The 72,089-nt window shown below is 37.1% G+C and overlaps 5 protein-coding genes and 2 long non-coding RNA genes across 7 annotated transcripts in view; 6 read left to right on the top strand and 1 right to left on the bottom strand.

Annotated features, from left to right (window-relative positions):
* The window catches only part of LOC134802947 (uncharacterized), a 2,767-nt gene extending 1,544 nt beyond the window's left edge, over window positions 1-1,223 (bottom strand). Inside the window, exons 1-2 of the mRNA XM_063775677.1 lie at window positions 1,139-1,223; window positions 519-615 (exon numbers count right to left, since the gene is read on the bottom strand). Coding sequence (XP_063631747.1) covers window positions 519-615; window positions 1,139-1,186 — 145 coding nt within the window. The 5' untranslated portion in view covers window positions 1,187-1,223. The remainder of the gene's footprint in view (window positions 1-518; window positions 616-1,138) is intronic.
* A 6,372-nt stretch (window positions 1,224-7,595) lies between these two features.
* LOC134802606 (uncharacterized) lies at window positions 7,596-16,231 on the top strand. The gene is made up of 7 exons (XM_063775242.1): window positions 7,596-7,747; window positions 8,521-8,562; window positions 11,811-11,846; window positions 12,294-12,329; window positions 13,058-13,120; window positions 14,199-14,282; window positions 15,479-16,231. The coding sequence occupies exons 1-7, from the start codon at window positions 7,670-7,672 to the stop codon at window positions 16,229-16,231; spliced, it is 1,092 nt and encodes a 363-aa protein (XP_063631312.1). The 5' UTR covers window positions 7,596-7,669.
* A 16,057-nt stretch (window positions 16,232-32,288) lies between these two features.
* Window positions 32,289-33,427, top strand: LOC134802948 (uncharacterized). The gene is made up of 2 exons (XR_010145912.1): window positions 32,289-32,445; window positions 32,704-33,427. It is a non-coding gene; the product is annotated as an uncharacterized LOC134802948 (long non-coding RNA).
* Window positions 33,428-36,083: 2,656 nt separating this feature from the next.
* On the top strand, window positions 36,084-40,317 carry LOC134802682 (protein FAM136A). The gene is made up of 4 exons (XM_063775315.1): window positions 36,084-36,254; window positions 37,282-37,401; window positions 38,488-38,586; window positions 38,897-40,317. Exons 1-4 carry the CDS (start codon window positions 36,168-36,170, stop codon window positions 39,032-39,034), a joined length of 444 nt encoding a protein of 147 aa, XP_063631385.1. The 5' UTR covers window positions 36,084-36,167; the 3' UTR covers window positions 39,035-40,317.
* A 1,335-nt stretch (window positions 40,318-41,652) lies between these two features.
* Window positions 41,653-42,985, top strand: LOC134802918 (keratin-associated protein 5-2-like). The gene is made up of 2 exons (XM_063775636.1): window positions 41,653-41,709; window positions 42,069-42,985. The coding sequence occupies exons 1-2, from the start codon at window positions 41,665-41,667 to the stop codon at window positions 42,936-42,938; spliced, it is 915 nt and encodes a 304-aa protein (XP_063631706.1). The 5' UTR covers window positions 41,653-41,664; the 3' UTR covers window positions 42,939-42,985.
* A 13,544-nt stretch (window positions 42,986-56,529) lies between these two features.
* Window positions 56,530-57,916, top strand: LOC134802697 (uncharacterized). The gene is made up of 2 exons (XR_010145873.1): window positions 56,530-56,643; window positions 57,738-57,916. It is a non-coding gene; the product is annotated as an uncharacterized LOC134802697 (long non-coding RNA).
* Window positions 57,917-66,144: 8,228 nt separating this feature from the next.
* LOC134802607 (uncharacterized) overlaps window positions 66,145-72,089 on the top strand; it is a 10,570-nt gene continuing 4,625 nt past the window's right edge. Inside the window, exons 1-3 of the mRNA XM_063775244.1 lie at window positions 66,145-66,282; window positions 67,978-68,101; window positions 68,986-69,849. Coding sequence (XP_063631314.1) covers window positions 66,232-66,282; window positions 67,978-68,101; window positions 68,986-69,849 — 1,039 coding nt within the window. The 5' untranslated portion in view covers window positions 66,145-66,231. The remainder of the gene's footprint in view (window positions 66,283-67,977; window positions 68,102-68,985; window positions 69,850-72,089) is intronic.

The raw sequence follows: 72,089 nt of genomic DNA on the forward strand, positions 1-72,089 counted from the left end.
CAAAAACCTACTGCACGTTCAACAGTCGAGCAAGTAATGATACGTGTCTTTATTGTTCTGAAAAACTTTTATGTAAAAAAAAATATCCTCATGCCGTCTATGCTGTCATTCCCTTTGGACTTCTTATTTATAATTTCTCAATGTTTCTACATAGTTAGTTAATTTCAAGGTCCCACGACGATTCTGGCCTCGAATGGCTCGTATGTCCAATCTCTGTACGTTTGAGGAATTGGACATTTGAGGCACATGGGCATTCGAGGAATGGACATTCGGGACAAATAGACGTTAGAGGAATTGGACATTTGAGGAGCATGGACATTCAAGGAATTGGACATAATGTACGTTTGAGGAATTGGACATTCGAGGAATATGGACATTTTAGGAACTGCACATTCAAAGCCAGAACTCCCAATTTTTTTCAGAAGCACTATTATAAGATTTATAAGTCTTATTGAATGCAGATGTGGTCAATCACATTGGGTCTGAAAAGAAAGTTGAAAGTCAAGGGGTAATATTACCTGGCTGGTTCAGGAGGACCTGGTTTTGGATGACGTCCACGCCGCAGCCGCACCCGCACCCTGGGAGCAGGTTCTTTATGCACTGGGCTGTGCTAGCCTGAAACACATATTGAAATTCAAAAATCAATAAATTATTCTGCAAGTATGCCTCAAGGATGTCCGTCTAAAGTCTCTTTCGACTTTTTGACAGGCGTGGAGGCATTTCCACACTCTGTTACTGCAAATTCTGTGCAGAGTTAGCTTGATCCGACTCTAACTTTATTCACAAAAATAAAATAAAAAATTGTACTTGTCAAAAGGATTTTCGTTCTGTGAAAGCGAAGGGTGTGCACCGCGCCATTCACCGACTGCGGGGTAGCGCCGGGTAAGCTAGACTCCCTTACGAGTCCTCGAATGTCGTACCCACACTTATTATGATTCTTTGTATTTGTATCTACTACTGATGAGCCGATTAAAAGTATCAAAAATTGAGAAATTTCCGTATGGAAAAATTTGTCATACTTTTTTAAGGGTCACACAGTCAAAGTTTCATTAATTTCCTTTAAATTTCTGAAAACTTTACCATATTTTGTAAACTTTCTGCAACTTGCACTATCTATCTACTCGTATTTAATACTTACATCAAAAATGGCTAACGCAACACACGCAAAAATTACTTTGGAAACCATTTTGCTTTTTTTACTTCAAATAAGTTTCGGACTAAATAACTATGAATGGCATGAAAATTAAACAGTAGGCCATATATAGTAAAATATTGGGTAAAATATAGATTGTGATTTCCTAATGTTTCTGGAATTTTTGATAAGATATGTCACTAATTGTGAAATAGATCATTATCTATATGCCAAGGAAAGAAAATACTAACAAGTGCTTACAAAATTGAAAGTGGATTCTCATACAGGCCAATTCGAACGTATACTGACATCAGAATAATATCCAAATGATGTCATTTAGTTATCGTGCCTCTTTCGCGCCAATATGTATAAGATAAGTAAGCGGAATAGTGTTGGTAGGAACTCGAGTCCTTTGAGTCTGAATTTGAAGAACTCAGCTCGTTTTTACGAGACTCAGCACTAAAAAAACTTCTGAGTCGTTTAAGTCGCAAGTCGAGTCCTTTGACGAGTCTTTTTTAAGCGCAACTCAAAATGACTCGAGCCCCCGAATAAAGACTCCGTGAACAATTTTATAGGTGTTTCCTAAATAACAGTAAAACAATTAGGCGTTATTGTATGATTTGTGTAACTAATCCACAAATGCATTTCGAAATATTTTGTGAAAGAAAATCGAGAGTTCTCTAAAAAGGACTCAAGTCTCAACAAAAGACTCTGGTCTGTAACAAGTTGAAAAGAACTCGAGTTCAGACTTAATTTTAACAGTCTGAAAAACTGAGTCGAGTCTTGAAGCAGAGGACTCAAAGGACTCGAGTCCTAACCAACACAAGAGCGAAATGCACGATAACCGAATGAATCATCATCTATATGTCATTTTAATGTCAGTACTGTACCTTCGAATTGACTGATAGTTCAATTGCATAGAAAATATTGTGTAATTTGGTTCGCCTATTTGCTAAATATTTATGTCGATACCTACTTATGTATGTTATTTGTTAGTCACGTTATTTATTTTATTTCAACACAAAAACATGTCCATAGCATGCAAGAACATTATCAAAAAATCTGATAATTGCTGGAAACTTTTCATAAGAAAATTTTGCACAGATGCTCACTGCCTTCTTACAACATAAAGTAGTACGTTTTTAATAAAATCCTATGACAAATTTATACTCGTACCTCGTAAATTTCGAAAAAACTTGCATTGCAAAACAAATGCTAGTTTGTTTCATCATATTTTGCAAGCTAAGTAGAAACATTTTTTTAACGAGCCGATAAGGTGTCCCACTGCTGGGCAAAAGGCCTCCCCCCTAGACTTCCAATCCTCCCGATTAACTGCAGCATCCGTCCAGTTGCTAAGAAATGTGTCCAGGTCGTCCCGCCATCTCCTCTTTAGCGGCAGCCGTACGACCCCAATTTCATAGAAAAACCGTAAATCGATGTACAGGTTAGCCATTTGGCACACAAGACTAGAGGACAAAACAAAATTTTTGACCCGCAGTTCCTAAAAAAAAATCCCTTAGGAGGGAGTGCCGAGTCATTTTTTTTCGTATGAAAAAAAAAATCTTTTTTAGAAACCTATCGTGTGTGAGATTATATGAAAGTGCTTTTTAAGGTGATTCTAAAAATATACAACATCATTTCATTTCAGCCATTTTTTTTAATTAAAACAAAAATAATTTTCAAAACATACCTAGTTTGGGCTCCTCCAGATACGATATGGCTAATTTTTTTTTGTACAATATACCACAAATGATACGTGATATCCTCATATCACCATGAATTTTAACATTAATTCAAAATTAATCAAATGCTCAAAATGAGTTCCATTCTGTTGAATACAAAGTCGAACTCTTTTGATTATTTCGCTCCCTGTCGATTTTTTGATCATGTTGTGGTGGATATTTATGCCATTCATGGTCTTCCTTTTATTTCTGACACTATGTTATTTAGCAAAAACTAATCCTTATAATGAAGCCTTTCGATCGGTATGATAAAGCAAAAGGATATTTCATTTTCTCGTGTAGCGGGTTCGATTCCCGGTTTAACCATGTAATTATTTAAAAAAATATGAATGCAGTTTAAATTGTTTTTTACATTAAAATAATGTCTTCTTTCAGTAAAATGTTCCATCTACAATATTCAGGGTACTTTCCCTCCATGTGGCATAGCCGTGGGACGCCCTGCATAGTTGGTCAAACCAAATTTGTCAGAACAATAAATTATAAGTACTCACCCTTTTCTTTTGGGTGCTAGTACTAGTGTAAGACAAAGATAGTATGATTATCTCTGTCTATGTTTGAAATGAGACAGTCCTTTGACAAACTATAGTTATTAATTTGTTTTACAAGAGGGCGTTCTTGTTTATAGTGCGACATAAAATAGTAGAAATTAAATAAAATGGAACTGAAAATTTTCCATATTAAATTGTTGCCATGTTTAAGCATTTTACTTCAATAGTATGACAGTTACATAGGAAGTAGCGGTCTCTGTGATTTTCTACAATTTCTTGTCGGACTATAACCAGCCCGTCCCATTGCCCCTGCGAGCAGGGATTGGAAGGCAGGTCTGTGTTGGGGCAGGTTACAGACCAAGCATTCTTGGCCTCGCGTGCGGCCTCCATAGATCCAATGGAAGGATCTAATATTTTCCCTAAAAGGCTTTGAGCACCTTACACCGAGGACAAGAACGCAGGTAGAGCAACAAGAAATTTTGCGGATATCCAGGCCACCGAACCTAATGGGTAGGTAGTTTAGCCTGCACGCCTGGGTTAAAAGATTTATCATCAAAAGGAATATTGAAGATGGATGTGCGGGTTTCGATGATTAACCTTTTAACCGCCAGCAATTATTGATCGAGCGTGCTCGTGTCGCCACCGACAGTAATTGTACCACGCAGAGTAAGGTTGGCATAGTTACGGGAGTTATAAATGTGCTGTAAAAACCAAATCAGATCTTTGTCTTATTTATCAGACTGTGGCGAAATGAGCTGGATATGTAATGTCTTATATATCAGACTCTGGCGGTTAAAGGGTTAATGAATTCTGAGACCAAATCGGGGTATTTCCAAAGATGAGTTCAGCAAAGAATATATGTCAATTTTGGGACGAAAAGACAATGCTTAATGATCGAATAGGCTGAATGTTCAATTCTTAATATCTTAAACTTAAACTTAATATCGAATTGGCTTTATAGGCTGAATGTAGATTAAATTTGGCCAAACGGTGTGATGTTGCTTTGAAATTTTGAATTTTTGAGTCGACGATGTTTTTAAAGTATTGATCTAAGACGGGACAACCAAGGAGGTGAAGCAATTTTTTGTTTATAACTTTAATACCAGGGGGATTTGTCTAAAAAAGTCGATTACGTATTTACTTTGTCTGGACAAGAATCGGTAATAAAAAGTTCGCACTTGGAATTTTTTTGTGAAAGGCCTATTTTTTTTTTTTTTTTTTTTTCTTTTTCGTCCATCAGGACAGGCTAAAGCTCTAAGCCATACTGCCTAGTCATAAGTAGATTTTTTTTGTCTTTTCAGTAAGTTCAAACCGGTAAACGTCTTCAGTAAATACTATTCATATTAGGTTAATTCCGATAGTAATGTCTTCAGTAGTCTTCATTTTCAAAATACTTTAAGTAAAAGAGTCTCTTCCAGTTATTTGGTCATATCTATTCTCATTCTGTTTCATTAAAATCTTGTTCGATAATTGAATTTTAAGGATCTTGTAAGGCGATAGCTGGACGTTACAAGGGCCTGCGTGAGCTACCCAGCGTTGACGCCAGTACGGTTACCATCAGTTTGTCACTGACATAAACGCCGTCGAGAACGTAATTTACTTTCTATACATCCCATTTACACTAATATGCGAGTGCGAGCGAGATGTATAGAAAGTAAATTACGAAACGAAACAAACTGATGGTAACCGTACAGCAGAATGGTGGTTAAACGCGTTTCGTGATCAATTTTTCGTTATCTGCACACTTCCACATTAATTTACTGCATAATACGCTATCAATATTACACTTTAAACAACATTAATGAGCAAAAACAAAGAAATGAATCGCGAAGCGACACGACCAATTTGGCGGTCGATGAATAACTCCCCTATTTTTTTCATTAGGTACTGTGTTTTTTTTTAATCTTCGAGGACGGACATGGCTTCACCACCTAGGGTCCTGTCAACTAAATACCGTAAAATGTATACTTACTCGTATATTTACGTTTGTAGATTCGTTTGTTTCTGTTACAAATAAAACACCACAAGATTTCTTCAAAATAATTTACTAAGCATACAATAAATACAATAAACATAACTTAAAACATACTAAACAAATCCTTACTAGTATTATCATTCGCCATTATAGAATTATACGGAGATTGAAAATCAGCTTTCAAATTCTGAGGTCCGTATTGCGCGAAGACATCTTTCCCAGGAGGCCCTGAAGCTAGAACTTCATAAGGGGACATGAGGCTATGATGGTTTCTTGAACCAAGGGGCTTAGGGGCTCCCATTAAGGAGGGTAATGGAGGCTCAACAAATCCAGAAGAACCTAGGAACTTAGAATTTGGAGGAGAATAAGCTGGTTCTTGCGGTTCTGAGTAGTAGTTTTGAGGTGAGGTGTAAGGGCTTGGAGTTGCTTCTTGAGGATGTTGAGGATTTTGAGGGTATGAGGGAGTTTGAGGTTCTGTGGGATTTGTCTTTGAAGCATCTTGTTCTGGATGTAACAAATTGTTAAGTATTAACAAATGTAAAGCTATAGCTAGATTATTCATAACGGTTGGATCGATAAAACTGCTTGGAGATGAAGGTTTTGAATTTGAAGAGGGGAACGCGAGATTCATTGGGGGAGATAAAGGCATTGGGGGTACATTTGTAAATGGGAGGGGTAAATTCATTTGTGGTGAAGACATTGGCATGATAGGGGGAGGTGCGTTAGGCAGATTAAAGGGTAGGGGTAGGTTTGAGTAAGGTAGATTTGGTATGTAGTTGTTAAGAAGGGAGGAAATGGTAGGGTTGTTCTGGTATGGCATTGGTATATTGGGTAAGGTGGGGACGGTTGGACGGACGGGCGTCATGTTTCCCATTTGGAAGTATTTTGTGGCTGGCATTTGGGCGGTTACTATCTGTAAATAAATACAAAAAAAATACTTAAAAAATCATGATGATATATGAAAATAGCATTTGTTTTGAAGCTAAGGCCAGCCTTAGTGGTTTTTAGGGTTCCGTACCCAAAGGGTAAAAACGGGACCCTGTTACTAAGACTCCACTGTCCGGCTGTCCGTCTGCCTGTCTGTCACCAGGCTGTATCTCGTTAACCGTGATAGTGACAGTTGAAATATTCACAGATGATTTCTGTTGCCGTTATAACAACAAATACTAAAAAGTACGTAACCCTCGGTGGGCTAGTCTGACTCGCACTTGTCCGGTTTTTACTCATGCTAAATTAAAAACTGGCGTAGTGGCATATGTTTCCTATAATTTATTATGTTTCTTATAAGTATTAATTTCACATTTTAGTCTTCCGAGACAAAATGTTTCGAGAAACCTTCTGTATACGCGTCGCAAAATAGGTTTTATTAGGTATATAACGTAATAATGTTTAGAAAAATTTCAATCAATTAGTTAATAGGTAATCGTTTGTCCTTATCTGTCATTTTGACTTATGTACCTATTTGTAAGAAAGGGATAAAACATAATTCAACTAAATCAGTCCCGTAAAGTTTTATGAATAAGGTTGTAAAAGATTTTAAATGATTTACCTTGATAAGAAACCATTGAAGAAGACAAGTACCAAGTAAACCGGGAGTCATTGTGACTAACAAAAAATATAAAATGATTATTAATTACCGAGTTATCGTTTCATATAGAATTTCTTATCGATAAACATGAAATTTGATTCGATTTTGTTTATCAAATCCAACATTACTTTATTATGTCATTGGGCATAATGGACTAGTTTATGCAACAGTTAGTCAATAATAGTAAAATTATGACATAGCTATAAAAATATTAAAACTAAGATAGGTACAATTATCTTTTCAATTACTATTATAACACGATTTATTATTATTCATTTACTATTTATTTGATAGGTATTTTAAATTTTTAGTTTTAGTTATTTTAATTGTAGTTTTAGTTTTATATTCCTGTTTATGTCCTTTAATAATTTATATTAATAAATGAATTTAATTATTGCAAAAAAAATATAACACGTATTTTTTTTTATGTGAAAACACATTTAAATTTTATATGAAAAAAATGTTACATGTGTCTACAACTCATCTATAAATAAATGTGCTTTAATTTTTATTTGCAGTACACATATAATTATACGATAAAACATTGCGAAAATGAACACACAGCAAATCTAGTGATATATGAAAATAGATATAAAAATCAATGCAATATTGCATTGTTTTCCAAGTATCTAAATATCACTTTATCGTAACCTAATATCACAAATATTTTATCATAATTTTGCAATCCATAATTATGTCACTGTAACATTGCACTAAAACTACGCATGTATAAAAAGACGTGGCATGGCGGTCTTGTATCTTTTTAAAGTAAAAATGGCGGGGAAAATACTGATTTTGGCGCTTGCGTTATCAATTTGCAAGGTAATTTTTCGTAATTTTTTTTATGTTGTAGTTCTGGAAAATTACAGTAATCGCTAATTAAGAAAACAAAGTTTGGAAACGGGGAAAAAAAGTGTTTCCGATTTTGCTGATAAAAAAATAATATAGAATTCGCCAGTAACTGGCCACCTGTTAGAAACTGGCCACCCTAAACTAAAAATGAATTATATTCACCTATAAACAGAATTCATTATAGTATAAGGTGACTAGTTATTGAAGGCTGGCCAGTTATTGAACCTTAAACTAAAATGAATTCTGATAATATACCGGGTGTGGTCTGTAATATGAGCAAAAAATTAAACTGTAGGCTGAACTCCTCATACTGACCAACATTAGTTCAGCGAATTTTAAAAATAACTTGCATTTTGATTTTTAATACACTTTAAAGTTTATTCTAAGACGCAATGTATTGCGAATTTTGTTACGTTTAAGGCGTGACAAGCAATGTCAATCACAATGATATTGGCGTCCATTGAAGATAATATTTATTTTGTATGAAAAATAGGAAGTCTAAAAACTTCATAATTTTTAACAGTTGTTGAACAAAAGTATCACCGTTTGAGGAGTAGGTACAATCTACATATGTTTTAATTATTTGCTCGTGTTACAGGCCACACCCGGTATAGGTGAAGTGAATAGAATTGATTTTTAGTTTAGGGTGGCCAGTTATTGACCGGTGGCCAGTTACTGGCGAATTACCGTAATTGTAATATAAAAACAATATTAAAAAAAAATTATGTTTGTTTTTTTTTTAGGTCCAGTCTCAGTCAATTGGCTGCTGTTCGCCGTCGTCAAACGTAATTATTAATTTTATTTATTCAAAAACGCACATCATATTGTCCAAATGGCATTCTTTTCCAGACAACTTTGTTGAGCGACTTGCGACGGCAGCAGCGATAACCGTAGGTTGGAGCGAGCCACAGCGATCGGACCTTTCGTTCCTACCTATGGTTGTCGCTGCCGCCGTCGCCAGTCGCGTAATGTCGTGGCCGAGCCGTATAGGATAATACCATTGACGTAAGTATATCTTAGGACTGGCCTTACGGGCAATAAGAATGGGGCATGAATGGGGCCAGTACAGCGGTGTGACACCGCTACAACGCGATTAGTTGATGAGTTCGCATCACGCGCGTGATTGGTCGCAACTATAAGTCTGTATCTTTAGGTATTTAAATAAAAGTAAACAAAATCTACCCTCAAATGGCTGCTTAAGCCAGTTGAGGGTAGATGAAAACATTACATGATCAAATAATGTAGATTGAAGTCAGGTCATTCAATTACTGATCCAGGCGCTTTTGTATTTGATTGGTTAACCAATAAATGTTATACCCGAAACTTTTCAAATTATTTGTTTACTTTAATTTAAGTACCTACCTAAAGATACACAATATAGTTGCGTTAGACTGCACGATTGGCTCGAATTCTTGAGTGACACCGCTGTACTAGCACTATTCTTAGTGCCCGTAAGGCCCGTCCTGAGATATACGTCAATGGATAATACTGCCTCCAAACGCTCGGTAGAGCTGAAGGAGCGAAGCTCCTCCTTTCTGACTGTAACTGAGTGAAGTACGTATACAACTACGAGAGTTGTGCCCTAGGATGGTCAGTCTTCACCACATTTACCTTAGTTATTTTTTTTGTCTTTTTCTTTTTTCTTTAAGTCGCTCTATGTCTTATTATGTGAAATTTTATTTCATGTGAAAACTAACTTGTTTAGAAATAATAAACAAGTAAGGTGGTGGTACTGATGCTCGATGCCGTCCCAGTACATGTCATCTTGAAACTTAAGTCATTGTCAATGGAGGTGACAGCAGGGTGCCATCTATTGGGCATTAGCATGTCGACATATTTAATTATACAAACGGGTCTACCGCGATGTAATTTCATTGTTTTTACCTTTAATTCCGACGTTTCAGCTGAGTTGCACTAGCTGTGGTCACGGAAAGACTGACGTCCCAACAAATGTCAACAGAGATATTAATAAAACACCACTAAACTACCCGAAATTAGTTTATAAAAATGTTTGGGGTAGACAAAAAAATTGCAGCTACCCGTTAAAGTTTAATGTTTATCGTCCACGGCACGACACGCAACACTCACAGTATCCGTACACTGGTCCGAAGATATAACCGCTGGTTTCAACATTTGAATCACTGGTCCCCAAGTAGACGATAATTTGTACCCGTCCTCTCGGTTGAAATTTATAAGGTAAAGTAAAAAGTAAATTCTTTATTTGCATTAAATGTGGTTAACAGTAGGTCTTATTGTATTTAGGGTGCTTTTTAGGGTTCCGTACCCAAAGGGTAAAACGGGACCCTATTACTAAGACTCCGCTGTCCGTCCGTCCGTCCGTCCGTCCGTCTGTCCGTCCGTCCGTCCGTCTGTCACCAGGCTGTATCTCACGAACCGTGATAGCTAGACAGTTGAAATTTTCACAGATGATGTATTTCTGTTGCCGCTATAACAACAAATACTAAAAACAGAATAAAATAAAGATTTAAGTGGGGCTGCCATACAACAAACGTGATTTTTGACCGAAGATAAGCAACGTCGGGCGGGGTCAGTACTTGGATGGGTGACCTTTCTTTTTATTTTTGCCATTTTTGCATTATGGTACGGAACCCTTCGTGCGCGAGTCCGACTCGCACTTGCCCGGTTTTTAAGTTCAATCGCCTCTCTCACGATCCGCGGATAATAGTGTCGCTCGTTGGAGAGGACTTTGGGTTTATGTAGCTCAATCCAGTGATTCGTTCCTGTTGTCAGCAAGTGCTCAGCTATTGCGGATTTGTTTACATGGCGATTTTTAACAGCTGCTATGTGTTCCTTCACCCTCTCTTGAACGCTGCGCTTAGTTTGGCCAATGTACGCACTTCCACAACTGCATTCTATCTTGTAGACACCCGGACTCTGGTACGGAATGACATCCTTTGGGCTGCGTAAAAGACTTGCTACTTTAGATAACGGCGTGTATACAGTCTTAATGGAGAATTTCTTCAGTACTGATCCAACTTTGTCCGTTATCCCTTTCACATACGGCAAAAAGGCTGGTTGCCTACTAACCTCCGGATGTCTTTCTTTTTTCCTAGTCGTGCGTGGGATTTTCTGCAAGTACCCATTTTTCTTTCATTTTTCATTTTTCATTTTCATTTTTCATTTTTCAGTACTGAAGAAATTCTCCATTAAGACTGTATACACGCTGTTATCTAAAGTAGCAAGTCTTTTACGCAGCCCAAAGGATGTCATTCCGTACCAGAGTCCGGGTGTCTACAAGATAGAATGCAGTTGTGGAAGTGCGTACATTGGCCAAACTAAGCGCAGCGTTCAAGAGAAGGTGAAGGAACACATAGCAGCTGTTAAAAATCGCCATGTAAACAAATCCGCAATCTGAGCACTTGCTGACAACAGGAACGAATCACTGGATTGAGCTATATAAACCCAAAGTCCTCTCCAACGAGCGCACTATTATCCGCGGATCGTGAGAGAGGCGATTGAAATTAAAAAGCACCCTAAAAATTTCAACCGAGAGGGTACAAATTATCGTCTACTTGGGGACCAGTGATTCAAATGTTGAAACCAGCGGATATATCTTCGGACCAGTGTACGGATACTGTGAGTGTTGCGTGTCGTGCCGTGGACAATAAACATTAAACTTTAACGGGTAGCTGCAATTTCTTTGTCTACCCCAAACATTTTTATAAACTAATTTCGGGTAGTTTAGTGGTGTTTTATTAATATCTCTGTTGACATCATAGTCTAAGAGTATATTATTATACCATGGTTGACATTTGTTGGGACGTCAGTCTTTCCGTGACCACAGCTGGTGCAACTCAGCTGAAACGTCGGAATTAAAGGTAAAAACAATGAAATTATATCGCAGTAGACCCGTTTGTGTAATTAAATATGTGTACAAAACGCGAGAGTTTAAAGTGTTATATTAACATGTCGAGCACTAGTACCACCACTTAGTGTAATCAGTTTAACTTTTAGCTTTAGGCATAAATTCCGGTATTTTTAAGTTTTTTTTAATTTTATATTATGTTCACAGAGCCAGTCATCATGTGGACCATCGCAATCACAGATGGTAAATAGTTAATATCGATAACTGTGTTTTAATAATTAAATTCTACAAGTTTCAACATCTTTTTATTTGTATCTACAGGGTGGCCAAAAAATAAGTGCATTCCCGTTGCCAGGGAGGTTTTGGGATTATACTGAGCAACTTTTACTATGAGACCAACCTCGAAATGTCGAAAAAAAAATTTGGCTGTTTCATACATTTTGGCTGGTCTATTTTCTATGGGAGGGAAAATTTTTTTTTCGCGATTTCGTGATTGGTCCCATAGTAAAAGTTGCTCAGTATAATCACAAAACCTCCATGGCAACGGGAATGCATTTATTTTTTAGCTTATTTGTTACCTAAGGTATCAATTGTAGTGTAAAAGTAAAGTAAATATGAAGCATTTCACGCGTTTTTTGCACTTGCCATAATTAAGTTTGTCATAAATTTGTTTGTCATAATTTTCCGCAGATGAATGGACTAAAAGCATCACCGCAACTCCAGTTTGTAAGTACTAATTGTATACTCATACATTATTCAAATAGGCAATTGTGAATAGAATTAGACCAAGAAAAGTCTGCAGCGATTTTGATAGCCCACGCAGTGCAACTGTTATTAATACGTCATAATTCCATAGAAGTTTGACGTTTAAAAAAACGCTGCGTGGGCTATCAAAATCGCTGCAGACTATTCTTGGTCTAACTCTAATATATTTAAGCTAATAGTAGGTATTATCTAGGAATTAAATTATTTATTTTGTAGCTCATATCATAGACTCGTTAGACCAAGATAAGTCTGCAATGGTTTTGATAGCACAGATTGTGCAAGTGTTAGTTTAAACGTCATAATTTCATAGAATTTTGATACACTTGCACAGTATGTGCTATCAAAATCGCTGCAGAGTTAGCATGGCATGACTATTATTAATTTAAAAAAAAAGGGTAAAAAAACTCCAATTACTAAGACTCCGCTGTCCGTCTGTCCGTCCGTCTGTCTGTCACCAGGCTGTATCTCATGAACCGTGATAGCTAGACAGTTGAAATTTTCACAGATGATGTATTTCTTTTGCTGCTATAACAACAAATACTAAAAACAAAATAAAATAAATATTTGAGTGGGGCTCCCATACAACAAACGTGATTTGTTGCCGTTTTTTGCGTAATGGTACGGAACCCTTCGTGCGCGAGTTCGGCTCGCACTTGGCCGGTTTTTAATATTTTTTCTTTATGTTCTAGGTACCAGGGCAAAATTTTAACCTTCAAGCCATACCCCTTTCACAATTTTCGCAACAGTCACAGGTAAATAATCAATATCCATCAGGGGATCCGTCTGTTCGTTTGCCTTCTATATCATAAGAATAAGAATTAATTTTTGCCATTTTTATATATTGTGACCTTTTTTGCCACTTTTGTGTTATTTCTACTTAGAATCACGACTTTCGATCCTAATAGGATAAAAAAATGTTCCAGAGTTTTTTTTCTATTGTGTTACCATTTCCCCATATAATACTTTGTATGGCGGTAACAAAAAGGAAAGTTTGAAAAACGTATGAAAATTTTAGGACTATTTTTTCTCCTATAAGGAAGAAACGGGCTCGCGATCCTGACTAGAAATAACACAAAAGTGGCAAAAAAGGTCACAATATATAAAAATGGCAAAAAATATAAGAAACGCTCATATACCTATCCTATGAGCTGTGGCAAAATGCCGGGATAACGCGAGGAAGAAGAAGAAAACAATACAAAAGGTAATCACGGTCTACCCGGTCGATATTAGTCTATACTCTGTATCTTTAGGTATTTAAATAAAAGTAAACAAAATCTACCCTCAAATGGCTGCTGAAGCCAGTTGAGGGTAGATGAAAACATTACATGATCAAATAATGTAGGTTAAAAGTCAGGACGGTCAGTGACAGATCCAGGTGGTTTTGTATTTGGTTGGTTAACCAATAAAAGTTATAACTACCCGAAAATGTACACATTATTTGTTTACTTTTATTTAAATACCTAGATACAGAGTAGGTAATAGTGCAGCAGTCTGGAATCCGAATGGTACCTTTATTCTCCAACTTGCAGTTCAGGTGATATGTTATAGGTACTAAATTTTATATAAAGGAAAAAAGTGAAAAATTTACGTTTCCCTGCTTACTTGAACCCGCAAGCTGCGCAATCCGTGCGTTTGCTCTAACCAATTGAGCTACGGAAGCCTACCAGAACTTCGCGAATCTTTCCATTCCTTCCCTTATGTATTCACGCCTTTGCGTTGCGGGTTCAAGTCGTCGCAGGTTCAGACGTATTCTGCTTGTTTAAAAATTGATATGTTATACTAATGAGATGGACAGCACGTAAACTTACATACTTATTATATATTTTACAGGGGTCACAAGGATCGAATATACAGAAGGCCCAATCAGCTATTAATGTTCCAAAACAAAGTTTTCAAGTATCTTCTTCACCGCAGGTAGGTGCAATTATATTATAAGTAGCATCATACTACTACTACTACTAGTTTGGCGCAATGACCCAAAATGAGTCTTGGCCTCCAACACAAGAGCACGCCATTTTACCCGGTCCTGCGCGGATTCACGCCAGTTTTCACTGACGCCGAGCTCCCAGAAATCTGCTTCCACTCGATCCTCCCACCGACACTTAAGACGACCAACAGGACGGCGTCCAGTCGGTCGACCCAAGTATGCTCTCTTTACAGCACGATCTTCACCCATTTTTCGAGATGGCCCAGCCAACGGAGACGATGTGCTTTAGTCTCACCCATTCGGTTCGGCTATGAGTTCTTCGATTTCGACATTTTTCCAAACCCTCCAACTGCCATCGTCTCTATTAAATGTTAATATTATCCAAGGAAAAAACGGAACCCTCATAGGATCACTCGTGCGTCTGTCTGTATGTCCGACCATTCCCCCCTCCCCCCTTTATCTCCAAAACTACTGGCTCTAAAATTGTGTCAAAAATACACAAAATAGTTCTTTACCTATAAATGACAGGAAAACTTATTAGAAATGTGCAGTCAAGCGTGAGCCGGACTTAATTGCTTAGTTTTTGATCCGACCACTACGGGTTTTTTAAAGACATTTCATTCACGTTCCACATAAAAAAATACATTGTTAAAATTGAGTATTAAAGTACGGAATCCTTGGAACGCGAGTCCGACTCGCACTTGACCGGTTTTTTAAAGTATAAAGTGAGTATTCCAAGCTCTTTAAAGGCGTCAAAAAATCCTTTGAAGGCAATTTTTCCGTAGGGAGTAATATTTGGTTGGTTTGAAAAATTAAGTGTTAACCAAAATTTGGCTTCCAAGTACTATGAAGGAAAAATAGAGTAGGTACTGCTATTAAGCTTAGAATAAATTTAAAAGTGGAAAAATTACTGTCATGGGTGAGACTTGAACTCACGGCCTCTGGATCGATACTCCAGCGCTCTGCCATCTGAGCCACCAAGACCTCATCCATAGCCAGCAAATTTTTCCACCATATTATAGGTCAAGGGGACCTTAGCGACATCTACCGCAAGAGTGTTACCTTTTTTAAACGGCTACGGCGGCGGCGACGTTTCTGCTTGTTAAAAATTAAAATTAAAATTAGGTACTGCTAGTAAATGATACTGGTAACACTCTACAAAAAATCAACCTTTTTATTACAGATTTCATCATCTTTCGCCCAACCCTCTAACGTACAATGCTCTCAACCCTACCCTCAAGTCATCACCGCTCCAGTGTCCACCATCACCATCCCCTCCACGGGCTGCACCACCGCCATCGACGACTGCCTTGCCAACACTTTAGCCAACGCTTTACAGATGATGATCGCCAACGATTTCATCAACTCCGTCATCAGCAATAACATCATCAACCAAGACTCCCTCTCCATACCCGTCGTGGAAACTTCCGTACCTAGTGTTGACCTTAACTCTTTCATTAGGAACCTTAACGCTAACCAGCTAGCTGAAACACAGACTGCTCAATATTATGAACCCGAAGAAACAAATGATTGCTACAACTGGGAAAATCTCCTAAACTATTTAAACGAAGACAAGAAAGCTGAACCAGAGCCAGAAAACAAATACGATGCTTTCTTTAAATATTTAAAGGGAAAGGGACAAACTGTTGATCAGATCACGAAACAACCAGAAGCTCCGATCATCACCGCATGTGTTCAAAACCAAGACGACGATGCTATTCTACAGGCTTTAGCAAAATACTTTGGTAATAATTGTGATACAAGTCCAAAATGTGGGAATGCAGCTCAAGTAGTGTTCCCTGAAGAGATCCCAGCGCAGCTAATCTGCAATTATGGGTACATCCCGACAACAACGCCGGTTGTTAGCTTCTCTGTTCAGCCATTAGATCCTAATTGTAATTTTATCGTTGGTGCTGGTGGTCAAATTGTTAATTAAAGCAAGTTATAAATCGACAAGTTTAATAGCGAACACTTTTTTATTACTGAAGATCAATAAACGTTTTCTTCTGCTACCAAATAATTGCTCTCTCATCTCTACCTAGAGTTAGACCAAGAGAAGTCTACAGCGATTTTGATAGCTCACGCAGTGAAAGTGTTATTTATACGTCATAATTTCACAGAAGTTTGACGTTTAAAATAACACTCGCACTGCGTGGGCTATCAAAATCGCTGCAGACTTTTCTTGGTCTCACTCTCTATGGTTTAATTCTCGATTCATTTTTGGGCGGGATGTAATAAAAAAATATTAATAGCAGTATTTTATAAATCTCAATACCTACATGCCATGTTTTATTCTATAATATTTTTGTGGCTGGGGACTTATCTAAATGCTACACAAAAAATTTCGGCAAATCGAAAAAAACGACCTGTATATATCACATCATAGTTTAAGGAAATATTATTTAAGGCTAGTTTTAGGTTTTTTAGTTTATAAGAAATTAAAGACATTTTAAACAATGCTCATTTTTAATTACATACACATATTACGCAATGAACCCATACAATCTACTAGGAGTACACTAAAAACGCCAGGTCCAAAAGTGGACTCACGCTCGCGGTGTCAAAATCTCGCAGAGATATTTTTGATCACTCTCCTGTTCAATAATAATATTTGCATGCCACTAATATTGTCCCAGGTTATTATTTCATACGTGTGTACTTAACCTAACTTAACTACCTACCGCGAGTTTGACATTGACATATTCGCTAACGTCTGCGTAACTTACTTTAGCTATACATCTCGCTCGCGCTAATATACCTATACAGACGCTGGCGAATATGTCAGTGACAAACTCGTGGTAAGACTTCCAGAAGTCCCTTCCTGAAGTTTCATAAAGCCTGATCTGAAAAAAGGCTACTTGTTAAAAGACCTAAGTTGACGAACATATTTGTCAATAAATAAATTAAGAATTTATAGTTGGGGAACCGATGATGCTAAATGTGTACTTACTCGAGCGTCGTACAGACCTATTGGAATCGAAATATTAGATGATAAGAAGAAAAAAGTTACCTATATAAAGTTTTTTTCCAGCGAGCCGGAAAGCGTTTACAATTTTTTTTGAAATTTCGGGAGGTGGAGGGTTAAATAATCGTTAAGCAGTTTGTGGGTTTGGTCGTTTTTGGCCACGTTAATGCTATATTTTTTCTATAACTTAATATAACACTTATTTGTAGGCATTTTCTTAATCCGACGAACACAAGTTTGACGCCTAATTTTTTACATTGTAACCGTCAGATTAAGGAAATGTGTGCAAATAATTATTAGATTTAGTAACAGCACAATTATAGCGTTAATTTGGACCAATATGACCAAATCCACAATCTGCTTAACAATTTGTTGAACCCCCACCAACCCCCCACCAACCAAGGGCTCAATATAGATGGCTAAAAGGGTTAAAGGTAGACTACACGGGGTAGCAAGATATCATTCATATCTTAATCTGACGCGCTCGAGTAAACACACCCCTCCCCTCTTGGGCCCCCCTACTATTAATTCTGGACTCGTGAAAAGTTTTTTATTTAAAACTAGCAACCTTTGCGGCTTTGCACAGGTTAACAAATTATACCTACACTTAAACCTTCCTGAAGAATCACTCTATTGATAGGTGAAAACCACATGAAAATCCGTTCAGTAGTTTTTGAGTTTATTGCGAATGTACAAACACACAAACAGACAGACGACTTTGTTTTATAAGGTGTAGTGATGATGAAGCTTCTGACAGCAATGTGAACGGGAACTTTTTAAGTGAAAACTTGCATGAGAATTTTCTCACGTAAATGTCCAGATTTTTTTGGAAATTTTGAGAATGTACTGCAACTTGCACTTTTCTAATTCTGACAGGATCTGGATTGGTAGATGTATTTTATTTTTGTAATAAAAAAAAATAAAATTACAGCAAATAATAAATAAGAGAAACATAAATTTAAAATACATTTAATTTATTAAATACATAAATTCAACAGCTTACTATAAGGACTAGACGCTAGTAAATTGCTTCCAATTAAATTAGGTGAAACAAAGCTAGGCGAAATAACGCTAGGCGAAACGATGCTAGGTGAAATAACATTGCAACCACACGGGGAAATGCAACCACAGGGGGAAATGCCACCACAAGGTGATACACAGTTACAAGCTGAAATGGGGTTGCAATCATTGCAACCACAGTTGGTGTTTTCTAGAAGGTTACAAACTATCATGAGTTGGAGGGTGTCAGCCAGGTTCTGGCAGGATCTAGGGGTGCAGTCCGTGATGATGGTCGGTGGGTTGATGATTGGTGGGATGATAGGGGGAATCAGGGGCTGGATGACCTTTTGACAGAAAGGTTGGCGTATGCATTGTGAAGTCACGACCTGAAAAATATATTAGTTGTAATCCATAGATACTAATATTATAAATGCGAAAGTGTGTCTGTCTGTTACCTCTTCACGCTTAAACCGCTGAACCGATTAGGACAAAATTTTGTATGAAGATAGTTATAAGGGTCAAAAAGATCATTGTGTTATGTCTTTCCTGTAGACATACACAAGATTTAAGGGCTATAAAGGTTAATTTTCTTATTTAACCCTTATCCACGTGAAATAAATGTACTGTTCGCGCGAACACATTAGTTTTCTCTCCTGTGGGCATATAGTTAACAGCTTGTGGGCATGTAAGCAATGATTTTATCATAGTTCTCTAAATAAAAGGAGGACCTTTTCACGTGGATAAGGGTTAAATAAGAAAATTAACCTTTATAGCCCTTAAATCTTGTGTATGTCTACAGGAAATACATAACACAGTGATCTTTTTGACCCATAAAACACTTTAATTTAAACTCTCGCGTTTTGTACACATATTTAATTACACAAACGGGTCTACCGCGATATAATTTCATTGTTTTTCTCTTAAATTCCGCCGTTTCAGCTGAGTTGCACGAGCTGTGGTCACGTCGACGTGTGCTGGTAACGTCGGAATTTAAGGTAAAAACAATGAAATTATATCGCGGTAGACCCGTTTGTGTAATTAAATATGTAGATACATAGTTACTTTCGCATAAAGATATAGCTTACCTTATAATGCGAGGCCAAAAGACACAACACCATAAAAGCTTTTAGTGCCATCATATTTTTATATAAATTAATACTTTTTTTAACAATTTTATTGATCCCTCTCGTTTATTAGACGGTTTAAGCGAAAATAAGTTCCAAATGAACATAAGCGGCTGTTTATATTTATTCGCGCTTTATTTTATCAAGTTTTTATCTGTTAACTAATTATATCTATTTGCTAATACTATTATACCTATGTGAAATTCACTAATAAGCAACAGGTTGATTACATAATCATAATAAACGGTAGGTACCTATAAAATAAAATTATACATTGGTCTTTTAAGGGCCATTCTCAAAAATGTTTCGAGGCCTAAAGGATGACTCACGCTAGACCGGGCCCGAGCTTCCGGCGCTTCGTTTTCTATGGAAAGCACCACGTGATCACCGATCGGCCGTCATAGAAAATGACACGTCGGACGCCTCGGCCCGGGCACGGTCCGGTCATCCTATAGCATAGCTTCCTGAGATGAACTCTGAAAGTTATAGACTTCATGGTATTTATAAAAGGAAAAACACACTTCATTTTATAAAAAAGTTTAATACTTACAAATAACACAACTTAATTAAAAAGCTACTTACAATATAATTGGCTTACACAACGGTGACATATTTGGACACAGTGGCACCGATAACGCCGCGCAACTGTAAGGGGAACAGATAGGAAAAGCTCCTGCTGAGCATCCATACCCACATCCACATCCATACCCACATCCATACCCACATCCACAACCTTTAGAGCATGGAGCAAAAGCTTTAGCCACTACTGGGAGACCTCCAGGCAAATAACCTAAGCCGCAAGGCAGCTCAGGAGCGTAAGGGGGCATAATCAGCTGATCACAATTCACGCATCTCTTTGGTACTAAAGCTGTCACATACTCGCATCCGCATTTAGGCATGCAACAGCAGGTATTAGAACAATCTGTCGTCATGTCACAAGTGCAGTTCCTATCAAATATGAGCTCATATTCTATGACACCACAATCATCGTATTCTAGAAAATAGGGAATGTCAGGAACTGTTTGGATGTAGCAGTTCTTCTGGGGTAGGGTGTCAGCTAGTAGGTCGCTGACGATGAAAAGTTGGAGAGTATCGATGAGGGATTGGACGACGTTGCCGTCGACGATGGTGGGGGCGGCAGTGGGCACGACGGTGGGCGCGATGGTGGTGGCCACTTTGGGCCCGCATTTGTTGGCCGGGCCAGCAGGGTATCTGATGCTTTGGCTTAATGCCACCTGGAATAGAATAGTCATCAAAATAAGTACTTTAACATGATTGAAGATCGGTTTATATATAAGTACAGATAGTAAGTGTGCCAGACACGTGCCGTGGTAGACAGAATACAATCCAATAGGTATTGTTATTATTATTAATATTATAAATGCGAAAGTGTGTCTGTCTGTTACCTATTCACGCTTAAACCACTGAACCGATTTAGTTGAAATTTGGTATGGAGATAGTTTGAGTCCCGGGGAAGGACATAGGGTAGTTTTAATCCCAGAAATCACCCTTTAAGGGAGTAAAAAGGGGGGTGGAAGTTTGTATGGGGAATCGATAAAAAGCAGATTGGGTAAAAATAAGCTACCCAAATTACTAACTCCACGCAGACGAAGTCGCGGGCAGAAGCTAAGTCTGCGCGGCCATGTAACGATATATATAAATAAGATAATAGACAGTTTTTAGAAGAATATTATTTTGTCTGCGGCGGCACCTGTCTGGCACGTTTAAATGTCTTTAGATAGAAGGTACTTATTCAACCAACCCTGAAAAAGTAAGTTGCAGAATTCTAGGGAAATTTTGTAAGCAACAATTTAAGCTACTAAAATAAAACTGTATTGAAAAACAATACAATGAAACGCATAGGCACTTGTCTACCTTATTACTCAATTAATATTTAAAAAATCTATTAACTAATCAACTAGATCAGCGGTCGGCAACCAGCGGCCCGCGGGCCGCATGCGGCCCGCCAATCTCTCGCTTGCGGCCCGCGAGCCTCCCTGGCTATTTTGTATGTAATACTTACTGATGAACGACAATGTCTGCTAAAGTCACAAATATTACCAAAGTTGGCCCGCGTCATCTTCGTTAACTACTATCATACTACCTATGTGGCCCTTGGCTGCTAAAAGGTTGCCGACCGCTGAACTAGATACAACTATTTTAATCTATTTTAAAATCAATGATAAAATGTATCGTAGGTACTAGATTTCTGAAAATGATTATTTTATATACTACTACTCGTGCGTAATAAGGTTTGAAATAAAAATAAAGTACATTATGTATATTTAGTTAAAAAATTATATACCACAGTTGATGTTTCATATTTTATAATTTTCGAAAAATTCCATAACCTACTACTAACCTAATTGTTTTGTTCATCGTTTTCTTTTTTCAAAAATAGGTATATAGGTAAGTACTTACATTAAAAAACACAGCGACAACAGCCAAATGTACCCAGACCATTTTAGCAGCTTCTTGTAAATGAGGTAAATAACTACCCGACCTACTTTAAATACTAACTATATTTATCATTTAGACATTGACAATAATAAGAAATCCACATGGTATTAGTAACCTAGTTACAACTTGTGAAATCGAGGAATTGCAATAAAAGTAAGGTCACGTGTGCGTAGATTAGAGATGCTACGAATATTCGGTAACTATTCGGTATTCGGCCTATTCGGCCACATTGCCGAATATTCGATATTCGGCCGAATGTTGCCTACTATTAGGCCGAATACCGAATATCTGTTGCAGTTGCACCTACCTAAAAAGAAAAAAATACACAATAAAAATAACCAAAAACCAAGTATATTACTTATTTAATATTTAAAATGTATTATTCGAAAGTTGTTAAATACAAAGACCCTTTTTTGAGCATTTGTTGATTAATTACCATGGGTCTGATTTGATTGATTCTAACTACATTCATTAATTCTGTTCAACAAAAAGTATATCTTAGCAAACGTTGTGCTTTGTTGGCGAACAGGTGGCTTCGGCCGCGGAGAGGGACCGAATATTCGGTATTCGGCCAAAACCACTATTCGGGGCATCTCTATGTAGTGTAAATATTCTTCCGATATACAGACGAGCTGGATTACATTGTCTAGAGTCCGACCACGCTATGTTTTCATGCCAAGTGCTACGTCAAGTTTGGAGCTTAGCTTAGGTATACAGGATGTAATAAAAATAGTGGAGATAAGTACAACGGCATATTCGGTAATTTCGGTAGCATGTTCTGATTAAAAAAAGTAGGAGAAAAAAATGTTGACGCCAAAAAATTTTGTCGGTAAGATTTTAGTTTTTAACTTATTTTTATACTGTAAAAAGTTTAATTTTAGGTCACTTACGTAGGTACCAATGGTTTAATGATCTGGTGATTGTTTCTGAACCTTTAACTATAGCTGGTCAAGCAGATCTTGTCAGTAAAAAAAGGCGCGATATTCAAATTTTATATGGGACGATATCCTTTCGCGCCTACATTTTTCAAATTTTCCGCCTTTTTCTACTGACAAGATCTGCTTGACCCAGTATAGGTATGAAATTTATTGCGCAAAATAGCGTAATACAGAATATATGTATATGGGTGTTCTAGATATTATGTAGTGTAGCGAAACGCTACTGGCCGTTTGTAAAAAAATAAAATGCATATTTGCGATTATTTTGAATTTAAAGTTTGATGGAATGTTCGAGAAAGAAAAAATTGAATTTGTTTTTTGGCAGATCGCTTGTGAATTTTGTGTGAAAAAGTGGTTTGTGCTCCCGGGTTGTTTTTAACCAGATTTGATATATAACCAGTTTGATATATAACCCGAAGTTTTTAAAGTGCGCGTAAATCCACGGGCGGAAAGGCTCCTCGTAAACAGTTGGCCACCCAAGCCGTGCGTGAATCGGCGTTAGGGAGGAGACGCTCCTCGTAGACAGTTGGCCACCAAGGCCGTGCGTGTATCGGCGCTGGGCTCTGATGAAGTGAGGTGGCCCCATCGTTACCGTCCCGTCTACTGCCTGCCATCAGCGCTCTCCAGGAGGCGAGGTTTGCCTCGTCAGGCCTGTTCGAGGACACCAACTTGTGCGCCATCCATGCTATATGCAACTGGATTTGGATCCAGCTGCCGGCACCCTTGCGTGTGCTTCCACGTTTGTCCCCTTTACCCTTTGTCCCCTTTCCTAACTGAAATTCAAGACTGCAATATCTTAATTTTAGCGATAGTTTTTCCAATCCCAATTTTTTTATAACCACCTAATTATTGTGTTTTTGTGCCATATTTTTGTTTCGCCATTTGTTAATATCTGTGATCCGCATACCTCTTCTTTTTTCTTCCTACAACTCAAAATTCAAAAAGCCTCGCTTGACGGGCGGTATAAACAAGCGGTTCAAAATTTAGGTATCATTCGCCAAATTGTCAACCATCATCGTCCATTATATTCGCCTCATAGATACATCTTTTTCCTTTCCAGCTAAATTCTCAACCGTATTCTTTTTTTTTACCTTTCATGTTTACCAATTATGCGGAACGCAGACAAATTAGTTTAAAACGATCAATTCGTTTTTTTTTGTGGAATTTGTGAAAATTAATAGAAACAGTGAAAGTAACAGTGTGTAATTTTTTTGATAAAAGTGTGTAATATTATACGTGATCTGCAAAAATCAATTGTTTTACTGCAGTGGGTACAGTCACCTTTATAATGCCATATAGGGTTCTTGCTGGTTCGGAAATTTTATAGCGTAAGTATTGAACAACCAACTTAGCTAGGACCCTAAATAGCGCAACAATCGCGGCGTGATGGGACCTATGTGCATTTCATATTGAAGACAGTGAAAGTAGGTATGTTTGTAGGAAGTTATGTATGCCTATCATATGAAATATCTTGTAATCAAAAGTACAATAAACTTACGACATTCCAAGTTCATTAATTATCTGTAACTCGATATAAGTTACATTAACTTACTTGGCAAGAACTTGCCAAATTAACTTGATCAACGTTGCGTGTCTTATCTGCGATTGGAAATGTAATAAATAAATATTTGTTTGAAATTATTATAATATCTAACGTTACATAAGATATAATCTTTAGGAAATAATGTAGGTAATGTAACCTAGGTACCTTGTGTGTTACGTAAAGCATCGTTCTCCATAGGGTATTTGACTGTATTTAAAATAAATTATTTTACACCATGCATGAAATAAAGCACCAGAAGCCTTTTCGCAGAACTTTTTTTGGCCGAATTTCATTTGCCAACCAACATTTCGCCGACGTTTCACTTTGACAACTAACGATTAGCAAATTTTTGTATGACAACATTTCAATTGGTAGAATTATTGTAAAGCAGATTATTATAATGCCTCTAAACTTTTGGGAGACTTATCATTTGTCAAATCTTTCACTTGGTCAAACAACTCTTGGACGAATAACGTTTCGTTGTTGCAACAGTTCCCTTTTCATTCATTAGGCAAGTTACAAATAAATAAAAGATACATACATATACCTAAATATTTTTGGTTGGAAATATTAAATTTATAAATATATTTATAATATGCTAATAATGAGTTGCGAATTTATTCAACACTGATAGTGGTAGGTTTTAATAAGTATAGTAACAGAAATCTCATATGTGTCAGGGATTACTAATATGTTGCATAAAATTTATTGTCATATTTTACTTTCGCATAGCAACCCTTGGCAGAATCATCATTTCGCAGAATTATATTTTGCATAAGTTTCATGGCATACTGTTGTTTCGCACAATTTTGTAAAGCTGAATAATACAATGGCATAATGTCAATTTGAAGAATAATCCTATAATCGAATAATTGTTTTGCCAAAAATTGCGTCGCATAATATTTACTTGGCATACTGTCTTTTCGCACAATTTCCTTAGGCAGAATAATTCATTGGCATAGTGTTGATGAGAATAATATTTCCGTATCCTACTCCACCAATGAACACCTTCTCCAACAGTTCCTATTGAGTAGGGGTCGCAGTTCTAACCTAACCTAACCTACACTTCTGGCAGCAATTCCTTTAGTGTAGGGGTCGCAGTTCTAACCTAACCTAACCTACAGTTCTGGAAGCAGTTCTTTTTGTGTAGGAGTCGCAGTTGTAACCTAGTTTCTTTTGAGTAGGGGTCGCAGTTCTAACCTAACCTAACCTACAGTTCTGAAAGCTGTCCTTGTGTGTAGGGGTCGCAGTTCTAACCTAACCTAACGTAACCTACACTTCTGGAAGCAGAACCTTTTGTGTAGGGGTCGCAGTTCTAACCTAACCTAACCTATAGTTCTGGCAGGAATTCCTTTTATGTAGGGGTCGCAGTTCTAACCTAACTTAACCTACAGTTCTGGAAACAATTTCTTTTGTGTAGGGGTCGCAGTTCTAACCTAACCTAACCTATAGTTCTGGCAGCAATTCCTTTTGTGTAGGGGTCGCAGTTCTAACCTAACCTAACCTATAATTCTGGCAGCAATTCCTTTTGTGTAGGAGTCGCAGTTCTAACCTAACCTAACCTATAGTTCTGGCAGCAATTCCTTTTATGTAGGGGTCGCAGTTCTAACCTAATTTAACCTACAGTTCTGGAATCAATTTCTTTTGTGTAGGGGTCGCAGTTCTAACCTAACCTAACCTATAGTTCTGGCAGCAATTCCTTTTATGTAGGGGTCGCAGTTCTAACCTAACCTAACCTATAGTTCTGGCAGCAATTCCTTTTATGTAGGGGTCGCAGTTCTAACCTAACCTAACCTATAGTTCTGGCAGCAATTCCTTTTGTGTAGGTTCAGTCAGCGACATGACTATTATGCGGTAACAATTTCAGCAGAACTTTTATTCTGCTGCATAACATTCTGCGAAATTCAAGTCTGCAATATGAGCAATATGCCATAAGAAATTCGGTGAAACGTAATTTATGCTACATACAATTCTGCGTATGTAAAATCGACGATATTCGTATTCTGCTACTCAAAATTCGGCCAAATGAATGTTATGCGACATGACAGTTATGCTAATTATACAATTATGCAAATGTATCATTCGGTTAAAAATGTTTCTGCGAAACCTGCTATGCGAAGTGTATTTCGGACAATCGATATTATGCAAGATAAAGGGAAGCCATGTGTCAGAGCCCAGTTATGTGCGACGACGAGCGAAGCGAGGAGGAGCGTGTTAGGTTAACCGTGAGCAAACCGGAACCGACTTTTTATGTAATAAAAAATAAATAAAACATAAGTCTTATAAAAAACATTAGTACCTATTACAAAAAAAAACTCTAATACATTTGGTAAACAATAAACAACTAAGGGTCGGTTACACCAAACTGTTCGTATCGTTAAAGAGTTCGCTAAATTTTTATGTATGGAAAGTTTCATAGTAAAGCGCCGGGGGCGCCGACTGACGTTGATCAGTCTGTCAAATGTGGTTGGTGCAACTGCCCCTAAGTGTATATGTCGCAGTCAAAAGTGTGAACTGGTCAAAAGAACTTTTAACCGCCAAATCAGGCAAAACTGCTTTTGACTGAGCGTGTTGGTCAAAAGTAGTTTTACCTGAAAATCATTGGTTAATAGTAATTGTGACTGTTACTATCAGTCAAAAGTACTCCCAGAAATAGGTAGGTTAGGGTTATTTTTTTTTGCTACGCCCTAAAAACGAAACTGTTCCCAGAGATAGGTAGGTTAGGGTTTTTTTTTTTTTTGCTACGCCCTAAAAACGAAACTGCTGCCAGAAATAGGTATGATTTTCAGGTAAAACTACTTTTGACCAACATGCTCAGTCAAAAGCAGTTTTGCCTCTTTTTGTCGGTTAAAAGTTCTTTTGACCAATTCACACTTTTGACTGCAACATATATAATGCCAACTAAAACATTCTACAACATGAAAGGTGGCATTTTGAAAATTGACATTATAAAACACAGACCAAATGTTTAGTTGGTAACTGTGAGGTTGGCAAATAAAAAAACAAATTTGATATTTTGGAAATGAAATTTCGGCGAAATAATATTACACGAAACGAAAGTGATAATCGGCCATACCACAATAATGGTGTACTGCCATCACGCCGAAATATTTTTCGCCTAATTTCATTTCCCAACCAACTTATTGCAGTACTTTTAGTTGGCAAACCAATGCTTAGCATATTATTATTTAGCATAATTTTTATTTGATCACAATTTTATTTAGCAGATGTTCATTTTACCACGATTTCTTTAGAAAAATAGTCACTAAGCAAATGTTTTATTATACCTATACTGCAAAACGTAATTCAAGACCAAAAAAAGTAAGACAATGTTGCCACTGCAATAATTTGTTTGTAAAATAGTAAATTCCTTTTGATAAATAATCACGCAAGATAATTTATTTATTTTATATTAATTAGTAATTTTACTCCTACGATTTAAAAAAGTACTTTTTATTTACTTATTTTTACATAAATACAAGACGCGCTAGTACAAAGTGGCAACATTTTCTTACTGCTTTTGGTCTTGAATTACGTTTTGCAGTTTAACTATTTATTGTTAAATAATGTTTGCCCAAATTGAAACTTTGCATTCTTTTTATTTGATCACAATTATATTTAACACTAGCTGTGCCCGCGGCTCCGCCCGCGTGTAATTCGGTCTGTGTCAGTAAGCGGCTAATTTCTAATCCTAATTTCTCTCCCTCTCCCCTGGAGGCGGAACTTGAAGTAAAGTTGACATATGGATATGCTAGAGGACTGAAAAAATATTCCAATTCCAGTCCAGATAAAATATTTTACAATTAGGTACCAGTAAATAAAACTACACTCCAAAATCAATAGTTTTATTCTCCCTTATTCAAATTTTACACGTGATTTAAACTTAGAGAATATAACCAAACGGAGTGGTCATTAACAGGCGTTCCCCTCTGTCGAAAATAGGCGGCCAATGGTCAACCGACGTTTATCTGATATGGCTATGTTTACGTTACGTAGGTACACATTTGATGTGCCCCTCGCCCGCAAAAAACGCCAGACTATTTTGTACCGAAAATTATAGACATGGTCTCCGTTGGTTATATTCTCTAAGGATTTAAACGACAGAGTAGTAGGTGAATATCGGATGATACAATAAGCGTGTATACTAATAAGGTATACGCGCGCGAGCGAAAGCGAAGCGGCCTGCCTGGCTAGAGCGCCACTTACCGTGGTCTTCTTCAGACTCCTGAGGAAGACCACGTGCCCCTAGTAACCTCAATGCGTTGCGAAACTTTCGCGAATGATTCGATTTTTTTCGGGAAGGCATGGTAATGCGTATAAAATGCGAGTCCCAAATCGTTTGACTCCGCAAACGGCCAGTCGGCCGGATTAAGATATTTTGATGCCCTAAGTATTTCTAGACCATGGTGCCCCCTCTCCCTAGGGCAGTGGTGGCCAAACTTTCTTCATGGGGGGCCAGAAAGTTTAGGAAATTTAAGTGGAGGGCCAGAATTGTAGCCAAATTTGTTTTTGATTTGTGATAATCGTGAGCCAATGCCATATATAGCCCACATACATACTAATTATTTCATAGGACCGGCGGCGGGCCGGATAAAATCCATTCGCGGGCCGCAGATGGCCCGCGGGCCGTACTTTGCCCACCACTGCCCTAGGGTCATCAAGATTGCATTGAATTTTTTTGAGTACCTAATGATGCTGCAGTCGCCACCCAAATGTCAACTTTATCATATGTTAGTATGTAAGGTATGTATCTATGGGCCTTAGTAGCCTGAAAATAAATGCTTTGATTGATTGATTGATTTATCACAAACATCTTAGAATGTTATTGAAAACGCGAGCGAAGCGAGCGCGAAAATTTTTCGATATAAAAAACGCATTTTGATAGACAGTTGTACATTTTTACTTTTAGTATGGAAATCAGTCACATCATTTTATCACGGAAATTGACAGTGCCGCAGCAGTAACATTGCAACAGAGTACCTAATGCTGCTGCAATCGCCACCCGAATGTCACCTTTACCAATTGAAAACGCGAGCGAAGCGAGCGCGAAAATTTTTCGATATAAAAAAACGCAATTCGATAGACAGTTGTACATTTTTACTTTTAGTATGGAAATCAGTCACATCATGTCACCTTTATCATATGTTAGAAAGTTATTGAAAACGCGAGCGAAGCGAGCGCGAAAATTTTTCGATATAAAAAACGCAATTTGATAGACAGTTGTACATTTTTACTTTTAGTTTGGAAATCAGTCACATCATTTTATCACGAAAATTGATAGTGCTGCAGCAGTAACGTTGCAAGAGAGTAATGCTGCTGCAGTCCCACCCGAATGTCACCTTTGTCATACCTTAGGAAGTTATTGAAAACGCGAGCGCAGCGAGCGCGAAAATTTTTCGATATAATTAAACGCATTGTGATAGACAGTTGTACATTTTTACTTTTAGTACGGAAATCAGTCACATCATTTTATCACGAAAATTGACAGTGCCGCAGCAGTAACGTTGCAACAGAGTACCTAAAGCTGCTGCAGTCGCCACCCAAATGTCAACTTTATCATAAACATGTTAGAATGTTATTGAAAACGCGAGCGTAGCGAGCGCGAAAATTTTTCGATATAAAAACGTAATTTGATAGACAGTTGTACATTTTTACTTTTAGTATGGAAATCAGTCACATCATTTTATCACGAAAATGCTGCACGGAAGTGCTGCAGTAGTAACGTTGCAACAGAGTAATGCTGCTGCAGGCGCCACCCGAATGTCACCTTTATCATATCTTAGAAAGTTATTGAAAACGCGAGCGAAGCGAGCGCGAAAATTTTTCGATAATTTTTGGTGCCCCCTAGACATGGTGCCCTAAGCAAGTGCTTAATTTGCTTAAAAGGGTTTAATCCGGCACTGCAAATGACAGAGGTCAATGTTTTTTTTTCAAAGTACCCACCTTCGTGGCCATTATTAAGTGCTTAAGGAGGCGATACGTATGAATATGGATTTGATATGGATGCGATATAATAACGATTAGGTATAATTCATGACGGAAAAATAAATAATTTTATGCAATTATACGCGTGTTGATATGTGTGTTTATTTTACCACTACGTAACTATGTAAACCCATTTTTAGTTTTCTTGGTTACTTAATGTTTACTTAGATCCCCAAAAGATGGCACTGTGCAATGAGGGGCAATTAATTTATTGTCGTTTAATTTTATTGTATTATTAAATCAACACAATTATTCAATTAAATTTGTTGATGGATATCAACAAATTTAATTGTCCGTACGATTGATTGAAATTTTAGAAGAGGGGTCTTCTAAACTTAGAGTTAATTTGGGAAAATCCTTCCTCAGTGGCTTATTTATGTCCCATCGTATTAAATTCAGCGCCATCTGTTAGTTTACCAGGGTACTCTATAGTGTTAGCACATATTTGAAAAAAGTTTGCCCCTCCTTCCTAAGTAGCGCCATACGATTCAGGGGCAAACTTAAGTCAATCGAGCGTTGTGGCTACCCCCCCTTTTATGGGTTGAATTTTTATAGCCTATAACCCGGCCGGGGATTTTCTCGACAGATTAGTAAAGTTTTCATCAAAATCCGTTCAGCCGTTTTCACGTGATGCGCGTTCAAATAAACAGACAAACAGATAAACAGATAAACAGACATACAGACAAAAATTCTAAAAACTGTTGGAACGTGTTCTGTTATCAATTCTAAGTATCCCCAGCCAACTTTTTTTCAAATATCTTCCATGTACAGACTTTCGACCCTCTTCAGCTTTATTATATGTATAGATTTTTTTAAGACCCGTATAACGAAACTGTTCCCAGAGATAGGTAGGTTATGGTTATTTTTTTATGACCCTAAAAACGAAACTGCTCCCAGAGATAGGTAGGTTAGGGTAATTTTTTTTATAACCGTAAAAACAAAACTGCTCCCAGAGATAGGTAGGTTAGGGTTATTTTTTTTTATGACCCTAAAAACGAAACTGCTCCCAGAGATAGGTAGGTTATGGTTATTTTATTTATGACCCGTAAAATGAAACTGCTCCCAGAGATAGGTAGGTTATTCACAATATTAGGCGAAAAATAATTTATGCCTATCAATACATTCGACATAACAATAAAAGACATTTTGAAACATGACCAACTAAATATTATGCCATACAATAATATTGTAAATAATCATTTGCGACATGTTATATATGCGAAACATTGGTTTGCCATGTGATAGTTTTGCCAAATGATACTATGGGAAGTGATAATTTGCCATACAATTTTCGGCCACATATTAGTAAACCCACACTAATAGACACAATTTCTATTTTAAACCCCGTATAAAAATATAAAGAGTAGGTAATTTGATTGTGACGTCACATGCAAGTGTTTCATAAATTCCATAGTAGCAAAATTGTTTTGACAGTTCGCAAAAATTAAGGAATTTAACTGATTTGACTAGAAGTTAAATACCCTATTCCTCATTTTATTGACCTGAAACACATTATGAAATGTGGCTTCCCATCACAGAACGGTCCTTATTATGCTTCATGTGCAATATAGAACTTTTTATCTATTTCTATTTCTATATAATACCTACTAATATTTTTCCCAAAAATGTATAATTGTTTACTAACTATTTTGCGTATCACCTTTGCCCAAATCCTGTTTTTTAAATAACTACTTAATACCTATATATCAAAGTACGATAAAAACAGGTTAGGTATAGAGATGGTCAAGCAAATCTTGTCAGTAGAAAAAGGCGCGAAATTCAAATTTTCTATGGGACGAAATCCTTTCGCGCCTACATTTTTAAAATTTGCCGCCTTTTTCTACTGACAAGATCTGCTTGACCCAGTTATATATTACTTTTTATAACAGTTATCAGTTAAACTAATTCCTAATAACCCAGTGAACTTACTAAATATGTGACTATTACATAAAACCTTAAGATTAAATAACTGTGTTATAATTTCATGCATTCTTTGGTAAATTTGGTAATTGATAATGTACCTAAGTATATAAAATGACGAAAATTAATACAGATTCAGTTCGGTCCAGTTCAGTGAAACATATCGTTAACATAATGCTGCTGAGAAAAGTTCTAGCTTTATTATTTATTTCTAAGGTAAAAAAAAGCTAAATTTTTATGGTGTATTATGAAAAAAAAAAAAACATTTTGCTAGAAAATTATAATTCTTTACCGTTTGGAAATATCGATTTTCGTTTTCGTCAGATTAGATTTCATTAGATAACAAATTTTATTTCAAATGTTTTAAAGTTAGCATATTATTAATTATTATCTATCTTTATTACATTCTTTTTAAATTACTTAGTAACGACTATTCAACTGATAATAATTTCAATTCAATCTGCATTTTTTCAGATGGCTGTATCCCAGTCAATGTACCCCACCACAGCGGTATCATATTCAACAAGTGCTGTGCCTACAATACAAACATTACCAGTGTCACCAACAATCAGCCCTACACCAGCTACAGTGAGAACTTTACCCATGTCAACACAGCCAGCAACAGTGACAGCAATACCAGTAACAGGCCCATCAATATCTCCTGTCTCATCTTCACCAGGTGTGAAAGTTACTACAATGCCAGCTTCAAGTTCATCACCGACAGTGTCATTAACATCTATGTCACCTGTATCTTCACCGTCTATAAGTCCTGCATCAAAATTGACAGAACCCAAAGCCCATTTCTTACCAGCATCTATCCCTGATCCAAAAGTAACAATCCTACCTTACGATACGCCTGCAGCAGTAGACCTGTCTTGTCTGAATGATCCTTATCTGGTAAATATTAAAGACAACGGCAATGCGTCACCGGTAAAAAGGATCACAATGGCGTGTACAGACGATTTCATCTTTCCAGATGAAGATCCTGTGTGCCCTGGTATTCCGAAGAAATATTCCAAGCCACCAACTCCCGTTACGAAGAAGGGTAAGGGGAATTTGAATAACCCGATTGATTTTGAAGGCTTGATGGATGGTTTTATGAGTTGTCTGTAGAGATGATAAGATCGGATTAACATAATGAGACACAATTAGAAGAGACGAGATCGCCATAACGTGATAATTCTAACTAGAAATAAAAGGCTTATTATTAACCGGGCAACTAAAATATTAAACAGGAACTTTCACTGGGCATATAATAATATCATTTGGCTGTGCATTAATATTTTAGCACGAATAAATTTATATTAGCCTCAAATTTAAGCATCATATTATTAAAAAACTGGCAGCAAAATCAAGCCACCCAAAAAAATTATAGGGAACTTGAATTGATAGGTTGGCGTCTAAAATAATAAGTTGGCAACTAATATTGTAAAGCGATCATAAAAATTTGGTATTTTGTACATATACAGAATACCTAAGATACCTAATATACATAAGCTTTAAATACTCCATTTTTAAATAATTTAAATTTAAACATATGCATACCTAATACTTTCAATTGATAAATTTCCTAATCCACAAAACACCACAAATTTATTTACCAATAATACCCTACTATACCTACTTGCTATACTTATAGTCGAAATTCCTAATCATGAAACACCTAATGGCCATTATACCATTAGTTCTCTAAATTTTTAATTACTAATTTTAATAGTTACCACTGTGTTCTGCCAGAGTCAAAAGATAGGTGCGACGACGAGCGAAGCGAGGAGGAGCGTGTTAGGTTGACCGTATAGCGACCAAACAAAATATTTTAAAAGAACTTCATCTTTAAATTAATAGATAGCCGTTTTCTTTTTAAAATGTGCTTCATAAATAGTCGCCAATATAATAATTCAGTTGTCAAATAAATATTTGGTACCTGCCTAAAAATAAACAAAAGCTGTAACGGCATTAAAATACAACTCATATTGATATATTTTAAGGCTCCGTTTTTGTTGCCAAACTATTAATTTTAGTACCCATTTCTATTATTTTAAACTACCCAAATTCGATTAATTAGTTGACCGGTTAAATACGTGCCCAAATAAAATAATTATACTTAAAAAAAAGATTAAATGAGAGAGAGAAAGGTTACAGCAGTGATTATGATGGCTAATGATAATGATGATATAGTTATTGGCTATTGATTTCAGTGGTTTTAATTTGAATGTAAGTAAATTAAACAAAATCAAGACTAATAAAAGAACACTGATAATAGTTGTTTTACTCCTTGGATAAGTCTTTCAAAATAATCCAAATCCAATTGTTTTTTTTTTGTTTGAAATACCTTTTATTTATGTAACTAAATATATAGCTGGTCAAGCAGATCTTGTCAGTAAAAAAGGCGCGAAATTCAAATTTTCTATGGGACGATATCCCTTCACGCCTACATTTTTCAAATTTGCCGCCTTTTTCTACTGACAAGATCTGCTTGACCAAGTATATATAAAAAGTAATATTATAGAAATTTACAAATTTACAGACTAGGGTCGGTAGGTACCCGGGTAAATGTGCCTAATAGCACGCTGCTGGCGTTGCCTCTTTGAACAGCCAGCGAAATATGAGCCGGACCTGGAGTCGCCGCTTTTTTCTCGGAGGCGTTGACCTAACTTTCTTACCTATACATATTTTGTGATATTAAAATCTTACAGTTTAATAGCCAGTCACTAACTTTCTGAATAGTTTCGCTAATTTCGCTTCGTTATTTGGATTGCTACTCACACGCATAGATAGCCCGTGATGCAAACAAGGCTTCGAACGGTCCAATGCCACCCCAACCTCGGACGGGGCGCAATACAATTTGGTTGGAAAACTGACGAAACTAACAAGGTCACGTTAGTCGGAATGGAAGTTGATGGAATCGACCAAAGGTGACCAAAGTAACCTTGTTAAAAAACATTTAATTTTATCGATTAGTTTTTTTAAGAACAAAAAGGAGCATGAAACTTTAAAAAAAAAATATTCCTTTAAAGGCCGACTAGTTACGTCTACGTCTAAGAAACCAAGAAACCAAGTTAGCCAGTCTTTACTGTTACTGTGCCTCCTAACCTAACCACAGAATAAATAATAGTACTAGGTACAGAAGACTCACTCTCTAACAAAACGCGTCTGTTACGATCAGGACAGATATGGCCGCTAGGTGGCGACAGCGCCACGCGCGGCTTATGGCTAGCCACCAAAATTGGTGTGGAACGGATGTACTTTTAGCTACCTGTAGCAAAGCGACGAAATCACGGAGTGAGCCACGTCTGACCTAACCTAAATAGGGAATAATAAATTATTTTGTGCAACTTAAATTTCAATCGATAATGCATGGGGGCACTGTCGGCGCGGCTGGTTGACACCACAGGGAACCCTAGGGCTGGCGCGTACCTCTCTCAGCGTATTTCCCTTGAGATACAGGGAGGTAACGCCGCTAGTCCAAGTCCTGGGGTCCATGCCGCAGTCCGACCTGTTGGACGGGGTGTTCTTTTTGTAGTTGGTTTGGTTTTTTGTAGGTAAGTATATTTTTATAGTTTGTATTTGTACTTTATTTATAATTTTAACTTTACTTTAGTTTTAATATTGTATTAAGTATTATATTTATTATGATTATTCTTGTTTATCCATCTAATGGACAAATGACAGTCAAAAAAACGATAATTTATAATCTAAATAGGTTTAACCTTGGACCTAGCAAAGAAAACAAAGAAAATAACTCTGCTTCAACAGGAAAATACGCTTACGTTATGTCGAGATTAAGCTGAAAGAAAAATACTTCCATAATCTGTCAAGTCAAATGTCACAATGTCAATGGCCAATGCCTTGAGATTGAGATTCCTCCGGCCCCCCGATTTCATTGAACATTAAAGTATCAGTTGAATTATTGAAAATTAAAATTTAAAACAATCAAAATGGTAGAAGCACAGAAGTTTAGAATAGAACAAGAGATGACAAATCTCGTAAATGAATTGGACAGGAGCTATTTACGAAAAATGCAGGTTAGTTTTAGGTTATGTCCTTATCTTCGTAATATTATGCAATTAGGCTCTGAATAAATTAGAATTGATTTTGATGTTGCATCATCTGCTAATAAGAGAGCTTTTATATCTTGCTGTACCTACTTATATACCTAAAGAATCCTCGGAAACATGACATGATTTGTGCATAACCTCTGAAATGTAAAATCTCTTTATTGCACACCTCACATACTCGTAGTTTACAATAAATGTACAGTAACATAAACAAAGACAATAGAGGTAACAACAGGCGGACTTATCGCTAAAGAGCGATCTCTTCCAGACAACCTATGGGTATAGGTGACAATAGAATTAGAATATACGGAAATACTACATTGTTGCCGATGTTACTTTTGTAAAATAATGTTATTACACATAGAATAATTGAAATAAAAAGACAAACATTAAGAAATAGCAAGTCTTTATTAAATAATGTAAGGCTCTGGTTAAAGCACAGAAAAAGTAATAGTACTACCGCACAGAAAAAAAATTTCCTACAAAACCGAAGTTTGACAGAGATTTAGGGACGAATCATGCTGTTTCTTTCTCATGTATGGTACTATCCCTTTCGCCTATTTAGGATTGTCAAAATTCAAGCCATTATCTTATCTGTGGTCGTGCACATAAAGTGATGTCAAGTTGTGCCAACCCTAATACTTGTTCTAGCAATGCTGAGCCAAGAGCGCCTGATCACTCTAGTTTCCTACCCCTGGTTAAAGTTTATTTATCATGATTTCAACAGGAAAGACACATACCCTCAACTCATACCGGGCACAACACCTCGGCTCACCGGGGTCTCTCCCAGAAGTAGTTGGCAACGTCAAGCTACGCTAGGCTTCCTGGTAGAGTCGGGTTGGCAAGAATAGTGCTGCCAACCCATCACGCAAAATAGGCGCAATAATATGACGTCGAGTTGCAGAAACCAAGCCCACGAGAACCTATAACCTATCTATACCCTCAACTCATACTAAAGTTTGTGACCCATGCGCATTTCTTGTATAATTTTCAGGGTGACATGCACAGATGCGCAGCGCAGTGTTGTGACAACCAGCAGAATACTTTAGAGAGAGTGCATGGATGCATAGACAACTGTACTACCTCTCTCAATCAAGCTAACAGCTATGTACAGGTATGGTGACATATTATATCCTCTTAAGGCCCAAGGTCCTACCTATTGTACCTCTTCAGTTCTATGAAATTTAAATTCTATTCAATCGGAACAGTCGCTCTTCCTTTGTTTCTATCAATTTTCCAACAACGCAAAATCAATTCTATTTCCTACACTATAGGTTCAAATTTCAATGGCAAATATTAGATATTTCATTTGTATGGCTGGGCCTTAAGAGGATATTATGGCAATAAGCATGATTTTTGCTAGAGTCAACTCTCTCTCTACACCAACTTGGCAAGCTTACACTATGTATTTAGTAGACATTGGTTGATAGATTGTTACAGCCCGGGCCAATAATAGGTGGTGAAAGCGTGTACTAGTGTAGAGGCCTTGGTCTAAAAGACCGGATCACAGATCTCAACATGGAATAATGACATCACAAAAATTGCGGACCCATTTGGGAGAGAAACAGCCAATTGTGTAGCTTATTTGAAAAATGGAAAGGCAGGCTAGGCAATAGCCGGGCTAGCACATGATTGGCGCGACAGTATCTCGCGGTGAGATAGACTACCCGTCCCTCTTTAATTATCATAGTAAAAGACGGTTAGTCTATCTCGCCGCGAGATACTGTCGCGCCAATCTTGTGCTAGGCCTACAGTAAAGAACCTGAAGTCATAGTCCTAATATAAACATGAAATTCCTATTAAAATATGACTTTTTTGCTGCACAGTCGGTTCAGGGAGCTTAGACAGACTTAAGCAATGTGTTTTTTATTAAAGTAAAATTCATCATTACATTGACTTAGATTCAAACGCAAGACGCACACATTATGTATGAACTAATATTTGCCATTATAATTAACCAAATAGTAATGCTTGAAAAACACTGAGAAATTTTAATCTTCTTCTTTCTGCCCTTAATCCCAACTTCATTTGGGGTCGGGCCTTCAATAAATCAATCAATCAAACTTTTATTGATAAAATAGGAGTATTGTACATGTCAACACATTAACACACTTCTTGTGCTTTTGCGCCAGGCGCTGAGAAATTTTAATTTTATTTATTTAAATCCTGAGGTAATATTTAACCATACTTATTTTTACAGAATGAGATCAACCACTTCCAAAATAGGCTACAGCGCTGTGTGATGGATTGCAATGATTCAGCACGAGACAGGCTTGGCCCAGATCCTAGTCAGGAAACTGTAAGTTTACATTACTAAACAGAGGATTTTCATATATCAGAACACAAAAAAATTATACTACATGACTAAAAATTCAGTCAGGATCCTTAACATACACAGACAAAAGGATAATACAAATGAGGCACTAATACCATACCATACCATACTATACCATAGGACCTCGATAATCCGTACACAGCCTAATCCGAATGTTGCTGTAATCCGAACTAGCAGTATTAGACGCGTTTTGTTACAGAGTGAACCTTCTGTATTAGTACTATTTATTCTGTGTTGGCGGTGAAAGTGTTCATAATATGTTTTTTTTTTTCAGATCGACAAATGCACGATAGGCTTCGAGAAGTGCGCCGTTAAATGCGTTGATAAACACATGGGCCTTATTCCCAGCATGTTAAAGACGATGAAATCCGTGCTGGCCAGCGGGAAGCCTCCTCCAATGCGGAGCGAATGAGAAATGCCTTTACCGGGTATATGATTCCAGGCAGTTTAGATAAAGGGAAGGAGTGTTTTAAATCGATACGAGTTGCGAATTACCTTTTCGCACGTGTAATGTACAAGTTGTACAACGTTTTACAGTACAGCCAACAACAGAGCTATGAATACAGGCAAAGTGTCAAAAATATGTATACAGTACTTTATTGCCTGTACATTAAGGTCGTGTATACATATTTTTGGCACTTTGCCTGTATTCATAGCTCTGTTGTTGACTGTACATATGGCCCTATAAATTTTCGACATAGGCACATATTGTCCTTAATCCCGCCCTAGGGCGGTAAAGTAGCACCATATGTACTGTAATAGTTATTTACGATACAAGTGCGGAAAAGAGGAAATTTGAACCGAGTGGCGGTAAATTAAAACACGACCGAAGGGAGTGTTTTAAATCGACACGAGTTGCGAATTACCTATTCGCACGTGTATCGTACAACGTTTTACAGTACATATGGCCCTTTAAACTTTTGAGATATGCTCGAAAAGTGCTATTTTACTCAGAAATAGGACCAATATGCACTGTAAAATATTTTAAGCTGCTATCAGATTAATCTTCTTCTAAATATCAGTTCTTTTCCGAGTTATTTATCTGATAGCTTTAAATGAGCAATTCTTGTTTATTTATAAGCATATATTTTTCGGTGATCTCGGAAACGGCTCTAACGATTTCGATAAAATTTGCTATATGGGAGTTTTCAGTGGCGAAAAATCGATCTAGCTAGGTCTTATCTCTGGGAAAACGCGTATTTTTGAGTTTTTATTTATTTTACGAGCAATGCTCGTTCTCCCAGGTACCGATATTTAATTACACAAACGGGTCTACCGCGATATAATTTCATTGTTTTTACCTTAAATTCCGACGTTTCAGCTGAGTTGCACCAGCTGTGGTCACGGAAAGACTGACGTCCCAACAAATGTCAACGGAGATATAAATAAAACACCATTAAACTACCCGAAATTAGTTTATCAAAATGTTCGGGGTAGACAAAGATTTTGCAGCTACCCGTTAAAGTTTAATGTTTATTGTCCACGGCACGACACGCAACACTCACAGTATCCGTACACTGGTCCGAAGATAGATCCGCTGGTTTCAACATCCCAGGTACTGATTAATGATGATTCATAAGTATTCATAACAATTACCTCTGTACTTACAATGACAGATGTTATAGACATTTGATATTGAAACTCGTATATTTATGAAGAAGAAACAGATTTTGATGCATTTTGTATAAATTAGATTATAAATAGTTATTAATTGTTGTACAGATGTGTAGTTTCAAAGAATAAAGAATAGACTAAAATTATGTGCAAGTTTTTTTTTCTATAAACCATCATTTTCGAGACTGAAGAATCCTTAGGTGCCATTCATTTATTACGTAAGACGATTTAGGGGGGTGGGGGAGGAGGGTTCGACCATTCTTATTTTTTCTTACAAGGGGGTGGGATGGAGTTTTGATAGTTCTTACGTAAGATCACAAAAATGCGCGAAGTAAAGATCATACTTTTAAAACCCATTGTTCCATTCCCATTCCCAATAGATCAAATTCGTATGTAAAGATGAACGATAAAGAAAAACTTTAAACTAAAATAAAACCAAAATTGATTTCAACAAAAATGTAAAAAATCTGTAGATTCTTACGTAATAAATATTAAACAGGGAGGAGAGGGTCAAAAACTGGCAAAAATCGTCTTACGTAATAAATGAATGGCGCCCTAGCACAATCTAGACTTTTGACAACATCGTGAGCCGTACGGAAGGGAATGTGCGCGAAAACAACACATACCTGCCCCCTGTCAGGCGTGGCTCACTCCGTGATTTCGTCGCTTTGCTACAGGTAGCTAAAAGTACTGTTCCACATCAATTTTGGTGGCTAGCCATAAGCCGCGCGTGGCGCTGTCGCCACCTAGCGGCCATATCTGTCCTGATCGTAACAGACGCGTTTTGTTAGAGAGTGAGTATTCTGTGCCCCTATGACATATCCAAGATGACAATCGTCTGTCGATCAATGCCTATAATACCTAGAGTTGGACCAAGAAAAGTCTGCAGCGATTTTGACAGCCCTCGCAGTGCCAGTGTTATTTTAAACGTCAAAATTCTATGAAATTATGACGTATAATAACACTTGCACTGCGTGGGCTATCAAAATCGGTGCAGATTTTTCTTGGTATAACTTTACCTACCTATATTATTTTAATTTAATATAATATTTTTGGGCAGTGGACAGAATCACAAAACAGAACAAGAAGTATAATATTGCAACCAAATATTATTTAAAGAAATAATAAGTTACAATATGTTATCTATCAAATTTACAAAGTTGTAATCAAGATAAAAAATTATGTCAGTGTATTATTTCAAATATAATGAAAACTATTATCAAAATTAGATTAAGTATATATTATCTTTAATTTTCAATTTATGTATTTATCGCAGACACACATATGCAATATCTAGATATTATGTAAATAATAAATATTTTTCGGTTTCAAATTATCATTATCTTTTCATCATATATTTAGGGTTTGTGTATATAAATGTTACTTTTTACAGTGTTTAGTATACAGTTACATATAGCATTTAAAACAATGCATTCGTCTATCATATTTATTTGTTTATTGTTAGCTTATAATGTAAGTATAACTAAGCAGAAACAATTTGTTTAAAAAAAAGATATACCTGCCTATATAATTTTGTTGATAGTAAAAGGACAAAATTAGAAAATAATACGCTCGAAGACAATTTTACTAAGAGGAGAAACCTTCTCAGCTGTTTCATATTTTCATTATAGTCCGTCAGGCCATTTCCGTCAGTAGAAAAAGGGGCGAATTTAAAAAAATGTAGGCGCAAAGGGTTACCCTCCCATAGAAAATTTCAATTTTGCGCCTTTTTCAACTGACAAAGTTCTTTGGTACATTATCACACTGAAATTAATTTAAGTTAATTACCTAATCTTAGTTTAAGTATAAAAAAAAAATGTTTTTTTTTTTAGGTTACCACACAAGACTGTGGTTTACTGCACACAAACCTTCCATTGCCCTTAAAAAATCTATTATCCGGCGGCACCTCGATTCCTATCCCATGCGGCTGCCTCAAGTCGTGTGGCTGTCCAGAACTATACGGCCTCCTCCCCCCTACTGTACCCCCTTGTGGGTGCTTCAACCCCGCAATCGGTATACCCAACCCCGTGATTCCAGTCCAAACTTGCGGCTGCTCTAATGCCTTTGGAGCGTGTACTTGCGGCGCTCCTGTTATTGGGAATTTTTGCGGACGTAACACACCTACAGTTGGGATATCAACCACTTGTGGATGCAGCGACCCTAATGTGAGGATTGTCGATGGTTGTCCACGATGCCAACCTGTGTATAGTTATAATCTGCCGTCGATCGGGTATCCTACATGCGGTTGTACTGAGTTTGGTGGTGTTGTAGCGCCTAGTTTTCTGCCGCCTTGTGGGTGCGCAGGGTGCGGTTGCGGGGCCCCTTATGTTCCTTATGGTGTTTGTGGTTGCGCGGCTCCGTCATGCCCATGCGGTTGCGGTGGATGCGGTTGCGGTGGATGCGGTTGCGGTGGGTGCAGTTGCGGTGGATGCGGTTGCATCTCCCCTTGCGGTTGCGCTCCCGTAAACGCATGCGGTTGCGTAGAAGTACCTTGCGGTTTGCCTAAAGTGAAGACTACGTGTACTTGCGTAACCCCAACTATTGAAACCCCCTACGGCTGCGCTCAAGGCAAACCCACCTGTGCTTGTGCTTCCACATTGGAGGTTCCCACTTGTGGGCTCCCTGTGGTGCCTCCTTTCGCACCAGTTATCGGATGCTCCAGATACTTAAGGCAGGTGTGCGTGCAGCCTCCATTTTTGTAGTTAAGTTAGAGTTTAAGTGATAAATTATTGTCTTAAAATATGCTTTAAATATTAAAATATATGATTAAAAATTTCAAGTATTTTATTCGTCTGAGATAAGCTTGTCTGTGCCAAGCTTCGAAAAAAAAATATTGCTAATAAAGAACTTATTTTGTTTTATTTATTTAAACTTTATTGGAGAAAAGAAAAGCTAAAGGCGAACTTAATGCCATGAGGCATTCTCTACCAGTCAACCTTAGGGCAAAGCAGATAAGATTGTAGGCGCGGCATTTACAACTAAAGAAATAAAAATAAAGATCATTTATTTGCATTAAACATTACCTGTTACAAAGGTGTTCATTATGTACCTACACTTTGTTGTCCTCAGTGTGGGCTGAGTATTTGAGTAGGTACCTAGGATATAAAACAATTCAAAACAAATAACTAAGGTGTATTCGGGATATTTACGATGGACAAGCAATGTTCTTTACCATCTCAACACTCCTCCGACTATAGGCTCCGTATACCCCTGTGCACGCAACGATCCAATCACCTGCTCGTTCAGTTTCAAGTCCGGTAGGTAGTGGTAAGAACAGGCCATTATCTTCTTAATCAACCCATTCTCGACGACCATCTCCCCTGCCCCTGACACAGGGTTACCGGCGCGCCGCGGCGAAGAAGCTTGAAGTCCTTATTGATTTTGAATGCTGGTTTGACAGTAGTATTGTACCATCCGGTCCCATGGCAAAGATGGCCGCCGGGCCCGCGTGGCCTTGGTCAGCTTCACGCGTATCCACTAATGAATCGTTTGCATTATACAGCTTTCCATCATTCACATGAACTTCAAAAGCGGCTCTCTGCAGTCCATTGTAATGAGTAACTTGACATGAATCCTTAAAATTTTGCTCGTGCTTGTATTTGCTTTGCATATGATAAGTTCCGTATGCCATCGCTATATTAAACGATTCTTTTGGGTACTCATACTCTAAGCTTACACATGTAATATTCATCACTTTGCAAATACCGTCCATACGAGTTTTATGCACATACAAAGAACCATTGAATGTTTTCATACCCCGTATGTGTTCATGTAGGTGATGATGAGGAAAGGATTCGTAATGAATGGGCGTGCAATTGGGAGATTCTGATTTCGAGCAGTTCCACAAACGTCCATCCCATGTTGCAGCGTAGATATTATTTGCGATATTTGTGACGCCTTGGATAGCGCTGTCCGTTTTAAACACACTAATAATGCTGTTTATTTTGTCTCTCATAGGAGTCAATGCACATCGCTTCAGGTATCCATCCATCAATCCGGCATAGATATGTTTATCTACCACAATTAAAGCGTTGATGCCAGTTAAATCATCATCATATGGCCCGTACAAGCGCTGGCAATTGGGACTGTCCAGTTCGCAGCTCACAACGGGTCCGAGAAGCAATCCAGCAAGAAGATGGCCTCGTCCAGCAGCCAGCGAGCGCACTGATTTTCCGGCTTTATAAAACGTCTGACACGAATATTGCACGTTGTAGGCATTCGGGCCGCATCACATCTTAAAATTTCATTTGCTAGACCAATAAAAAGATACTCTCCAGCTATCAGTAATGTATTTATGAAGTAACATGTCACCTATGTGAGGATGCTCGTAAAAAATCTCACAGCCGCCGGGATCTTCTAGGATGCATCTAATTAGAGATCCATTCTCTTTGGCAAGAAATACTACTGGGGGAGTAGCGTATTAGCCTTTGTTTGTCACCTTGATAAATTTTGAATTTTTGTAGGAAGCATCGTTGTGCTGGGACCACGAGATGTACCCGGCTGCAACCACGTCCAACGCCACCAGCACACACGTGTTGGAGAATCTTCATTCTCCAGCGTACGATGCGAGATGAATATAGAAACTGAATGCTCGCAGTGTCGGGAGATGACTAAATATAAACGATAAGAGCTGGTGGAGATTGGTGAGGTCAATAGGTCTCGATAAAGTTGTAGGTAATCACTATTGCGTTTATTTTTTACATGGTTATCTGCAGTGTTTACTGTATTTCCCGGAAATTGTTTATTCAAGTTGTGATTCGCAATGTTTACCACTATTTTTCTCAATAACTTCCTTTCCCGAAAGCATTTATAAGCATGCGTTTATTTTGTCATTATATTAATTTTTCAACAACTTATTTACCTGATATAGGTTTTCTTATTGGTTAGTGGTGTTGCTTGTCTTTTGTTGTTCTCATTATGTTTTCCGTATTCTCTATAAGTAGGTACTTATACTTTTTGGTTATTAGCATATATTTAAACTTCATCATCCAGCGATTTATACTTGCAGTAGATTATTGCACCTTTTTAATGAAATCCTCATAATCTGATGCGGTTCCGATGTCAAAATGATATAATTTTGATATGGCCTCCATGTGTAGCTTTGAGCGTCTCTACTTTTAATTTTTCAAAAATCTATGAAAGATGAAGTTTGTTATAACACTGCTACACTTTGTCACGTAAAAGTTGGTACATAAAGAGAATTATACGAACACTTATACATAGATAGACAAGCAATTTTATTGATTATTCGAAAAAATAATAATTATATAGTCATTTTGTGAAAACCACCGAGTATAGCTAGAGAGATAGCGTTGTTATCAACATTATTTAATAACTAGCTGTGCCCGCGGCTCCGCCCGCGTGGAATTCGGTCTGTGTCGGTAAGCGGCTAATTTCTAATCCTAATTTCTCTCCCTCTCCCCTGGAGGCGGAACTTGAAGTAAAGTTGACAGATGGATATGCTAGAGGACTGTATCCACTGTGTCCAGATAAAATATTTTACAATTACCTTATTAAGCCCCAAGAGTCTAGGCTCTTAAATAGAATTAGGCTCGGGGGCTAAAGAGCTAAATAGCCTTTTAGCCTTTTAGGCGTCAAGAGATGAGGCGAGCCCTAAAAAAAGAGCTAAAAGGCTCGAGTCCTTTGGATCACTACCTTTATCATATGTTAGAAAGTCATTGAAAACGCGAGCGAATGAGCGCGACAATTTTTCGATGTAAAAAAACGCAATTCGATAGACAGTTGAACATGTTTACTTTTAGTATGGAAATCAGTCACATCATTATATCACGAACATTGAATGTCACCTTTATCATATCTTAGAAAGTTATTGAAACCGCGAGCGAAGCGAGCGCGAAAATTTTTCATTAAAAAAAAACGCAATTGGACAGACAGTTGTACATATTTACTTTTAGTATGGAAATCAGTCACATCATTATATCACGAAAATTGAATGTCACCTTTATCATATGTTAGAAAGTCATTGAAAACGCGAGCGAAGCGAGCGCGAAAATTTTTCGATATAAAAAACGCATTTTGATAGACAGTTGTACATTTTTACTTTTAGTATGGAAATCAGTCACATCATTTTATCACGAAAATTGACAGTGCCGCAGCAGTAACGTTGCAACAGAGTACCTAATGCTGCTGCAGTCGCCATCCGAATGTCACCTTTATCATATGTTAGAAAGTTATTGAAAACGCGAGCGAAGCGAGCGCGAAAAATTTTCGATTTAAGAAAACGCAATTGGATAGACAGTTGTACATGTTTACTTTTAGTATGGAAATCAGTCACATCATTATATCACGAAAATTGAATGTCACCTTTATCATATGTTAGAAAGTCATTGAACACGCGAGCGAAGCGAGCGCGAAAATTTTTTGATATAAAAAACGCATTTTGATAGACAGTTGTACATTTTTACTTTTAGTATGGAAATCAGTCACATCATTTTATCACGAAAATTGACAGTGCCGCAGCAGTAACGTTGCAACAGAGTACCTAATGCTGCTGCAGTCGCCACCCGGATGTCACGTTTATCATATCTTAAAATGTTATTGAAAACGCGAGCGAAGCGAGCGCGAAAATTTTTCGATATAAAAAAACGCAATTTGATAGACAGTTGTACATTTTCACTTTTAGTACGGAAATCAGTCACATCATTTTATCACGAAAATTGACAGTGCCGCAGCAGTAACGTTGCAACAGACTAATGCTGCTGCAGTCCCTGACCGAATATCACCTTTATCATATCTTAGAAAGTTATTGAAAACGCGAGCGAAGCGAGCGCCAAAATTTTTCGATATAAAAAAACGCAATTTGATGGACAGTTGTACATTTTTACTTTTAGTACGGAAATCAGTCACATCATTTTATCACGAAAATTTACAGTGCCGCAACAGTAACGTTGCAACAGAGTACCTAATGCTGTTGCAGTCGCCACCCGAATGTCACCTTTATTATATCTTAGAAAGTTATTGAAAACGCGAGCGACGCGAGCGCGACAATTTTTCGATTTAAAAAAACGCAATTACATAGACAGTTGTACATGTTTACTTTTAGTATGGAAATTAGTCACATCATTATGTCACGAAAATTGAATGTCACCTTTATCATATGTTAGGAAGTCATTGAAAACGCGAGCGAAGCGAGCGCGAAAATTTTTTGATATAAAAAACGCATTTTGATAGACAGTTGTACATTTTTACTTTTAGTACGGAAATCAGTCACATCATTTTATCACGAAAATTTACAGTGCCGCAACAGTAACGTTGCAACAGAGTACCTAATGCTGCTGCAGTCGCCACCTGAATGTCACCTTTATCATATCTTAGAAAGTGATTGAAAACGCCAGCGAAGCGAGCGCGAAAATTTTTCGATATAAAAAAACGCATTTTGATAGACAGTTGTACATTTTTACTTTTAGTATGGAAATCCGTCACATCATTTTATCACGAAAATTGACAGTGCCGCACCAGTAACGTTGCAATAGATTACCTAACGGTGCTGCAGTCGCCACCCGAATGTCACCTTTATGATATGTTAGGAAGTCATTGAAAACGCGAGAGAAGCGAACGCGAAAATTTTTTGATATAAAAAACGCATTTTGATAGACAGTTGTACATTTTTAATTTTAGTATGGAAATCAGTCACATCATTTTATCACGAAAATTGACAGTGCCGCACCAGTAACGTTGCAACAGATTACCTAATGGTGCTGCAGTCGCCACCCGAATTTCACCTTTATCATACCTTAGAAAGTTATTGAAAACGCGAGCGAAGCGAGCGCGACAATTTTTCGGTATAAAAAAAAACGCAATTTGATAGACAGGTGTACATTTTTAATTTTAGTGTGGACACATTATTTTATCACGAAAATTGACAGTCCTGCAGCAGTAACGTTGCAGCAGAGTAATGCTGCTGCAGTCGCCAACCGAATGTCACATTTATCATATCTTAGAAAGTTATTGAAAACGCGAGCGAAGCGAACGCGTAAATTTTTCGATAATTTTTGGTGCCCCTAGACAATGGTGCCCTAACCAAGTGCATGGTCTAATAAAACATGGTCTTCCATTCCCAGAGTGACACGGGTCTACGTCACAATAACATTGCCACTTTATTTCAACATAACATGTTACATGGGTACATTATACCTATGGTTAATAAGTTAAAATATTTCTTTATAATTTTATAATTTTCATTTATATGTATTTTAGCTTAAATTTTACAATAACACGTCATTTTTAATTACTCGTTAGCAATATCTTCCGATTCACGAAAGAAATTTCAGACTTTCGGGTAATTCTGTTTATACTACTGGCAACACAGGACAGCGCTGTGCACATTTGACAATTCGGATCTAGATAACTTCATGCCCTGACCGTCATCCTTGTCGAACGCGTGTTAATTGTTATTTCCTTCTCGCTCAGTGTCAGCAGTCGCAGTGTTTTCCAAACTTTTCACGTCGTAAGCTTGGTAATTAATGTGTAACTGTGAATTCGTTTTTTAAACGTTTGTCTTGTATAGATAAATAAAGTTTAATTTAATACATTAGATTTGTTTTATTTTACTATGTTTCTACATGAATAACTTAAAATTAATGCCGTTAAAATAATTTTCACCGTTGGTTAAAATTCTCCCACATTTCAAAGTTTGAGAACCTGTAAACAGCATGATGACGTAGGCGCGTGTCAGTTAGGTCATACGCGAATCTCGGAATGGAGTACCAGGCGGAGTATATTATTATACCATGAGCAAGTGCTTATTTTGCTTAAAAGAAAATCCGGCACTGCAAATGACAGAGGTCAATGTTTTTTTTTTTCAAAGTACCCACCTTCGTGGCCATTATTAAGTGCTTAAGGAGGCGATACGTATGAATATGGATTTGATATGGATGCGATATAATTACGATTAGGTATAATTCATGACATGAGAAAATAAATAATTTTAAATAAATTTATGCAATTATACGCGTGTTGATATGTGTGTTTATTTTACCACTACGTAACTATGTAAACTCATTTTTAGTTTTCTTGGTTACTTAATGTTTACTCAGCTCCCCAAAAGATGGCACTGTGCAATGAGGGGCAATTAATTTACTGTCGTTTAATTTTGTTGTATTATTAAATCAACACAATTATTCAATTAAATTTGTTGATATCCGTACGATTAATTGAAATGTTAGAAGAGGGGTCTTCTAAACTTAGAGTTAATTTGGCAAAATCCTTCCTCGGTGGCTTATTTATGTCACATCGAATTAAATTCAGCGTCATCTGTTAGTTTACCAGGCTACTCTATAGTGTTAACACATATTTGAAAAAAGTTTGCCCCTCCTTCCTAAGTAGCGCCATACGATTCAGGGGCAAACTTAAAGTCAATCGAGTGTTGTGGCTACCCCCCCTTTTAGGGGTTGAATTTTTATAGCCTATAACCTGGCCGGGGATTTTCTCGACAGATTAGTAAAGTTTTCATCAAAATCCGTTCAGCCGTTTTCACGTGATGCGCGTTCAAATAAACAGACAAACAGATAAACAGATAAACAGACAAACAGACAAAAATTCTAAAAACTGTTGGAACGCGTTCTGTTATCAATTCTAAGTATCCCCAGCCAACTTTTTTTCAAATATCTTCCATGTACAGACTTTCGACCCTCTTCAGCTTTATTATATGTATAGATATCTGGGAGACCGAGCTTTGCTAGGAAACATATAAAAACTCAAAAATGCGCGTTTACCCAGAGATAAGATCTAGATCGATTTATCGCCCCCGAAAACCCCCATATAGCAAATTGCATCGAAATCGTTAGACCCATTTCTGAGAGAGAGAGAGTTGAAATATATATACTTATAAATAAACAAACGAGAATTGCTTGTTTAAAGATATTAGATAGATAGATAGATATACATATAAATAAATAAACAAGTATTGCTCGTTTAAAGGTACTAGATATAGGAACCCTTATAAAAAATAAACATTATATACAAACAAACTTTATTAAAAAAAACACTACAAACACGGCGGCGGTATAGGTATCTTCTTCAAATACTTGCACCCGCAACAGCACGGGTTAATAGGCGGGTATAGCGACGACACAGTAGGCGCCAATGCTGATATAGGCGACGCCGGCGGCAGGAACGGGTTAATCAAGCCTAAAGGCGCGATACCGGGTAAGAACGGTGCCCCAAAAGGTGGTGCGTTAATCGCTGGGAGGATGGATGGTGACACTGGTAGACTGGGAATGGTTGGGCAGTTACATGATGGTAGCGCGAACGCTGGGATTTCGCAGGTAGGTTGGAGTATAGGGGCAACCGTGGGGTAAGGTAATGGCGTGCATGTTATAGGCTTGGGGATACATTGGGCGTTGACCTGAAAAATAAAATTGTTTAAGTGAGTTCCTTTAAAACATTTTCTGATGATAAATAAAATGAGAATTGGCCTACCAAAATGACAAAAGACAATTGAAAACAATAATGTGTTGGTATAGTAGATGCAACCATAGGTGAAACTACTGCAAAGAAAAACTGTGAATTACAATAGAAGACTCATTTATAACTATATTTTTTTCTCATCGCTCGCACAAATACTACTAGACTAGGTACACCTAAAGTAGTAAGGTAGGTAGATGTCACTCACAAATATAAAAAAAAGTTATAGGTACTTTAAAAACATGAACCGGTAAGGGTGGAATCACATCTATCAGCATCGAGCCGCATTTTATATATGAGAAATTGCTCGTTAGTATGAGCAAGTATGAGTTAGTATGATGCGTACGCATGCTTTCAGCTTTTCGATGCGTACGCATCTTCATACTAACGAGCGATTTCTCATATATAAAATGCGGCTCGATGCTGATAGATGTGATTCCACCCTATGTTATAATCATTCTAGCGCAAAAACTTTCGAGTTAAAACTGAATATTCTTTGTCACCTTAGGTACGGTCTTTCTACTGTGGAGAAGCTATCTTTTGTTAATAATATATATTTTTAATTTAATTGCCTATTTCTTAAAATTGTACACTTAGGGGCTGGCTATAAATTACGTCATCGTTTTTTGTCGATTTTTGACCCCCCTAAAACCATCCAAAAATCATGCTTCGAATGACCCCGTTTCCTCCTACGTCATGCTACCATCATCCGATGTCCAGACCCCCCCCCCCCTAATTTGAAATGACGTAATTTGTGAATAGCCCCTTAGGCCCCTATTGTGTTGGCATAATTTAAATAAATACTTAATATAAATATAATTACAAATGTAGAATACTTACATGTGCCAAGGCTACACTAGCTATTAATATTACCAGCTTCATATTTGCCTAGTGTTTAGCGTAGACTAGTGAAGTCTAGTCTGTCTAGGTTTATTAACCCACATTCAAAACTAGCACCTTTATGTATCGTTATTTTATCTAAATTTAGTAATTACGAAGAATTCCATCGAATTATCACGTTAGGGTTACATAAGATTACGAAAATGAGTACCCAATTGTTACTAAATATATTTTGAGGTTGCAGATATTATCTCGGTTCCTACTTTTAACGTTTTTAAGGTTTAAATTGCAATGATTTTTTTTTACAAAATTATCAGTCACACTGTACATTTGCCTGTTATTTTCTTATCTAACCGTTTCATTTACAAAATTCTTTTCGGTAACATGATAACATTTTTATTATAAAATTGCCTAGATCACAACTCCGTGGAAATCTACTTACCTAACTATATAAACTATACCTATATATATTACGAAAACGTAGATACTATACCTATCTTATGTCTTAAACTTGCAACAACTCTTCTGTGAATACTCATTCTTTTTACATAGGTACCTATCGACTAATGCACACGTTTCATTCAAGTGATGGAATGATTATATATTTCTAGGCTATGCCATTAGGATCGTTCGTTCGTCTATTACCATCTTTGTCGCTCTTGCAATGTGGAATGACAGAGACGCAGATAGAGAATATTCGAATTTCAATGTTTGCCATAAACCCCAACGGTCATCGGCACACAAGGCAGAGTCATTATGAAACAGATGAGACTAAAAGCCACGACACCCTATCTATTTCCATACATTATTTAAGTTTCTATAGGGAGCGTGCATGAACTGTAGACGGCAGCACAGATGCCGCCTAGTAATTGGCGCGAAGCGTTATGTCAAGTTTCCATTTTTAGATTTAAGCCACTAGATGGCAAACCCTACTATACAAAATAGAGCCGTCGGTTAGTATAGGGGGCAGCACCTGCTTAGGAGCGTGAATTGTTTTCGCTTTAGATTCAGGTCACGAGATGGCAGACCCTCCAACACGTACGGTCTCTATTGGCATTTTCTATAAACGAATGTCATTCTATAATGACAGTACTTACCTATGTTCTCATTATTGTACGCCACCAGCCACCAGATCTATTGATAAGTGGAATGTGGAATCCCACCAAAACAAAGAAGCAAAATACAACCATTATTAACAATTTATTACAACAAAATAAATAGGATAACAATAACATTTACAAGAAAGGCGGTGGAATGGGTATCTTTCTCAAAAACTGGCTTCTTGCTAGAGCTGGATTAGCTGGAGGCAATATGCTCGAAGTGGGAGGGCAGAGGGCTGACATAGGTGACGCTGCTGGCAGGAAAGGGTTCACCATTGGAGCTGGTGACACAAAAGGCTTCACCATTGGAGCTGGTGACACAAAAGGACTAGGCTTCGATGGGTACATCTCCGTCGTCTGTTGAACTGTGGAATATGACACTGGATACTGCTGAGATTGCACATATTTTACTTCTTTCTGAGGTTCTTTCTGCACGTTCTGATATACATATTGAGTTGGATACTCGACCTTCGCTTGGCTGAACTGACTTTTCTGATAGTTCTGCAAAACAGGAACATATTGGGAGGAGGCAGGAGCTACTGGAACTGTAGTCTGTGCATTGAGGATTGGTGCGTTGTAGTAAGGTCTTTGTAAACTGGCCTGCTGTGTTAGCTTGTTAGACAGCATTTTTGAAAGCTGAGGGTTTGAGGATAAGAGGCCTTGGAGGAGGGTCAAGCCGAGACCCCTTCCTCGAGCTTCGCATAATTGCGATAGCAACACTGTGATGATGATGGCGTCTCTTAAGGTCATTGTACCTGCAATTACAAAGCTGTGTAAATAAATGTACACCATTTTTGGGGTTCCGTACCTTAAGGGTAAATACGGGATCCCATGACTAAGACTCCTCTGTCGGTCTGTCTTTCTGTCACCAGGATGTATCTCATGATCCGTGATAGCTAGACAGTTGAAATTTTCACAGATTTCTGTATGTATTTCTGTTGCCGCTATAACAACAAATACTAAACAGAATAAAATAAATATTTTAAAGTGGGGCTCCCATACAACAAACGTGATTTTTTTGCCGTTTTTGCGTAATGGTACGGAACCCTTCGTGCGTGAGTCCGACTCGCACTTGGCCGGTTTATCACAGAGTAATTTTCGCGGAAAGAAAGACACTTACCTGATACAATTTATATTTTTATACTGAGTAAAGATTAAATTGGCTAAACGGCTTGCTCAAGTGACCCATGAACATTAAATCAAATATCAACATACCTACCACAACATATAATTTAAAAAAATCGCATTTTGAGCAAATTTTGGACATTTTCAGGTACCCAAAATTAAATTCATGTAAAATAGAAAAACGACTAAAACAAAAACCGAACAAGTGCGAGTCGGACTCGCTGACTGAGGGTTCCGTACTTTTTAGTACCTACATATTTGTTGTTATAGCGGCACGCGGCAACAGAAATACATCATCTGTGAAAATTTCATCTGTCTAGCTATCACGGTCCGTGAGATACAGCCTGGTGACAGACAGACGGACAGTGGAGTCTTAGTTATAGGGTCCCGTTTTTACCCTTTGGGTACAGAACCCTAAAAACTAACGATTAACTTTAACTACATAAAACATCCCATTTCTCAAAAGTATTTTATTTCTCAAAAGTCAATAATGTAGAACATTGCAATGATGTAACTTGCTAAGTTATTTGTGGCATCAGCAAAATATCGGCCTTGGCATTATTAAATATTTGTAGTAGGCATATATTTATTTACATTGGCGAGGTTTTAAACTTGCTGACACAAATAAATAAAATCATATGAGACTTTACTCTCTACTCTTGCGTTTTGTACACATAATTAATGTCATTAACTGGTCCCGTTAATGACATACTAGTGCTACCTGGCTGAAACGTCGGAGAAAAGGTAAAATTAATGAAAAATCGCGTTAGACCCGTTAATAACATTAATTATGTATGTATGTAGTCATATGAGAGTCTGAATATAGGTATGTAAATATTTTAAGCCAAACCGTGAGTAACCTACAATTATATATATTTTCATAATTTAATTTGGTATGTTTAAGAGTTTTAATAGTAATGTTAAAGTTGGGCGTTTTCTATATATTTAAGTAGGGTCTCTATTGTTTCTCATAATGTTTCAAGCCATAATGTATTGTTTGTCCGCATTTTAGTTAATCATAATTTGTGTTTTTCAGAAACGTATAACTTTTCAGGATTGCCCTAAAACAAACCTAACCTAACCTATCTATAGGATAACCTTATTGTTGTTTTCGGGAGCCAAAAATTTACAAATTGTTTGTTTACTTTTATTTAATTACCTAAAGATACGATGTGGGGCTTAATCAATTTAAGTAAGAATGATGATTATTTATTTATTTATTTAAAAACGATATAAAATGACAATGACTCACCTCTTCTATATGGAAACATAATGATTAACCACCAAAACGTAAAACCCCTTTTAAAATATTATCATTATCTATTGCAATCAAATTATACAAGTAATTAGGCTTCTGATAACCGATTGTGAAGATAAAGGTTATGTCATTGTTATCTATGTTCTATGTTATACAACTCCGATGACATAATTTTATTACATGTTATTGTAACATGCATTTTGCGTACCTACTTGTGCCTCACTTGAGCGGAACACGATCATTCGCGTGCTAAAACGTTGCGAATACTGGTTGGTGGTTTTCAGTTTATAAGACTTTAAAAGGAGAATTATTGCAGAGAAACAATTGCGCAAAAATATTGCGTGATTAAAAATGAAAACGCAAACAGGAGGAAGCACGCTGACAACAATAATTAGCCGAAATCATTGAGTACCTATAATTAAAAAATAACTGAACTTAATTAGTAAGGATAAAAATAATAAATCAATTTAATGAAAATCCTAAAACTGATTTTTTAACGTCCATCTTATTTTATTTTTACAAGCCAATTGTTGGCCAGTGTAACACATAGGTAGTTCGCAAATCACAATTATTGTGTAAGTAGTAACAAAAAATTTTATTACTCACTGATTTAAACTTTCACGATTATTAAACATTATCAAACTGCACAACGGGACTTAATCGCGTATTTAAGTTTTAAGATTTACCTCCGACGTTTCGAGGACGGCGTTGTCCCCGTGGTCTCGGATCTCATCCACATGGAATCCAGTCATTAGTAAATGTAAGCGGAAACGAATATCGACAGTCGATAAATCGAATATCGTTAGTGTTGTGTGTCGACAGAGTAACATCCTAGTGCGCAAAACGTTCAAACTGATAAACAAGACCAAGTGCGGGTAGTTCGAAAAACTCGCGCGGCTAGAAGATGTTGATGTCAACTTGAGCCAGTCTTCTCCGAGACCACGGGGACAACGCCGTCCTCGAAACGTCGGAGGTAAATCTTAAAACTTAAATACGCGATTAAGCCCCGTTGTGCAGTTTGATAATATTTTGTTACTGTTATGCAAACATTTTTTTATTGCAACCGAAAAATTGATATTGATAAGATATTTAGGCACTTTGTAAAAAGGGATTGTTAGAACAGGTAACTCTAGAGTTGCCCTAATAACTCCTTTTTATATAATGAATATTTAGAATTAGTAATTCTCAAAATACACAAAGTAAGCAGGATTTTTTCTAAAATGCTTTCTATAGTAATTGTTAAATTATATTAATAAATTAAATTTGAAGGTTTAGTACCTAAATTGAACCATTTTTCTCTGGGGCGTATTTACCCTAGGGCCAAGGGGGCCATGGCCCGGGGCTCCAAATATTTAAAATACTTACACCTCTGGATTTTTTCTACACAATTTAAATAATTTAAAGTTATCTAAATAATATATCTTTATCATGTAAGTAAGTACATAATTAACTGTAAGAATTTTCGAAGTCCTAAAATTACCTAATTACTGATATAACATTATACAATCAAGATAATATGATTATCAATTTCGATAGTCGATCGAAGTTTTTGTATATAACTAATATTATTATTGTATTCTGAATAGTTTTGTCTAGCTTTCAATAACAATGTTTCGTAGAAAGATTTTTTCCATTTTCCTCAACGCTGTGATCATTCAGGTATGTAATGCATAGGTACATACACATTATAATATACAGACAAATATACTATTTAGGTATACTGACTACAGAGTCTTTGTCACATTATTTATTAGCGAATATACATACATACTTAACAGGCAATTTAGGGTAGATACCTACTGCATTTTGAAATATAAAATTAAAAAAACTTGTAATAGCACTATCAGGTGAAACCCATGCATGAACTAAAGTCTCAGGAATTTTCCCTATCCCTATACGTGGTCTACAGAATGAATTATTTTAAAATTGTATGAGGCACAAACATGTCGTAACAATGTCATTATACGAGTAAAGGCTCATTTAGACGATGCGAGAACTCGCATGCGAGTTACATTACATTGCGGGTTTTGATTGGTCGGTTGAATTGGACGTAAACAACAGTCCGCAATGTAACTAAAATCGCATGCGAGTTCGCGCGCCGTGTAAATCAGCCCTAAGGCAACATTTAAAAAATTACTAGTAGGTGTACGTAAAGCCTGACCCCAGAATATATCATCACGCGCCATTTTGCGGAATTTCACTGGAACAATTTTTTTCATACTACACTGAACTACCCTATACATGAGAATAACAACGCCCTCTTGACAATGATCATATACCTATTACTGGTCAGGCTTTTTTTATGGGTCTATATTTTTATAATTTTTCAGAAATGTTATTAGTTTCAGCACAATAACAATTATGCCAAAAGAATTTTATGCGTAACATTACATTAGGACAAGTAATTATTATGCGACGAGATCGGCACCCTTTTTTTATATACTAGCAGTAGACCGTGCGCATTGTAGGGTCTGCCATCTTGTGGCCTGAATCGGAAACATATGTGCACATGTACATTGCCAAAGCAAGTGCTACCATCTACTGTTCTCGTCGGCACGTTTCCTTGTGCATAGTAGGTTCTGCCATCTTGTGGGCTACATCGGAAGCATAAACGACACATTTACGCCTCGCGCCAAAAATCTGCGGGCTCCTATGCTGCCCCCTATAGTTATGCACGGGGCCTATGAAGCATTCATAAACTATATATTTTTTAGTTTTTTTATATGTATTTAATCAATAATTTAAATTTACAGAACAGTGTCTCCCAAATACTACCCATAGGCAGCGGCTGCGGTTGCCAGCAAATGGCAGTACAGCAAAACCTGCCAGTACCCGTCCAGGGTTCCAACAACTGCGGCTGTAGAAACAATGTACTGAATCTACCGAATGGCATCCAATACAACAACAATCTACAACTCAAAAACCCATGCGTTGCAAACAACTTACAATTGGCAAACATGCAAAACTTACTGGCAATAAGCAACGGACTTCAAGTGGCCAATGGCTTACAATTAGCCAATCCATTATCTCCAGAATTATTGGCACTTTTAAACGCTGTGCCAGTGTCAAATTGCCAAAACATGCTGCAAGTAAGCTTGCAAGCGCTATTGAATCAGCTAACCCAGCAACCGAATTGCCAATGCGGTTGCCAGCCATTGGCATCTAATATAGGTAACAGTCTAATTAATGGCAACATGAACTTATTAGGTGTAAATGGCATGCAAAAAGCTATTAGCAACTTGCCATGCCAGTCGGTTGCCAATTTGCAAGTAGTAACAGGCCAGCAGGAGGTTGTAATAGGCGGTAATCCTTGCCAAAGTTGCCAAAATATTGTAAGTAACCCTTGCCCATGCCAAAGTTGCCAAAATATTGTAAGTAATCCTTGCCAGTGCCAATCTTGCCAAAATGTTATCAACCCCTGTCCATGCCAAAGTTGCCAAAATATTCTAAGTAACCCTTGCGCCTGTCAAAACATTATAAGTAGCCCTTGCCAAGCCAGCCAAAATGTTATAAGTAACCCCTGTCCATGCCAATCGTGCCAACATCCTATGCAGTTTACTATTTATCAATAATATGTGATCTATTGTTATAAATATTTATTCTTAGGTTAAAACTTAAATTAAATAAATTATTGATTGGATTATTGATTTAGATGTTCATATTTGTTTTATTATTACAAATAATCTTCTTCTTCCTCGCGTTATCCCGGCATTTTTGCCACGGCTCATGGGAGCCTGGGGTCCGCTTGACAACTAATCCCATGATTTGATTATTACTAACAATATGATAGAAAAATATTGTAATGTAAATATGTAAGGAAGAGCGGTGTCTCTTGACACAGGTATCTTGTATACTTAAAAAGAGACACCAACCTGCATATTGTTACTCTACAACTTAATAAAGTTACTGAATAAATCATTTTTATTTTTTTAAATATAAATACATATAAGAGCCTCATCACACTGGCGATTTGCGGGAGAATTGAAAGAGGTGAGCACGCAGCGAATTCGCCGAGGATGCGCAGTGATGGCTCCGCGCGCGCAACGAATGTGCTTAATTTACAAAATATACAATAACAATAACTCACCCCCTTATTCATAAAACTTTACGGGCCTCTTTTAGTTAAATTATGTTTTCTCCCTTTCTTACAAATACATAAGTCAAAATGACAGATAAAGACAAACGATTATTAGCTAATTGAGGTTTGTAGCGTGTTTATGAATAATAACGTATGCAGCAGGCCGCGTAGCCAACATGCCAATCGCTAACCCTCCGTAGCGTATGAAACGCAACTGTCACTGTCACACTAATATGGAAGAGTGATAGAGAGACATAAAGCGATTCGATGGCGAAGCGCATGCGATTGTCACCTTGGCTAGGCAGCCTGTTGCGCACCTGCGGTGAACTCCACGACATTGAGCTACTTGCGACGGCGGCAGCGATAACCATAGGTTGGAGCGAGACAGCGATCGGGCCGTTCGTTCCCAGATGGTTCAGGTCAGTTCGCTCAAAGTTGGCAACTCTCCCGTAAATCGCCAGTGTGGAGAGGCTGGAAACTATTGCATCCTTAGAGAATATGACCAAACGGAGTGGTCATTAACAGGCGTTCCCCTCTGTAGAAAATAGGCGGCCAATGGTCTACCACATGTCAACCACATGTATGGACTGACGTTTATCTGACATGGCTATTTTGACGTTACGTATACATTTGATGTGCCCCTCCCCCGCAAAAAACGGCTGACTATTTTGTACCGAAAATTATAGACATGGCGTCTCCGTTGGTTAAATTCTCTAAGATTGCATCAGAAGAATTATAACATCACCGTGTTAATACGGTAATGATACGGTATAACATCACATAAATGAGGTAAAGGACTGTCAATATCTGTAATACCTTGGAATTCGAAACATATACACGGTGTGGCCTGTAACATGAGCAAAGAATTAAAACATAGATTGTACTCCTCAAACGGTGAAACTTTTGTTCAACAACTTTTAAAAATTATGAAGTATTTAGACTCCCTATTTTTCATACAAAATAAATATTATCTTCAATGGACGCCATCGCCACGCCATATTATTGTGATTGACGTTGCTTGTCACGCCTTAAACATAACAAAATTCGCAATACATTGCGCCTTAGAATAAACTTTAAAGTGTAATAAAAATCAAACCACAAGTTATTTTTAAAAGTCGCTGAACAAATGTTGGTCAGTATGAGGAGTACAGCCTACAGTTTAATTTTTTGCTCATGTTACAGGCCACACCCGGTATTTTACTGGGTGTCGAGCGCTACTAATATTAATTTATTATTGAAAAATTTACAACAGCTAAGGAATTAAAAGTAGAACACCATATTAAGTCTCTCGTTGATGATGTAGATGGCGCTAGACTATACAGTAGGGTATTTAACTGTATTTAAAATAAATTACTTTACACCATGCATGAAATAAAGCGTCAGAAGATTAATAGAGAAACGTAGTCAGCAGTTATTTTTAAACACAATTTTTATTTTAAAACCCGTATAAAACTATAAATAGTAGGTAATTTGATCGTGACGTCACATGCCAGTGTTTCATATAAATTCCATAGTAGCAAAATCGTTTTGACAGTTCGAAAAAAGAGACTGATTTGACTAGTAGTCAAATACCATATAAGAGCAGTAGGTGACACAGATTTTACCTGTACGAATACGTATAAAGCTAAAATGAAAAAGTGTTAAGTATAAAAAGCAACGAGAAATGGCTGGTGTCTTTTATGTCTTGAATATTCACTATTCTCTGGTCTACCCTAAGACCCTGCGTACATTGTACATATTCCATAATCTATTTTAAACTTTTGAGTAACTAAGGGTTTTAAATAAACAAAAAATCTTAGGAGACAACAGCAACAGGATCAGGAGGATCAGGAGAACAAACACAGGGCCACAACACAGGGCAACAGGGTCAGGAGCATAAGGCATGATTTTTGATGTAAGTATGTTATGACCCTGGGGAGAGTCACGCCCAGTAGGAAAAACAAAAATGCGTTGGTATGATGACATCAAAAGAGCAGCTGGATCAAAATGGGTACAAAGAGCACAAAATAGAACAGAATGGTAAAAAAATAAGGAGGGGGGGGAGGAGGAGGAGGGGATTTACATCTCAGGGATGGAAAAGGCTAAAAAGAACAAGATGTTATTACGACATTAATTACTTGGACAATGTTTCAAACTACTCATCAGTGCACAATAATATAAATTATGTCGCAACACCACACGTGGTAATAAATTTCAATTGAATCATAATTTTCGCAACGAAATAGGACGTGACTAACAATAAAACACATGAACAATAGGTTAAAGATAATGCCGAGAATATAAATCAACGAATTACAGAAATATACGAAATTGGGTCAAAACCAGGAACACGCAATGGCTAGAGGTGCAATCATTTTCGTCGGGTGCTTAATGGTGAGATATTTTTTTACAAAACAGAGTGAATCACCGACTGACGGATGGACAGACAAACGAAGATACGGATAAACGAATAGACGGGTAGAGAGACAAACGGACAAAGACAGACAGACAAAAAAGTGTTCCTTTTTAGGGCCCCGTACATCAAAAGGAAAAACGGAACCCTTATAGGATCACTCGTGCGTCTGTCTGTCTGTCCGACCCAGTGAACGGAAATCCGTTCACTGGTCCGACCATTCCCCCCCAAACCCCCCCCCCCCCTATCTCCGAAATGTTTTCGTTTCCTTGATAGATGGTAATATAGGATGATCTTGATAGAGGTAACTAAAAATGTTCACAAATAGACAAAATACTACAAAATTATGTACCTATTAGAAAATTTTAGTTCGTGTTACAAAACAAAAGTCATATCAAAATTCTCAGAAAATAATCGTAACTAAACAATCTGTACATTGGTACAGAATATAGGTTATTAATCACTTTACTCATTTACCAATGTAGAGTCTGTTCGGAAAGAGAAGAGTCGTGGAATGTACTGGGCTCCATACATTCCGTGACTCTTCTCTTTCCGCACAGACTATACCAAGTATGTTTCAGATCTTGGGCGCCAAAGCCCAGGACCCCGCCGGTGATGCTACTGCAGCAGTTGAAGATGCAACAAGCACTGTACCAGCTGCAGCTGTTACTGACGCCGTACCAGCAGCTGGAGATGCTACTGACGCTGTACCAGCTGCAGATGTTATTAACGCCGTGCCAGCAGCTGCAGATGCTACTGACGCCGTACCAGTAGCTGGAGATGTTATAGACGCTGTGCCAGCAGCTGGGGTTGTTACTGACGCCGCACCTGCGCCCGTAGACGCTGCTCCTGTTACTGACGCAGCTGGAGATGTTACGGATGCAGCACCAATTGATGCCCCTGCACCAGACGCTCCAGCTCCTGAAGATTCTGCGCCAGCTCCTGTAGATGCAGGAGACGCTGGTGCCACAGATGCAGATAATACGTGCACTGTAACGAGTAGGACTTTGCTGAAATACGTCATTCTGAAACGTCTTGGTCAACAACCGAGACCGAGACCGATAAGGGTGTTATGCTAAACAAAAAATATTTAATTTAAGGTATTTTTTAACCTCTTTAGTCTACATATACCGGGTGTGGCTTGTAATATGAGCAAAAAATTAAACTGTAGGCTGAACTCCTCATACTGACCAGACATTAGTTCAGCGATTTTTTAAAATAACTTGCATTTTGTTTTTTAATACAGTTTAAAGTTTATTCTAAGACGCAATGTATTTCGAATTTTGTTATGTTTAAGGCGTGACAAGCAACGTCCATCACAATGATAATGGCGTCCATTGAAGATAATGTTTCTTTTGTATGAAAAATAGGAAGTCTAAAGACTTCATAATTTTTAAAAGTTTTTGAACAAAAGTATCACCGTTTGAGGAGTACAATCTATGTTTTAATTATTTGCTCGTGTTACAGGCCACACCCGGTATGTATCTGAAATTTTTACAAAAATACATCAATGAATAAAATCATCATTTTCTAAAATCAAGTTACAGAGTTTTAAAAATGTAAAAAAAACACGTGATTTTATAATTATTAAAAAATATTAAAAATAAAGATCATTAAGATCATGAAAACAAAATGATGTTTTATTTTAGGGGATTAGTGATGACTTGGACACAGTTTTTTACACACTTTTATTAGCTTCACTGCGTATATACCTATATCTCTTTGTATATATGGTGCTTCAAATCTTGTAGGTAAGTAACTTATACTTGGTCAAGCCGATCTTGTCAGTAGAAAAAGGCGGCAAATTAGAAAAATGTATGCGCGAAGGGATCTCGTCCCATAGAAAATTTGAATTTCGCGCCTTTTTTTACTGTCAAGATTTGCTTGACCAGCTATAAATTAAAACCACTTCCGGGTGTCTGATTGAGCTGAAATTTCGCATACTTCCATATTTCTGATGATAATGCAATAATATGCTAAGATGGAGCTGATCTGATGATGCAGTCGGAAGGTAGCCAAAGGAACTCTTCGATGGAAAAACATATACACATTGAGTTTAGGCTCATTTGAAAGGTCTTGAGAAGTACTTGATAGACATGCATAGGAGAGAAAGTATTACAGTCAGCAATAAAAGTGTGTATCAAATGACGGTTACTTGTCATTGCAAATGCCCTGTAGAGTTAGCTTGGTCCGACTCTACATCAAACAGCACTGACAAATATTTATCAAATATAAATAGGACGTGACTAATCAAGAATACGATATAATTTAAACAGGTGAAGACAAAAGCAATGGCACTGAGCATATAAAAGCACGTGATACAGATATAATACTAACCTGGTACAATATCGTTAGACACAATGGTTCGAGATGCAATTATTTTTGTTTTGTGTCTAATGGTGAGTAAAAAATGTAACAATGTTTTATATATGGAAAAACCCAATAGACAGACAGACAGAAATGTAGATCAAAGTTCGTAAATTAAGTATTTATTGACTTCTCAATATTCTTATTTATTAAACCCATTTCCACTTTACCGATCTTATTTTTATATCTAGAATATGGTATTTGATAAGTATCGCCATTTTCATATTGTTATCCAGGATTAATTTCTAATTTTTCAAGATACAAAGCTTCCTGCTTGCTCCTCCCACATACACGGTATACAGCATTTTACAAAAACCAATGTTGTATCCACTGTTTCAGATTATGGGCATAAAAGCACAATTGGATATTACTGGCGATCTCGTAGGCGGTGTGACTGAAGGAGTAGTAGAAGGAACAGTACAAGCTGTGGTTAACGATGTACCACTGGCTGGAGATGTCGTTATTAGTGCTGTTGAAGAAGTACCGATAACGGAAGGTGTTGCGTCTACCGTAGAAACGCTAGGAATAGTTGGTGCTGTAACTAGCGATCCGTCAGACGTAGTAGAAACTGTACCTGATGGTGTTTCGTCTTTGGGCCCAGTTTTAGAAACACTAGGCACAGTCAGTGACGTTGCAGATCCGGTAGATACTGTAACTAGCTCAGATAAGTTAGATATTGTGGAAGATGTTCTTGCTGCCGGCCCAACTTTAGAGACACCAGAACCAGTCGGTGATGTAGCTAGCAATCCGGCAGATGTGCTTGAGACTGTCACTGGTTCAGACATTGGGGAAGACGTACCAGTATCTAAAGATGCTTTTTCTGTAGGACCAGTTTTAGAGGCATTAGGACCAGTCAGTAATATTGCAAGTGATCCAACAAATGTGATAGAGGCTGTAACTGTTACTGAGTCAGATAATGTGAAAGATGTACTAATATTTAAAGAAGTTCCATCTGTGGGGCCAGTACTAGAGACGTTGGGACCAGCAAGTGAGCCAGCAAATGTGATAGAGACTGTAACTGTTACTGAGTCAGATATTGTAGAAGATGTACCAATAGTTAAAGATAATTCGTCTGTGGAACCAGTATTAGGGACGTTGGGACCAGTCAGTGATGTTGCAAATGAACCAACAAATGTGATAGAGACTGTTACTGTCACTGAATCAGATATTGTAGAAGATGTACCAATAGTTAAAGATGTTTCGTCTGTGGAACCAGTATTAGGGACGTTGGGACCAGTCAGTAATGTTGCAAGTGAGCCAGCAAATGTGATAGAAACTGCAACTGTTACTGAGTCAGATATTGTAGAAGATGTACCAATAGTTAGAGATGTTTCGTCTGTGGAACCAGTATTAGAGAATTTAGAACCAGTCAGCGATGTAACAAATCCCACAGATGCTGTAGCAACGGTCACTGACGTTGTTAAAGATTTGCCAGTTGGTAAAGTTACGGATGGCACACGTAGTGATGTAGCTCCATCGGGAAAGATAACGAGAAGAACTTTGCTTAGATCTTAATGAAACGTCTTGGTTTAATATAATCTTGAAATTATATGCAATAAAACTACTTTTTAACAGATTATATCGCGTGTAAGACATTTGAAATACATCCCCACGCGTTTCCAAACCTTTACAGCGTTCGTGGTCAAGCTGAGGAAAAATATCAGTAATTAGTAATCAGTGTATTTATTGCTTGTATTTATATTCACCTCTGTAAAAAATAAAAACTACCTACATAGGTGAAAGTTAGGTTCATTAAGCAAGTTATACATTCCAACTATTTCAAGTAACACTACTATCCTCGTAAGTCCCAATGTGCATAACAATGTACCCTCCGTTTTAATCTAATTAGAACCTTTTATGAACCAAATAAAGTTGCATTTCATTTGTTATTATTAAGTATGAAAAATAATAAATTTATTATACTATTGTTCTTTTTATTTTGCTGGGGCTTTTCTTCTATTCTTGAAAACATTTCGCCTCAGAAGTACGTCACACACAAAAGGAGCAACAATATCCCGTCGGTTATATGGTACCATCACGCTCCGCAATTGTTGCTCCATTTAGTTCTATACTTACGCTATAGAATTTCCAATTTAGCAAGAACCCTAAAAAGCATAACAATCCCTCGTGGTGACTGTATAGATCGATCGATTTGGCGGAACAGAAGCGAAGACAACTAAAATCTTCAAGTACAAAAGGTTGTTTGTGCGTCAAAATTATAAATTCAACGTGTATAACGTCATAAATGCAGGTGTCCTAAAACCCTCTCCTATCACCATTTGACGTATTTCAAAGCAATTGAACAAAGAAACTGTGTTTGTAAGTCGACCAGATAAGAATATATGACTATATAATTAAATTAACACAATTTTTTCGTCCATAAATGTTATGTGTGGCGAAATAGAAACAAATGAAGAGTAACATAGTGTGTGTGTTTCTGATCAATGGATTGTTGGTTAGTGTGAGTATTTTAGGAGTTAATTTGTTTTTATACCCCGCTTGTAGTCACCACACAGGATTGTTATACCATTTAGGGTTCTTGCTAAATTCGAAATTCTATTGCGTTATATTAAACAACCAAATTAGCTAGGACCCTAAATGGCGCAACTATCGCAAATAAATAAATAGGTACCCACTTATCTTATGTAGTAGGTATATTGCAGTATTGTTATTTCGCAGCTCACATTTAATTATTTCTCTCTGTATTATAATTTTGTTTTTATTCTACAATATTTCCAAATACTCGTGTTTTTCAATTGACTGTTGTGTAAACCGACCTTACCTTTATCTGTACCACACCAAGTATTGGCCTCCGCGATACAGGCTTGCCTAGTGCGGAGACCACCGATACCGAAATTGCATCGCACGTTAAGATAAGTTCCTTACATAATAAATTAGTGAATAAGTTTGTAAATATAGTTTACTTAAGTTTATTGTACCTACTTATCTTAAATAAATATTTTTTCATTTTTCATTTTCATTATCATTTGATATTTATTTAGCAATAGTTAGTTGTGAAGTGAAACTAGCAATGCCAGTTGCAGAACATAGGAAATTTCCATAAGTTTCCAGAAACTTTCATGAGAAACTTTTCATGCAAGTTTCCACTTAGCAAGTTCCCGTTCAGATTAGGGATTACTCGAACTACTCACAACTTAAACTGTTGAAGACTGTTTCATTTGCTATCAAACCACTGTCTCGCCCTAAGCGCCGAACTGTGTTAGGGTCAAACTCCCCGGTACCACGCCTGAGCAATTTAATCAATAAATATAGCAACAGATTCGATATTCACTTTGACTCTCTGACCAAAATTAGAAATTTATTCACTAGTAATTAATATATTTAGTTTTAATTCCATATTTATCTAGTTTATTCACTTAACCAGTTGACATCATGGTTGGGCTTTGCTCCTTATTCTACAATAATAAGGTGTTTAAATGTGCCGGCTCTGTTGTTGACTTTGCTTTTTTTAATTACTTGCATGTGGTGTTTACCAGTAATTAGTTATACATTCAGCATGTTGTCATTGTTTGTATAGATGTAAGCTTCAATGTAATAACTGTTGGTGAACCTATAAATAAATAAATAAATTTAATATTTACGTCACTACTGGCGTATGTTTCAAGTGTCATGAAAACTCGACACTAAAGGATGACTCGCGTTAGACCGGGCCGTGTCCGGGCCGGAGCGTCAGGCGCTTACTTTTCTATGACATGACAGGTGATCACGTGATGCTTTTCATAGAAAACGATGCGCTGGAAGCTCCGGTCCGGACACGGCCCGGTCTAACGTGAGTCATACTTTAGTTATGAAGTGAAGCTAGCAATGTGCAAGTTGCAGAACATACTCAAATATTTCCAAAAGTTTCCAGAAACTTTCATGAGAAACTTTTCATGCAAATTTCCACTTAGCAAGATCCCGTTCAGATTAGGGATTATTACTTAATGTTCTAAACATGTTAAAGACTGTTTCATGTAATATTTACGTTACCATTTCAATGTTTCATATGTTTCAAGTTTTATGAGACAATTCTCATGCAAGTTTCCGCTTAAAACTTGCATGAGAATTGTCTCATAAAAGTTTCCAGAAATATTTGGAAATTTTAAGAATGTTCTATATCTTGCACATTGCTAATCACACCTAAAAATATTTTCAGGCTTTCCCCGCGAATGACGGAGTGGATAATGGCATACATATAACAGTGCCAGTGGCGGGCGTGGCAGAGTTCAGCGGTACTGCCCCGGCTACTGGATCAGTAGCTTTAGTTACTCACACTCCATGTAAGTATATATAGTCTGTCAAGTAAAGTACGTCAGTAGCAATGTACAGCAGAGTAACGTAGGGCAACGCTCAAAGAGCAGTATTGCGCTAAGAAAAGCAGCAATGTACATCGAACCAAAACATGTGACTATCATAACCTCAAATTCTACAAATAAGTATTTACCATCGACGAGCATGATTGTACATTGTAGGCAACTAGGCACCTTGGCTTTGCTTAAGTACATGCACAATCTTATGTAATATAATTAGTATTTAATGGTGACAGCAAAAATTTCTCTTTAAATAGCAACGATTCAGAAGGTAAACCAACAAGATGGCTGTCATTCACGATCCACATTCCGCAGATAAAACACAGATGACACGCGATTTTGGAATTATTCGAAAACAGTGTAGCTTAACCCGCGATTTTTCAAATTTGCCGCCTTTTGCTACTGACAAGATTTGCTTGACTAAGTATATTAGTATAAACCTGGGCTGCCCCAACCTTCTTCGTACTCTCCTACTAAATTGTAGCCCCCATTTCATCCCCTTAGGGAAGCACCTAACTTACACTACATTGACCTACTAACACGAAATACGTAAGATACAAGTATTAAGTATTAAGTTACTTAGTTTAGGCAAAGAGAATTTGTATTTAGAGAGTTACTGTCATGGTAAATTATGTAGCTACTGTACATTTACTGCCATCTTTCGACAGACGATTAAAACTGTTAGAACGCCATTTGACTGTGATCATTATTCTTTCACTGATATGTGTTAACTTTTTAAATATTAATATTAACGCCAATTTTTGCCGTATAATATCTAAATGTGCAATAGAAAGTGTTTCAAAATGAAATGTGAATAGTTCAATTCAAGTTAAAATCCTAGAATATTTTTGCAGGTCCTGAAGTTATGCTGCCGTTTACTCCTAGTACTCCAGACAATGAGTCTTTACCGAAAAATATTATGTTAGGAGCTACATTAGCGGACGCTATTCTCGCCGAAGCCGGTGATAAAATAGACGCTAAAATGGCAGAAATGGACGCATTCGTAGAAAAAGAATTTGGAAGGATGGGACCACAAATGCAAAATGCAATGGAAAACGGAGCTAAGTCAGATATAGAAAGTGCTTTGGACTCAACTCTTCAGCAAATGGAATCGGAAATTTCTACTGAATTATCTCAGTTTGACAAGTTTATAGAGTCAGAATTGGCAAACACTGAAGAAATGGTCCAAGCAGCTCTAAGAAAAGTAGAATTAGAAACAGAACGCACAGACGACAAGATCACACAAACAGTAACAAAAGAGTTGACAGAACAAGAAGCGTTAATACAATTGGCAATGCTTATCCTACAATCGTTTGTGGAATCAAAACTCGCAGAAACAGAAAATTTAGTCAAATCTGAGCTCGAAAAGGTAAATACATTTGTGGATACAGAGCTAGAAAAAACGGATGCTCTAATACAATCTAAGCTTTCAGAAATGGAAACTGTTGTAGAATCAAATCTTGCGAAAACGGAATCATTTGTAGAAACTGAATCAGAAAAAGTTGATAGATTTATCAAAGCAGAGCTAACAAAAACGGAATCATTTGTAGAAACTGGATCAGAAAAAGTTGATAGATTTATCGAAGCAGAGCTGGCGAAAACCGAAGCATTTGTAAACTCGGAATTATCTAAAATTAAATCAGTTGTAGAAAAGGAATTAGAAAATGTTGAAAAAGCATTAGAAGAAGTTGATGATTCTTGTACAATGAGCAGTGATGGTAAGTATATATTGTTAATAAATAATTCAGTGAAAATGCATGAAAAATCATCATCTTTTGGGTTATTTAGAAAGACTCAGAATCACAAGTACATACTATTGAATGAGATAAAAAAAGTGACCCCATGCAGTTTTACATACAAATTTTGGGTGTCAGTTTTGTGACGGTCCATACAAAATGCGTCACAAAACTACCATATTTTGAGACACAGTTTTTTCTTTATAAATCGGTAGTCCTCGTGATTCTGAGTAGAAATAACCCAAAAGTTAATGGATTTTCTAAAAAAAACTTAATGGTACACTTTTAAGTTAAAATGCCTAAAACCCGTTTCAATGTCTGTGTTCCATAGAACTTTTTTTTATTAAAATTTCGTCATAGCGGTGAGATTGACATCCGCTGTAATTATATTTTTCAAAGCAAAAATGATGTGTTTATTAAAATTATTAATTTTAACTTTTATGATAACAGGTGTTCCTATGATGGAGCCACTTCCACTTTACGTTGAGAGTTATCCACGACTTGAAACGATTGGGGACGATGAATCGTGTAAGTATCGTTTTATAAAATTGGTTACCATAAAACCGTCGAACTATACAGTAGGTACCGTAAAATGGGGTGAGTTGGGTGAAATTTGACTTTCAAACCTCGATAAAATTTTATTTTTACATGTGAAAACTGAATGGTGTATATAATAAGTGGTTCGAACGTTTGTATTTTATTTTGGGTAAGTAGTTCCATTTCATAACTTTGACGATAAAGAGGAAAACCCATCTCACCCCGCAGTGCCTCGTATTTGGGGTGAGATTGTTTTTCATACAAAGGTGATTTTGGAAGATTGTTGGATCGATTTTTTTTTATTATGCGTATTACTATAGCCCCATTTTAATTGGAATAAATTATTTTTGTAGCAGTAGCCTTAAAATCCCTTCTCACCCCCCTCTCAAACCTTCTCTCCCCATTCATAACCCAACTCTCCCCGCGAAACCTACTCACCCCGTTTTACGGTACCTACAGTCATAATCATAATCATAATCATAATCATAATCATAATCATAATCTTTATTGCTTGTGAGAAATGGGTTACATTGCCAGTAATTACTATTGTAACAATATTTCACGGACTCACCAAGACTCTACCTTTACAGGTGTACAAACAAATATTTCCTATGTTACCTACATAACAAATGATGTCAAGTATTAATACAATCATAAATCACAATCTTAAAGTCTTATTAACAACTCATTGCATGCAATAACAAAACGAAATAAAATAAAATACAAATAAAGTCAAAGTCATACACAATCTAATCCCATTAAATCATTATTTAAAAATTCATTAATACTATAAAAACATCTCTGTATTAGCCAAGCACGGACTTGTGATTTAAATATATTCAAATTATTATTCTTAAAAATGTCAGGTAATTTATTATAAATACGAATACACATAATATACGAGTTTCTTGAGGAAAGTGCCAAATTAACAGAAGGTTTATGTAAAGTAAACTTATATTGTGTCCTTGTCGCGCGTGGACCCATTGTTTGGAACTCCACAAACAAGTATTTATACTTGTGTACAAAAACACACACTTCGAAAATGTACATGCTAGGAAAAGTGAGTATGTTATTTTCTATAAAATGAGTACGACATGAGCCCATATAGTGTATGGCAAATATGGCTCTTATACAACGCTTCTGTGTTATAAATATTGCGTCTTTTTCAATACAGTTTCCCCAAACTACAAGTCCATATCGTAAGAGAGAATTTACGTAGCCATTATAAGCAAGTAGCGCTGCTTGGGTCGAAACAGTTTGGCTAATTCGTCTAAGTGCAAAAATAAAACTATTTAGTTTGGATCGTACATTAGCAGCATGTTCCATCCAATTACAGTGACTGTCAATCATTATGCCTAAAAACTTTGTATTTTGCACTTCTTTTACAGGCTCATTATCTAAAGTTATATGCAGTTTCTGTGTGTTGCCTCTTGCTGTACTGAACTGAATATAAGTAGACTTATTTACATTTACTTTTAAGTTATTTCGTTTTAACCATTCTACAGTGCTTAACAGTGCTGTATTTAAGTCGTCGTTATAAGTTGATATATTTTTACACTTTACAATAATAGATGTATCATCTGCGTACAGTAGACAATCATGACTGGGCAAGCATTTTGGCAAATCGTTTATGTATAATAAGAATAGCAGGGGTCCCAAAATACTGCCTTGCGGTACTCCATAAT

Source organism: Cydia splendana, chromosome 25 (assembly GCF_910591565.1).
Source record: "Cydia splendana chromosome 25, ilCydSple1.2, whole genome shotgun sequence".
Taxonomy (NCBI): Eukaryota; Metazoa; Arthropoda; class Insecta; order Lepidoptera; family Tortricidae; genus Cydia; species Cydia splendana.

Coding starts and splice junctions, on each gene's coding strand:
- LOC134802606 (XM_063775242.1), top strand. CDS start 7,670: ATGGCGGTCTTGTATCTTTTTAAAGTAAAAATGGCGGGGAAAATACTG. Junction 8,563..11,810: donor GCTGTTCGCCGTCGTCAAAC/GTAATTATTAAT, acceptor TTATGTTCACAG/AGCCAGTCATCATGTGGACC. Junction 13,121..14,198: donor AATTTTCGCAACAGTCACAG/GTAAATAATCAA, acceptor TATATTTTACAG/GGGTCACAAGGATCGAATAT.
- LOC134802682 (XM_063775315.1), top strand. CDS start 36,168: ATGGTAGAAGCACAGAAGTTTAGAATAGAACAAGAGATGACAAATCTC. Junction 36,255..37,281: donor GCTATTTACGAAAAATGCAG/GTTAGTTTTAGG, acceptor TATAATTTTCAG/GGTGACATGCACAGATGCGC. Junction 38,587..38,896: donor CAGATCCTAGTCAGGAAACT/GTAAGTTTACAT, acceptor TTTTTTTTTCAG/ATCGACAAATGCACGATAGG.
- LOC134802918 (XM_063775636.1), top strand. CDS start 41,665: ATGCATTCGTCTATCATATTTATTTGTTTATTGTTAGCTTATAAT. Junction 41,710..42,068: donor GTTTATTGTTAGCTTATAAT/GTAAGTATAACT, acceptor TTTTTTTTTTAG/GTTACCACACAAGACTGTGG.